The sequence below is a fragment of the Carya illinoinensis genome, chromosome 3 (genome assembly GCF_018687715.1).
Source record: "Carya illinoinensis cultivar Pawnee chromosome 3, C.illinoinensisPawnee_v1, whole genome shotgun sequence".
In the NCBI taxonomy this organism is placed as follows: domain Eukaryota; kingdom Viridiplantae; phylum Streptophyta; class Magnoliopsida; order Fagales; family Juglandaceae; genus Carya; species Carya illinoinensis.
The window spans coordinates 19,954,873-20,015,820 of NC_056754.1; the positions used below are offsets into that span (position 1 = coordinate 19,954,873).

General features: G+C 37.0%; 2 protein-coding genes and 1 long non-coding RNA gene across 11 annotated transcripts; 1 reads left to right on the forward strand and 2 right to left on the reverse strand.

Annotated features, from left to right (window-relative positions):
- Window positions 1-17,165: 17,165 nt before the first annotated feature.
- LOC122303691 lies at window positions 17,166-22,691 on the reverse strand. Of its 2 annotated transcripts, XR_006240792.1 has the most exons (4): window positions 22,143-22,690; window positions 18,964-20,082; window positions 18,529-18,825; window positions 17,166-17,900 (listed from the first exon to the last, which is right to left on the reverse strand). It is a non-coding gene; the product is annotated as an uncharacterized LOC122303691 (long non-coding RNA). The 2 variants fall into 2 exon arrangements; XR_006240791.1 differs by lacking the exon at window positions 17,166-17,900 and having other exon boundaries at window positions 18,084-18,825; window positions 22,143-22,691.
- A 3,180-nt stretch (window positions 22,692-25,871) lies between these two features.
- Window positions 25,872-48,566, forward strand: LOC122303692 (chromatin modification-related protein EAF1 B-like). Of its 5 annotated transcripts, none has more exons than XM_043115582.1 (23): window positions 25,878-26,241; window positions 28,438-28,634; window positions 28,751-28,805; window positions 28,886-28,983; window positions 29,071-30,505; window positions 30,617-30,736; window positions 30,929-31,201; window positions 32,192-32,383; window positions 32,798-32,878; window positions 33,222-33,279; window positions 33,409-33,917; window positions 34,040-34,093; window positions 34,969-35,026; window positions 35,130-35,326; window positions 35,442-35,495; window positions 35,599-35,679; window positions 36,081-36,218; window positions 36,335-36,451; window positions 43,185-43,285; window positions 43,536-43,754; window positions 43,965-44,352; window positions 45,426-47,208; window positions 48,061-48,566. In XM_043115582.1, exons 2-22 carry the CDS (start codon window positions 28,492-28,494, stop codon window positions 47,124-47,126), a joined length of 6,072 nt encoding a protein of 2,023 aa, XP_042971516.1. In that variant the 5' UTR covers window positions 25,878-26,241; window positions 28,438-28,491; the 3' UTR covers window positions 47,127-47,208; window positions 48,061-48,566. The 5 variants fall into 5 exon arrangements, with proteins under 5 accessions (XP_042971521.1, XP_042971516.1, XP_042971518.1 ...); XM_043115584.1 differs by having other exon boundaries at window positions 28,445-28,634; XM_043115585.1 differs by lacking the exon at window positions 25,878-26,241 and adding an exon at window positions 26,281-26,617.
- A 3,941-nt stretch (window positions 48,567-52,507) lies between these two features.
- Window positions 52,508-60,492, reverse strand: LOC122303693 (phosphatidylinositol/phosphatidylcholine transfer protein SFH9-like). 4 transcript variants are annotated; one of them, XR_006240793.1, is made up of 15 exons: window positions 59,983-60,492; window positions 59,588-59,894; window positions 58,844-58,943; window positions 58,307-58,573; window positions 58,133-58,210; window positions 57,934-58,035; window positions 57,804-57,853; window positions 57,585-57,684; window positions 57,389-57,478; window positions 57,190-57,297; window positions 55,546-55,630; window positions 54,248-54,633; window positions 54,080-54,154; window positions 52,832-53,012; window positions 52,508-52,766 (listed from the first exon to the last, which is right to left on the reverse strand). XR_006240793.1 is itself a non-coding variant. In XM_043115589.1 (14 exons), the coding sequence occupies exons 1-14, from the start codon at window positions 59,987-59,989 to the stop codon at window positions 52,959-52,961; spliced, it is 1,806 nt and encodes a 601-aa protein (XP_042971523.1). In that variant the 5' UTR covers window positions 59,990-60,492; the 3' UTR covers window positions 52,508-52,958. The 4 variants fall into 4 exon arrangements, 3 of the variants coding, with proteins under 3 accessions (XP_042971523.1, XP_042971522.1, XP_042971524.1); XM_043115589.1 differs by having other exon boundaries at window positions 52,508-53,012; window positions 59,588-59,891; XM_043115588.1 differs by having other exon boundaries at window positions 52,508-53,012.
- Between the last annotated feature and the right edge of the window lie 456 nt (window positions 60,493-60,948).

Here is a 60,948-nt window from a genome sequence, read left to right on the forward strand (position 1 = left end):
CATGCACATGCAAAAGATGACAATCAATTATCTTTCAAAATTTTTAAATTTAATTTTCAAAAATATTCATGCACATGTGAAAAATGTATTTTAATATTTTATGATAAAGTATTAATTTTGAGCATTAATCCTAATTTCGAATTTTAAGAGATTTACAACATTACTCTATGACTTTAAGTAAACTTGTTTCCTTCTTGCTTATGCTTGGTTCTTTGATGTGCTTGATTCTATTGTGTGAATAACTTGAGCTTGAAACTCCTTTATTCTTTGAATTCATTTGTTATCATCAAAATCTATGTGTAGATTTATAATCACATGAAACTTGAAACCTTGAGTTCAACAATCTCCCCCTTTTTGATGATGACAAATACTTAATAGAACTTGAAACCTGTATTAATATTTAAGCTTCCCCTGAAAATATGCGTTAGTTTTTCAAGCAAAAGTATAAATATAATTCAAAGCATATATAACAAGTTTAGCAATTTAAACAATGTTAAAGTTCTAGTCTAAAACTTCTCCCCCTTTTGGCATCATTAAAAAGGATCCGTAACAAGTAAATAGACCTGAAGAAAACGGTGCGTTAGTAGACACTGTAGATAGTTAAAAAATTAAAAAAAAATTACATCCGTCCGTGACCCGACAAGTGCGGCTGGAGATTTGAAAAAATCGTCTGATGTTGTTAACAAACGAGATTGAAGGCTCTGAGTTTCTAAAAAATTGTCATTTTCACCGATCGGGAAAAAATACGTTGCTCTTTGACTTGGATAATAGCTTGTTTTGTTCTTTATGCTATTTCTATAAAATCAGTCCTGAAGTTCATCCAATCCGCATCAAGTTTTCATCTCATCTCTATAACTCATCTGCATTCCTTTAACATTCTCGTTTTAAGCCTTCTATTCTTTCCTCAATGGCTCATTCTTCTAACATTTCTCTAGATCCATCTATGAGGTATTCTGCATCTCAACCTCCTGTCCGTTCTGCAGCTGTCATTGGTGCCATGTTGCAGCAATAAAATAATAATCTGACTAATAAGTCAGATTCTGATGCTATTTATGACTTGGTGAGTCTTGGGACTCGCTACTCTTCCTCTATTGTTGCTTTTTCTCAGCGGCTACAAGCCAAAAATTACGAAGTTGAAAAGCTCAAAAAACAAATTGTTGTACTTCAACAAATTGTTCAAGAGTCTCACACAAGGAAATGAATCATTCGGTAGAAGAATAAACAGTTGAAATCTTTATTAGATTTTTCATTCCGCTTGCCGGTTCCCATGGATAAGAATGACATGATATTGTATGAAGAGAATGAGTGTCTCAAACATGAGGCTAAGAATCTCAAGTTTATGTAAAAGTATTTAAAAAATCTATCTCTATTTTTATTGACTCTGGTCTATCTTTTAAGAGATATTCATAGCATGCATCATACCTATTTCTCTTCTGATCATACATAATCTATCTTCTGGTAAAGGTTTTGTGAAAATATCTGCTAACTGATCGTGTGTGTTTGTGAACTCTAATATTATATCGCCTTTTTGCACATGATCTCGAAGAAAATGATACTTTATTTCAATATGCTTAGTTCTAGAATGTTGTATTGGGTTCTTTGAAAGATTTATAGCACTTGTATTATCACATTTGATTGGAATGTAATTATACATGAGTTTAAAATCTTCAAGTTGTTGCTTCATGTAGAGAACTTGAGCACAACAACTACCCGCAGCAACATATTCTGTCTCAGCAGTAGATAGTACAACAGAATTTTATTTTTTACTAAACCAGGAAATTAGTGCATGACCTAAGAAATGACATGCTCCACTCGTGCTTTTTCGATCTATTTTACAGCCAGCATAATCTACATCTGTGTAACTGATTAGATCGAAAAATGTGTGTTTAGGGTACCATAACTCTAGGTTAATTATACCACTAAGATATCTAAAAATGCGCTTAACTGCAATTAAATGTGATTTTTTTGGAGATGATTGAAAGCGTGCACATAAGCACACACTAAACATAATATCTGGTCTACTAGCTGTTAAATATAATAAGTTACCAATCATACCTCGATATATTTTCGAGTCAACTGGCTTACCGGATTCATCTTTATCAAGCTTAGTTGATGGGCTCATTGGTGTTCCAATTTCCTTAACATTTTCCATCCCAAACTTCTTCAGTAATTCCTTAATATATTTTGATTGATTGATGAATGTCCCACTTTTTGCTTGCTTAATTTGCAATCCGAGAAAGAATGTAAGTTCTCCCATCATGCTCATCTCAAATTCTTCCTGCATAGTCTTAGCAAAAACTTGACACATATTTTCATTAGAAGCACCGAATATTATATCATCAACATAAATCTGAATCAAAAGAATATCATCATTTTCATATTTAATGAAAATAGTTGTATTGATTTTTCCTCTTGAAAAACCTTTTTCAATCAAGAAACCACTTAGTCTTTCGTACCAAGTTCTAGGAGCTTGTTTAAGTCCATATAGTGCTTTTGTGAGTTTGAAAACATGATTTGGGGAAATATGATTTTCAAAACCTAGAGGTTGCTCAACATATACCTCTTCATTTATAAAACCATTTAAGAAAGCACTTTTAACATCCATTTGAAAAAGTTTGAAATCTTTATAACAAGCATATGCAAGTAGCATTCGAATAGCTTCTAATCTTGCGACAGGTGCATATGTCTCATCATAATCGATTCCTTCTTCTTGATTAAAACCTTGGGCTACAAGTCGAGCCTTATTTCTAGTAATGACTCCGGACTCATCTTTCTTGTTTCTAAAAACCCATTTTGTTCCAATAATAGTATGATTTTTGGGTCTAGGAACAAGTGTCCAAACATCATTTCTTTCAAATTGATTCAACTCTTCTTGCATAGCTAGAATCCAAGATTCATCAAGAAGTGCGTCATTAATATTTTTGGGTTCAATTTGAGATAGAAAAGCAGTATGATTGCAAATATTTCTAACAGATGATCGAGTACTTACACCTTGTGAAGGTTCTCCCAAAATTTGTTCCACTGGATGATCTTTCACAAATTTCCACTGTTTGGTTGCATCTTGTATTAAATTTTGATGATCTTTCCTGATGGCTCCATGTTGAACTTCCTCTATTGTTTTCTCTTTGTTGAGATCGAGACTTTCTGTATTATTTATACCTCATGTTTCTTCATCAATAGATTTCTTGGAGAGTGGAGAATTAGATTCATCAAATACTACATGCATAGATTCTTGTACAGTCAAAGTCTTTTTATTGAATACTCTATAAGCTTTACTATTAGTAGAATACCCGAAAAAGATACCTTCATCAGATTTTGCATCAAACTTGCCTAAATTATCCTTGTCATTCAAAATAAAACATTTGCATCCAAATACATGAAAGTAACCAATGTTGGGCTTTTTCTCATTCCAAAGCTCATAGGGGGTTTTATCTAACTTAGATCTTAGCATAACTCTATTTATAACATAATATGCAGTACTTACCGCTTCGGCTCAAAAATAACTAGGCAAGTTGTTCTCATTGAGCATTGTTCTTGCCATCTCTTGAAAAGATCTATTTTTCCTCTCTACTACCCCATTTTGTTGAGGAGTTCGAGGAGCAGAAAAATTATGCACAAAACCGTTTTCATCACAAAATGTTTCAATATTTTTATTAACAAACTCTTTTCCCCTATCATTTCGGATACTTGAAATAGTATAGCTATTTTCATTTTGAATTCTCTTGCATAACTTGGTAAAGGCATTATGTGCCTCATCTTTATGAGCAAGAAAGATGACCCAAGTATATCTAGAGAAATCATCAACAATAACAAATGCATAATATTTTCCTCCTAGACTTGCAACTCTATTTGGTCAAAAAAGATCCATGTATATCAGTTGCAATGGTCTAGTAGTGGAAATATGTTTCTTAGTTTTAAAAGAAGTTTTTGTTTGTTTACCAAATTGACATGCATCACAAATTTTGTCTTTAAGAAAATATGTTTTTGGTAAACCTCTCACAAGATCATTTTTTGAAAGTTTGGAAATAAGTTCCATATTGGCATGACCTAATCTTCTATGCCATAGCCAATTAGTTTCATTTTGAACTGAAAAACAAATAGCATCTTGTGAGGTAATTTCTTCAAAATCGATTGTATAAACATTATTATTTCTAAAAGCAATAAAACAAATATTACAATCATGATTATTCAAAATAATGCATTTATCCATTTTGAAAGTAACTGTAAATCTTTTATCACATAATTGACTTATGTTCAAAAGATTATGTTTTAAACCTTTAACAAGTAGAACATATTCAATTATGAGAGAAGATTCATTACCAATTTTACCTATTCCCACGATCTTCCCTTTCGAGTTGTCTCCAAATGTCACGTGTCCTTCTTCTTTAGATCTAAGACCAAAGAACTTAGTCTTCTCTCCCGTCATGTGTCTTGAACATCCACTATCTAAAAACCACTTATTTTTACTTGTGGATGACTTCATGCATACCTATAAAAACAATTAAAATGATTTTTCTTGGTACCCAAGTTCTTTGGGTCCTTTATTTATTAGTATTAGAAGAAACAAGATTTTTAGGTATCCATATGGCCCTAATAGTCATTGTATGATTTCTTCTAATAGAACAAGTATGATAATTATGACCATTTCTATTACAAAAATTACAAATAGCATGTGACATATATGAAAAACTTGAATGATTATAATAATATCATTTTTTGACAAAATTATTTTTATGAAAAGAATTTTGAATATTAGTCTTTGATGTAAAATGATTATCAAAGAAATTTTTAGAAGGTTTGTATTTTTGTTTTGGCATATATCCCAAACCTGCATTGTCAAAAACACATATTTGACTACCAAGAAGTTTTTCAAAATTTCTTTTTCCATTCGTAAAGTTTTTAACAATATTTTCTAAATCAGTTTTCTTCTTATTCAATTCAAGATTTTCATCTTTCAAAATGATACTTTCTTTTCTTAAAATTTCAATTTCGTTTGTTAAAGAAGAATTTGTCTTTTTCAAAGCAGTATACTTGATACCCAATTTTTCAAAGTCCTCATAAATCTCTTCTAAAACATTTTGCAATTCTTCATATGAAGGATTTTCAATATTATCAAGATTTGTCACCTCAATGTCATCTTTAGCCATAAGACAAAGATTTGTTGATTCTTTATTGCTTTCTTGTCCGTATTTCGATCTTTCTTTAGCGGAGGACAATCTGGCTTGATATGACCATGTTTATTGCATTTATAACAAATTAAAGTGTCATTTTTACCCGAATCTTTCTTGGAAAACTTTTTGAAGGATTTCCTCGGAGGAGTTCTATTTTTCTTCAAGAACCTCTGAATTCTTCTTGTTATCATCGCAATTTCTTCATCTTTATCGTCATTTTCCTCATCTTCATCACTTTCACTTTCATAAGGAACAGTTTTAAGTGCCAAGCTCTTCTTTGGCTTTCCTTCTTCTTCTCCTCTTTTCAATGTGTACTCATGGGTGATAAGTGACCTGATGAGTTCATTGACTTCGAGCTTTTTGAGGTCTCTATCTTCAAGAATCGCTGTAACTTTTGATTCCCAACGTTTTGGTAAAGAGTTGAGAATTTTTCTTACTATCTCCACCTTAGAATAAACTTTGCCAAGAGCTGTCAAGCTGTTTATGATATTAGTAAAACGAGTGTGCATACTAGAAATAAATTCATCATCATTCATCTTAAACATTTCATATTCATAAGTAAGAATATAAATTTTTGATTCCTTGACTTGCGAAGTTCGTTCATAAGTTACTTCCAAGTTATCCCAAATTTCATTTACCGTAGCACAATTTATTATTCTATTAAACTCATTTCCATTAAGAGCATTATATAATAAATTCATAGCAGTTAAATTTAAAGTATAAAGTCTATCATCTTCACGATCAAACTCTTCTTTTTCCTTTTTGACCTTTACTCCATCAATCACTTTTGTTGGAATATAAGGTCCATTTACAATATATTTCCAGATTTCTCTACCTTGAGCTTGAAGAAATATTCTCATTCTAACTTTCCGGAATGAGTAATTATCTCTACAAAAGAGTGGAGGCCAACTGCTAGATTGACTTTCACCAAATGAAGCTGCAATGTTAGCCATAAGATCTTAACTCAAAAGATAGTTAATCTTATAATAGAGCTCTTAGCTCTGATACCAATTGTTGCCCAGATGACTAACACAAGAGGGAGAGTGAATTGAGTTGTATTAAAAAAATAACAATTATAAATCAAATATATAATATAAAATATAAACAAAATATGAAATAACAATAAATATAAAGAGTAAGGGTAAGGGAGAAGCAAACTCCGTATGTTAACGAGGTTCGGCTCCATTGCCTACGTCCTCGCCTCAAGCTACCCCTTGAGGATTCCCAAATTCACTATTCAACCTCTTTCAGGTGGAGATAGAAACCTATTATACCTTTGAACAACACCGCTACAAAGGATCCGTGTAGAACACCCTCTACACTTGCAATCACCTTACACGTGGTGATTCAACTATTCTCCGTGTAGAATACTTTCTACACGCACAAGGGTTATACACACCCTTTTTCTGATACAAAAACTGATAGTAGGTAAGTTATCAGAAAACACTCCTCAATGAGTGAAATAAGAACAATACAGGGCAAACTATATCTCTCAAAATGAATAAGGATTAAGGCTCAATACTTAGAGAAGAGAGAATAAAAGGTTTGAACGAATGTTGTATGCTCTTGGTGTTGTGAATGTGAAGCTCTCAAATGATCTATTTATAGGCATATGAGACTTCATATTCAAATTTAAAAAGATTCACATGTCAAAGACAACATCATTCACTTTTTCAAAAAATTCAAATAAAAGGTTCTTCTTTTTCAATTGTCAAAGACAACATCATTCACTTTTTCAAAAAAATCAAACCTAATCTTTTACTTTTGGCATATGACAAAATGAGCACATTTTCCTTTTCAAAAAATTCAAACCTAATCTTTTACTTTTTGTATATGACAAAATGAGCACACTTTACTTTTCAAATTTTTCAAACAAAATCATCTACCTTTTGTATAAGTCTAAAAAAGCATCAATCACTTTTGAAAATATTCAAATAAAACATGCACATGTGAAAGATGACAATCAATCATCTTTAATATTTTCAAAGTTCAACCCTTTAATCAAGGCATACACATGCAAAAGATGACAATTAATTATCTTTCAAAATTTTTAAATTTAATTTTCAAAAATATTCATGCACATGTGGAAAATGTATTTTAATGCTTTATGATAAAATATTAATTTTGAGCATTAATCCTAATTTCGAATTTTAAGAGATTTACAACATTACTCTATGACTTTAAGTGAACTTATTTCCTTCTTGCTTATGCTTGGTTCTTTGATGTGCTTGATTCCATTGTGTGAACAACTTGAGCTTGAAATTCCTTTATTCTTTGAATTCATTTGTTATCATCAAAATCCATGAGTAGATTTATAATCACATAAAATTTGAAACCTTGAGTTCAATAATTTTAATAATATTTTATAGCCTAATAAATTTTCAATATATTCTTTTTGATAAGTACATAAGTAAATTAGTAATATTAATATACATTAGTATGTAATGTATATTAATTACAATATACATTTTATAGCCTAACACTAATAGTCTAATACTATATTACTATTATACTATATTACCATTAGTAATATATTTTAAGTCTATATGTAAATTACTATATAAATCACCATATTAACTAATTATATATAAAATAATGATATAGTAATATTAATACTATCACTATTAATGATATAGTTATAATAAATTAAAGTCACTATAACAAATACTGATATATAGTTATTCTAATCACTATAACTAATACTAATATATATACTAATATTATTAAAACCAGAAAATCAGACCGAATTGGTAAAATCGGAGGTACCGGTTTAGGAGGGTATAACACCCGTTCTTGTGGTGGGTCCTTTTCAAAATAATTTTAATAAAAATCTACAAGAATTACAGTTCATTTTAAAATTTCTTTTCATTTCGTGCCATGATACAAAAAACTTTATGTTTATAAAAAAAATTCATGTTCTTAATTAAAAGATTATAGTGGAAAATATTAAATTTTATAATTTAAGTTTCTCGTACAAAATATCTTACCTAGGTTTTCATTAGGGGTGTCAAATCGTATTAACGAGTCGTGTTTGTGTCGTGTCAAAGCATGTAAATTATACTATATAAGTAAACCCTAACCCGACCCATTAAGTTTATCGTGTCAAAATCTCAAACCCTAACCCAACCCGTTAACATAACGTGTCGTGTCGTGTCAATCCGTTTTGACCCATTAGTGAATATTACTAAATAAGTTGACATGAAACAAATGACTCGTTTCAAACTGTTTATATAAATGGGTTAAATATGCCTGAAATTAATCAGTTTGACTTGATTAAATTTAATATAATTTTTTATAAATGTTAAAATCACAATATCTATAAAAATTATAAAACTAACTACAAATCCAAAATTACAATCTAAATAATAAAAATATCGAAATTAAAATTCTAACAATTTTACTTTTGGGTAAAGGGTATAATTGTAATTTTAATTTTCTTAACGTGTCATAACGAGTTGACCCATTATCAACCCGTTAAGCAATCGTGTCTTAACGGATCAACCCGTTTTGACCCGAACCCGTTAAGACTAAACCCTAACCCCCTATTATCATGTCGTGTTCGTGTTGGGTTAACGGGTCGTGTAACATATTGTCACCCCTAGCTTTCATGCTCTTCCCATTGGGTTGTGCCCGTTTTGACCTGTCATGCTCATTTTGTCTTTGGGATGGCACACATAAAAATTAAAATGAGTCAATAACTCGTAAATATTAATTCATACAGTTAAAATATAATAACATAAGTTTTCAGTCATGCAGTTATCATTCCATACATATATAGCATGCATAGACATTCTTTTCATTTTAAAACGTTGCGATGTGAGATTTTTCTTTAAAAACATGATTTTTTTTCTTTAAAACAATTCCCAATGCATCGTTGCCTTCATTCTTTAAAGAGTTTGCTCATGCATACGTGTTTTTACATACATTCATGCATATATACATTCACACATACATATTTTCTTACATATATTCATGCATACGTCTTTTAATACTTACATGCATTATTTCTTAACATGCATACGTTCTTTCTTATCACTTTCGTTAACCGTGTAACACACTGTTACGCCTCGTGTGTTAGGGTTAGCGATCTTTTGGACCTAATTTTGCCCATGGCCATGGGTTGGAAATTTATTCCGTCAAGGTGCAGTACTGGGTGCACTACAGTACTACTTATCCGACATTGCAATTTACCCAGTCTAGTCCATTAGTACATTTTCCTTTTCCATTCATCTGGCCGCTACGTATTTTCATACATCATCCATTCATTTCAATCATTTCATTCATTTACAGTCCTATCCTTTCCTTTTCAGTCCATTTAGTCCTTTACAATCATTTCTTTCAGTTATTACGATTCTTATGGTTCTTTACAGTTCTTCAGTTCACAAAGTCATTTTAAAATAAAATAGTTTTCTTTCTTTTTATAAAAGTCATTTTAAAAGATATTTCTCTTTTCGTAAAAGTCATTTTAGAAAAAAACAATTTTCTTTCTTTTCATTTTAAAAACGTTTGTTCTTGCATCTTTTAAAGCTTCGTTTTGTTTCTTTTCGTGAACATATATACAATACATACCACGTATAACATTCATTCACATGCATACACATACGTACTTTGGGTACGTGAAAGAGAGTTGCCAAGGAGGGCCGCTACATACTCATACTTGAAAACTTATGCTTTATTTTCTTTTTCGTAAAACTTGTCTCCGTAGAGAAAATGTTCATTTTCCTTGTTTTCCTTTTTAGAGAAAAAAACTTTTATTGTCATCTCTTTTATTTAAGAAATCTCTAAAAGAGTATGAACACAATACTTACCTAGATTCATGCCATACTCATTTCATGTAGTCCATTCGTGTGCATGTCAGATGGCAACCTACATGTATACACATAACCTTACGTCATCATTTATCTAATGGATAAGCAACTATTCTAAAAATAGAACTATGCCTCACTTGGAACACTCTCCATCCATCATTGGGCTCTTACGTACCATTTACTATGCTAAAACTTTCGAGGTCCTATTTCTTAAAGTGGATCTCCGTGATTCACCTTAGAGTTAACACACTAAGATCTCTGTCTCATTCTTCTATTTCCACACTCCTACGCATAATTCCGACCGACAGAGTTATGCATTTCAACCTTGGACAACTTACCCATTACTACTTTCACGTATCCTAACCCATACTAAATCCTTATTCCCAACCAGTAAGGCTACATGAATTCAAGCCAACTCTAGAGCTAAAATACCATGTAACCATGCTTAGAATAGATTACCCATTACATATGGTAAACCTGTATAGCACACGTGTCTTTCCAGATGCACATGTACCTTATCCCTTTTATCACTTAAGAGCAACTTATAATTCCAATGGACGCCCGCTTGTATAAACAAGTTTCATATTCCGATACCAACTTACTCAAACCCGGTCGGTAGGACTCTTCCCACTTTCTGGCCATGTACAAGTTCATCCCAACACTTGATAGGAGAGGATTGCATCCACAAATGCACCTCTATCACTTTGCGTAGCCCGAGACCGAATCCCAATTTACGGCATGACACTCATCATGCTTCTGCAACACTTTTTGATACTTTTCCACCGCTTCCATATACTCTCAACCATAAGTCAACCACAAGATGACATCTGTCATCTCGGACTACAGGCCATGTCACAGTTATTTCGGGACACCGTTACACAGTTTCCGCCAGTTAACAAGAAGACTGCATCTACAAATGCGTCTCTATCACGTCAAGTAGCTCGAGACAATTCCCAAGTTACAGTACGACACCCATCATGCTTCTGCTACACTCTCTGATACTTTTCCACCACTTCCATATACTCTAAGCTATAAGTCAACCATAAAGTGACACCCGCCACCTCGAACTACAAGCCATATCATAGCTATTTCGAGACACCGTTACACAATTCCTGCAACTTAAAAAGAGGACTGCATCCATAAATGTGCCTCTGTCACGTCACATAGCTCGAGACAAATTCTTGAGTTACGGCACGAAACCCGTCATGCTTCCGTTGCACTCTCTGATACCTTTTTACCACTTCACACATAATTTTAGCCACAAGGTGACACCCATCACCCTGGACTACAGGCCACATCACCACTACTTTGGGACACACAGTTCCCGACGCTACACCATGCACTCCACGCTTCTCCGTTACGTCATCCAACCCTTCATGACACATTGTCTGGTGTATCATGACATAGCACAGAGTACACTCACGTGAACTCTCTTCCATCCACACTACAACACACATCGTTACGATGCATGCCTCACGGTGCATTGCTACATAACATGGAGTACGACGCACCATGCGTACTCCCTTCGCTATATCACTTATTATCACGATGCACTTCACACGGTGCATTGCCATACGTGTGCTCTATTCACTTTACGCCACACATCACTACAGTACACGTCACACAGTGCGTTGCTGCACAATATAGAGTATGCTTCACACATACTCCTTTCACACTTCACAACTACACCTCACTTCACAACTATGCAGTGAACTCCACAATTACTAACTACACAGTCTACAGTCCAACCAACCAACTAATATAAACATAAATAACGAGAAGTAGAGGGTTATACCATCGATGGGATAACCCATGCGTCACTTGCTGCCCATCATGATCAAGACGTCGAAGGAGTCGTACGTGGCGGTTAACACCACGTACGGTGGCTGTCCACCACTTAAAGTGGCAGTTTGGGCTTGAGAATAGTTAGGTGTGGTCTTGGAAAGGCTCAAGGTGGCCTCGTGGTGGTTAAAGGTGGCGAAGCTGTGATGACCCGCTTTTAAGTGTATTTTCGCTGAAATAATTGTTTTTATTTTAATTAATATATCAGTTATTTATTTTAATTTATTTGCGTTTTAAAATTGGTTTTTAATTTAATTTAATTTATTTGAGGTTGTGTTTTATTTCTTTTAGTTGTTTTGTGGTTTTAATCTTTTTGACGGTTTGTTTCGTTTTCCCGGAGTGAGGACTGGACCTCATCTCTTTTCACATCATTTTCCTTTTTTCTCTTTTTCCTTTTTTCTTTTTCCCTTCTTTTCTTTTTTCTTTTTCTTTTTCTTCTTTTTCTTTTTTCTTTCTCTCTCCCCGATCCGGACCCCCCCGAGCTCTCTCTCTCTCCTCCCTCTCCCTCACGCCGGCGTCCTCTTCTCTCTACCCTACCGCCACCGTCCGGCCACCGTTCGGCCTCCCACCGGTCCCATTCTCTTCCTCTCCCTCCGGTGCACCACCCCTCCAAAACCCACCCCCAACCGGCCGGCCGTTTGGCCGGAAAAGCTCCAAGAAGGGCGCACGGATTTTGCTCCGATCCGCCGCCGTCGCTCCACCTCCGGCCACCATTTCTTCACCACTTCATCACCGACTCCTTGCCGTCCTAACCCACCCATTTCCGGCCTCCAACGACCATCGGAACAGCTCCTACGAGCTTAGTTTCCGTTTTGGGTAATCCGGCCATTTCCGGCCATTCCGCCGCCACCCACGGCCGTTCGCCACTTCCAATAGCTTCACAACCATCCCTAGACCATTCCCTATCAATTTCGTGTCCTAGTTTGTCCCCGTTCAAAAGTGGATTTTTCAAACCCACGGCCACAGTGAATTTTCACTGTGACGTTGCTGTTTTTCCGCCGTTTGCAACGCCGCTTGTTTTCTAAAATTGCCATATAGCGCTGTAAGTATTTTCCAAACCCTATTTTCAGATTTAAATATATATATCGCTCATACAATTTATTTATTGTTGTTGGTTGTTGACTCCGGACTGAGTCCGAGGAGTTTCGGGGGTCGGATGGATGGAGGACGGAGTTGTCTGTTTAATTGATTTATGTTGGTTGGTTATTTTATTATGCATTGATATGGCATTTCATAGTGCATGCACGTGTGTTTTTGTTTATGTGTGAAAAGCCTGTGTTTTGGCGTAAATGTATTGCGGGTGCGTGTGTATCACGAGCCCAAGCCGAGATGAGTTATTATCTCGGTGGAGCTCCTCTGGTCACTCGGGAGCGGAATAAACTGAGTGATGTCCCCTAAGTTGTCGAGAGAGACGACGGGAGCGGGGCTAGGGGATGCTTGGCTACGAACACGCCGGACGCGGAACCGGGCATCGCCCTACTCACCGACTCCGTGGCCCTTCGCTGGCAAGGGCTAGAGGATGCTTGGCTACGCACGCGTGGGGCGCGGAACTGGGCATCGCTCGTTAGGTGTCACATGCGTGGTGGTACTCTACGGTGTGACACTGGAGCCAGTGTGTGCGGATGACCCCTAGGGGAGGTCATGGTGCATACGGTTAAAATTGGATAATGGTTTATGAGGCCAAATGGGACTTTTGGCGTGGGCCAGATGGACTTCTGGCGAGATATTGGGCCGGATGGACTTCTGGCGAGATATTGGGCCAAATGGACTTTTGGCGGCCAAATGTGACTTTTGGCGTGTTTTTCGGAAAGGATAAGTTTTGGGCCAAATGGGTTTTGGCGTGTGTGGAAAACTGGTGTTTTATGGGCTTCGTGCATTGGGCATGGTTCATGCATCTTGTTTGAGTTTTATGTGTTTTTATCTGGTAGTGTTTGGGTTTTATTTACCTGCGGTACCATTCGTGGTTCCGTAGCTTTTGGTGCAGAGTTAGAAGACGAAGAGGAGGAGGCTGAGCCCGAGGATGCGGCTCCGCCGGGTTGCTGATGCTATCTTTTATATTTGTTAAAGCTGTATTTGTGTTTTGTAATATTTTATCTATGTATGTTTTAAACAGCTTGTATTACGTTAAGAAAAATTCTGGTACTTAGTTATGACTTTCGTTATCCGCTGCGTGTATCTCTGTACACATCTGTTGCCTTGCACACACTCGGCACCCGTCGATGGGATGGTGACCCGGGTTGTCACCATCCGGACGTCTCAATTTCCTCGTGTTCGGGCGTGGGGATTTGGGGGCGTCACAGAAGCACTGTAGCATCACGCCGTGAACAGTGCATCTGAAAAGGAGGGAGGGTGCTTGAGGTGGAAGAGCGATATGAAACTTTATGGGAAGCTAGGGAAAGGTAGAGGGAGGTTGGTGGAGGTGCTTGGTGGCAGAGGATGTGGAGCATTGCGGCGTTAGGATTGTCGGCGGTGGATATAAGCCAAGAAACCCATTTCAGATAGAGAGAGAGAGGGCTCGTGGGGGAGGTGGAAGGGTGATGGTGGTTCCTTGGTAGCTAGGGAGCATGGTGGTGGAGCTTGGTGGCTCAATTGGCCACACACGACGGCACTATGAGCTGCACACGGTGAAACCGTGCATGAATAACCCCTACGTGAGGTAGCCCAGTGGAGAGAGAGAGAGAGAGAGAGAGAGAGAGAGAGAGAGAGAGAGAGAGAGAGAGAGAGAGAGAGAGAGAGAGAGAGAGAGAGAGAGAGAGAGAGAGAGAGAGAGAGAGAGAGAGAGAGAGAGAGATGGATGGAGAGAAGGCTATGGAAGGGAAGCTCATGAGGTGGAGAAGGTGTTGGTGGCCACTTTGGCAGTGTACGATGGCGGTAGGGGCTGATAAATGGGTTTCCATACCCATTTAGTTAAAGAGAAGAAGAGAGAGAATGGGTTGCCGGTGTAGCTCACGACCAATGGGGTTGAACTTGCTGGTGGTGGAGGTGAGATGCCGTGATGGGTGGTGGTGCCGGCTGAAGCAAGCAACCAAACAGTGGAGGGAGGAAAGAGACGTGTACATCGGGCATGGGGGGAGAGAGAGGAGAGAGAAATAAGAAAGGAAAAAAGTGAAGAGAAAAGGGTAGGGACTTGGGTATTTAATCCAAGTCCTTCATTTCGAGATCTTTAAAACAATCTAACTATAAGTTTAAATACTGATTTGAAAACGCGTTAAGTGTTTTATTTAAAATAAAACACTGAAAGGAATTAAGATAGAATCTTATTTTATAAACTAAAGTTTATAAAATAATATTTCTTTATCATTATTTAAAATGATGAAGTATCATTAATTACTCAAAAAGAATAAAATCATTTAAATTAATTTAGAGTTTTCAACGTAAAGTTAAATATCTTAATATTTTAAAATGACTTAAAATATTTAATTTAAATAATTATCTACAATTATAATATTTTTAGAGTTCATTAAAATATTATAATTGTATTACTTTAAAAACAAGCTTATCTAATAATACTGAAAATATCTCATATATATATTTCCAGAATATATTTAAAATATTTGTAAATTTTAAAATATCTATCTAGCTTTGAAATCCTCTTGATAACTTTGAAAACAGACTATCAAGGTATGGCACGTAGGATGAGACTCATAATAAAAGAAGAAAAAAGAAGGAGCGGATATCACAGAGGGTAACCGGTGCGTAATTGATTTTTAAAAATGTAAAATCGGTGCATACCTGTTCGGTCTCAAATTTTGTCCAAAATCGGACTAAACCAGACTGATACACTTCTAATCATAGCTTGTAATTGCTCCTGGTCGAGGGTCTAAGTAGCTTGCATTGGACCCAATTGAGGACTTTAACAGGGGTTTTGACATACACACCATTCATCATTCACGAACAACATTTCACTATTTATTCAAGTGATTAAAATATTGTTCATTTATCATTTATGATAAGAACATAAATACAATCTCTTTATGCTAATCTTCAGATTAAGACTATGTTTAGATGTTGAGGTAATCTCAGCTTACCTGAATTGATGTTTGAATAATAGTATTTTGTGGATTTCGTTGAAATATGTTTGAATGTCAATAGATTGAGATATGTGTTTAGATGTATGAAATTGAATGAGATAGAGTTTAACTTTTTTATATAAAGTTGAAAAAGTAGTGGTTTCTATTAATAATTGGTTTGAAATGGGTTGAGTTGATTTCAATAACCAAACACACCCTAAGATTGTGTTTGGATAGTGATGAGAGCTGAAAAAAGTTGTAAATAGTTATGAATAGAGATTGAATGGATTTGTGGATCTCATTGAGATGAGCTTGAGGTATTTGAACGTATGCAATATGTGGGGTTGTTGACTTTTGAATAGGAAGTTGAAAAAGGTATAAGTCACATCAATGATTGATTTTATTAGTAATGATGGTGAAATAATGATTTATTTATACAGAAAATCTATGTGTAATCATTTTTGCATACTCTTTATATATTCCATTAATCTAATTGGTTATGTCACTTTTTGTTAATACAAAATAATTGTTTTGGCCAATTACATTAGTTGAGTGAACAAATAATACGTAAATATAATTGTATATAGCATAACTCTTATTTATATGTTGTAGTGATAAACACAATTATTATGAGAAATGATTCCCAATACCTTTAAAATGAATTTTACACAAGATTCTTTTCGAGAAATTTATTTAAATCAAAATTGGTAAAAATATTAAATTGCTAGCAATTATTCCTACAATATTTTCAGACTCTCATTTTGTTCCAAACTTTGCTATATATTATGATGACAGCTCTCAGGTGAATTATTCGAGAACGAGAATTATTTAATTCTAAACTTGTAAAAAAATCATTTTTTTATCAATTATGAAGACGACATTCTCATGCTCCCCCTAGGGCTGTAAATGAACCAGTCTGTTCGATAGCCACTCGGTACTCGTTTGGTTAAACTCGAATCGAACTCGACTCGTAAAAAAAAAAAAGCTCGTTCGTGAAAGCAGATACCCGCTCGATTTGTAAATGACACATATCCGACGAAACTCAATTCGACTCAATTAAGGCTCACTCGATTATACTCGAGTCAACTCATTAACTCGACTCGATTAAAACTCATTCATATATTGATAAATATATACATACACCTATGTATGTATATATGTATTAGCTAATAATATAAGCATACCACTTTTATAATTAAATATATAATATGTATTCTAATTACTTATATCTATATAGTGAAAACCGGTTCGGCTCGGCTCGATTACAGTCTACTCCCCCCATTATCAGTTTTTTTTACTGTCAGTGTGCTTATAAAAGTCAATATTCGATCTTCTACATCCAACTTCACATCAATTGCATTTCTCATTTAACATGTTAGCTAATAAAAAAATATTTATATTTAATGACATAAAGCCTCCAATTTCCAAAACATGTTCCACACTTACAAAAATGGTCATACAATACCATAAACAATATTATGACTATTAATTCGTAGTCCTATGTGCCCACATAGGTAGTGTGACAGATTCCCTAATTGCAGGCATGGCTTGTACTGATGCAGGTGACATGTCAAGAGCACACAAGATGAGTTAGGTTATCTTTAATTGTCTGTCCATCATAACGATTCGGATTAATTGTCTGTAACAGCTTCTTTCACAAAAGCCCCTCTTATCGATTCCATAATGGCATTTGCGTGTAACGTATTGCATGACACATGAAACGCATATATTTCCATCTGGAACATGTTATAACAATTCTTTGGATGTCTATTGAGGATTGCGACTATATAGTCTCGTCTGCATAAGCTAATGTTATGCTTCAGCATTTGCTCAACTTTTGGTTCCATAGATTCCTCCTCTTCTGCAGCAACCATTAGAATGGCTATGTGATCCCACATTGAGGGATCATGCATCCTCCAATCCTAGTATTCGTCCCACGTTGGATACTAGTTACTACTGGATGCACCTTCGGTTGCATTGTTGGCCTCCAGTCGGGGTTCATAATCCTAATCACTTCCTTCCTCCATTCTGCAGTTTCTAGAACAACTAGCCCAAGAACACTTCGCCACCTGAACGATTAATTTATAATAAGCGTGCATAGTATGGCAGTGAACATCCAAAATCATATAAATTATGTGGTATATGACTTGTCTAAAATATACCAGTAAATAATATACAAACAAAATCAAATATAATAAGTAGCAATTATCTATCAAAAATTGAAATAAATCGTTACCCAATTATGCAAATCATTAAAAAAGATAAATTTCATAAACTCAGTCAATAAACCGTTAGCAAATTATGCAATTTAGTCAATAAAGAAAACAAAATCAGCATTAAATATTAAGCAAGATAAACTAAATTAATGTAGCATCATCATATGCTACGTCACTCTAACTCCTAGATCCAATCAACTCTGCGGTCCACTGGCATGAGTAAGAACACCTCCTGCACATTAGTATCCATCAAAATACCAACAACACGAGAATATTGGTGTGCAAGCAGCCGCAAGGTGATGTCATTCAAAAACTTCATACATTGAGTTGGGTGCTAAATGACGCGTTTGATCTACTTGAACCTTCTCATTTACTACGCTTTCTACTCATTTCCCGAACATCTACTTATCCAACTCAATTCTCATGGTGGCACTGGCAGCTATAACTTCTAGAGTTTTGCTCAATTATGGGGAAATGCTACCTCAGGATGCCTCCCTTCTTCGCTGACAAGTACTCCTTGCATGGGCTGCCTGTCTCCCATACAACCCATCTATATCTATGTCCAGCGCATCTATGTTTATTGGCGCATCCGTGGCAGTTCCTAGTACAGGGGCCTATGCCCTCAGCTCTTCCTCAAGGCGATGCTCCTCCTCACACGTGGGGGGTTCTTGCGTTGGAGGCATAGTGGAGGACTCATGTGGCAACTGACCAAAAATGGTGTAGAGGAGATCGTATTCTCTATAGCTGTTTGTCTTGAAATTCCTCCTTTGGCTACACACTTAATAGAAGCAAAAAAAATTAGTATGGCAATCATACAGTGAGCAACTGTTCAGAAATCCTCAACAACACTAATAAATAATGTCAAGAAAATTATTAATTATTATGGAAAATTTATATGTTCATCGTAATTTTTTACCTGTATTGCATTAGCCCAATGTTCCTCCGTGGCAATTACGATTTTTGTTTGCTAGTTCCAACCCATTGTCATCTTTGTTGCATGTCTTACATGATCTCAGCTGGTGATTTTCGACCCAACCAATTTTACCTCAATGGTTTCTTGGTAGAGAATGTCTACCAACATCTCCTCCAACCCATCTGCCCATAGGTCATGATCATGCTAGACCTCAGCATCATCCATAAAGAACTACTCAATGCAAAAATAAGAATATGCAATCCAAAAAGCTAGACAGCTAATGGTTAGTAGTTTACTACTTCTAAACTATTCAGCACATAGACACTCCTTGTATAATAATAACCATATATTATAGATAAAGAAACTATTGTGGTATAGAAGTTTTAAGCAGGTTCTGTAAGAGTAAAATTTTTGACAAATTATAGTTGTTTCGGGTTTGGGGCGTGATATTTGATAACATTATTCATAAGATTTGTAGCCAACTTGATAATAATATTGCCCTGTGATGCAGGAGTACTATAATGTAATTGGGCTTTAAGGAAGTAGGTCCTTTAAAGTCCAATCTCGACGACATATTAGGTAGATAATCTCTTGATTTCTCATTTCAAAAACAGAGGGCTCCTTATAGAGATAGCCAAGTGCTTTACATAGAAATTATTTGACCTTTATTACATTAATGACTTAAATCCTACCATTTTTTTACATTATTTGCTCATATTATAGCTCGATCTTCTTTTATAACTAATCATGGATTGATTACATAACACTAGCAGCCGCCCTCTTGACACAAATATAGGAATAACCAAATATTTTAATATAATAATGTAACAAATATGTAAAAATAAGAATATGCAATCCAAAAGGCTAGACACCTAATGGTTAGTAGTTTACTACTTCTCAGCACATATACATTCCTTGTGTATTAATAGCTCATATAGAAGCTTAACTAATATTCTAACATGGTAAAAAATGCAAGAATAACCAAATATTCTAATAAGACTAATATGATAATGTAATCAATTTGTGAAATTTATTTTAAGTAAGGATCCACTTGAAAAGGGTTCGATGAAAGTGCAATCATACCTCCCTGGAACCACGAATGGAAGATCTTAGGTAGTATCACTGTAATATAGATCAAAGGTGAAAAAGCAACACAAAATTATATTAGTATAGCCCCAAATTACTAGAGACGAAGAAATAAAATAATGAGACAAATTTGGTTTTGTAGAAATGCTTTTGTTTATTTGGGCAAGTAATTGTGGGTGGCTGCTCATATGTGGGTCAATGAAGTTACTATAACAAGTAAGCAATACAGATACGAAGAAAATAAGATAAAAGTGGGAAAATCCAATAATCATCCCACCATTTTGGCGGCTGGTTGCCATGAACAGATAAATACAAAATTAAATAAGAAAGGAAAACAAGCATTTTGCCATTTGGTATACTAATAAAGTACCAAAGCAAGGCAAAAGTAGTACACTAATAAGGTAAAAGAATCCAGAATGTGCCCATGTTATTAGTATTATCATTATGCAGTAGCAGACTAACTTTTTGATGCAAATTCTAGTTAGCTAGAATATGAAGTGGATTAACTAGAATTTGCAATGGATTTAAAACAAAACTTCTAGATATAGATAGAAGACCACATTCTTTGACTTTAATTTTGTAGTAACCCAATAAATTTACATGTCATATTTGTTATTGCCACCAATTCTCTTACCCAAATAAGCGTGTACAGAAGTGGGCGGCTGCTCATATATAAAGAAATGCCAAGTAATTGATAATTGTGGTTGCCTTACTTGAACATAGGTGAAGGCTTCTTATTTATAGAGAAATAGTTTTAAACAATTGGGTTTATTAGAAGAAAATATTTTATAACTAAATTAGCATTATACAATAAATAGAACCTTCATTAGTGTCAATATTAACATTTTGATTTCCTTTGTTTTTTGGAAGATATCATTATATGTGAACTGCAAATAAAATTCTTTCAGGTCCCATTATCACATTCATAAGTGATCGAATTCAATCCCCAGTGAGTATATTATCTGAAAATGCTCTAGTTTCAGAACTGATTGACACAAGGGCTGGCTGGTGTAATATGGATCTACTTCAAGCTATTTTTAATCATGATGATATAGTTCAGATCATGCAGATTCTTGTGATTGGTAAAGAGGTTTCAGACAAACTAGTTTGGGGGTGGAAATTCATATGGGAAGTTCAGATCATGCAGATTCCTGTGATTGGTCTTGAAGTTTCAGTTCTATATAATAATGCTATAAATGAATTTTCTATTTTTAGGGTTGCTATGGAGACTATAAGAACTCAACAGGGGATAACACAATCTCAACCATCAAAATTGGAAGCCCCTCTACCAAATTGGATCTAAGCAAATTGGGATGTAGCCATCAATACTGATAATCAAAAGATTGATATTAGTGTTGTTATTAGGGATGATGAAGGCCATGTTTTAGTAAGTCTGATGAAACATTTAAGTTATTGTGTGGAACCTTCTATAGCTGAAATTAGGGACTTATTGTAAGCAACTACTCTACGTAAGGAGCTCAATCTGCAACATGATCTTTTTGAAGAAGACTCTCTGAAAGTTATTGAAACTTCTTTAAACCAAAAGGAAAATGATGGCCCATTTAGATGTTTGATTATCGTAATTCGTGGGGCACTTGACAGTTACTCTTAGAAAATAAGGCATGTCAAAAGGGAAGCAAATGGGGTGGCACACACACTTGCTAGGGAAACTATGTCTCTCACATCCGAGTGCTTGGATGTTGACTCTATATCGAGTTGTATTTATCATCTTGTATTGGTTGAAAGGCTCACTATTTGATTAATGAAATGTCTTTTGTTTAAAAAAAAGTAGAGTTTATCGAATACCATCCATCTATTTCTTAGTCATGCATTTTCTTGTATCATAGGTAAGGACTTGGTTGAGGCTTATATCATATAGGAAATCAGCAGATAATGCAAACCAAATTAATCGCCGAGCATAAGAAGGAATCCATTATTTTAAATATAACTAGCTCTAACCCAACACATTGCAAATCAGCACATAGCAAACAATGCAATTACTTATATTTTAACAAGTTTCTTCACAAAAATATGCATATTGATCACAAGAATCATGAACAAATTACACGTCAATAGGGGAGTTGATCTGTGCTTACCCTAAAGGAGCGCGTTGTCGACCCGGTGATAGCGTATCTGGACATTGCAAGTGTTTTGTGTCCCAACTCAATGCGAAGACGTGTGCAAGAAGTAGATCTCGTGCATATTCTGGTTTTGGGCATGGTTGGTTTATAATTGAGGCTGAGATAAGGGAGGCAGATCATAGGGGCATGACAAGGCCGATCAAACAACTACCCTTCCATAGGCTTGTACTAGAGGAATCGGTAAAGCTGATCCATGTATGGACCATGGAGCACACGGCCTTGAGGAGGCTCATGAGGATAGGAGATTCGCCTCGAAAGGAGAAGGGATTGTGAGGTCAAGGTATGAAGGAAGTAGATAGGTAAGTACCAAGAGGCTATAATTTTGCTGTGCAGGAATTCTTTTGTAGAAGAGAGTAGAGAGATATTTTTTGGGGAAGATGGGTTGCGAAGGGTGCCAACAAAGAGGAAGAGAGAAGAAGGGTTACTGGGAGAAGGCACTTTACTCATGAGTCAGTAACATGTTATTTCATGTGAACAGTGACGAATATCATATGGTTTCTGACTTAGGAGTATTTATGAGATGTCCCTAAAGTGTTTGGATGCTCAACTACTCTCACCCGTACGAACTCATGTTAGATTAGCTGAGGTATTCTGACTTCCCAAATTAGTCCTAAACCCCCAGACAAGTTTGCCCATTTCCAAGCTGCATTTTAGGAGCATATAAATAAGAACTTGTTTGTCCATTTTTTAACCTAGGTGTTGTACATTTAGGTTATGTTCCAGCCCCATTAAAATATAAATTGTTGCTCAGATGACTAATACAAGAGGGGAGTGAATTGAGTTGTATTTAAAAAAAATAACAATTATAAATCAAATATACAATATAAAATATAAACAGAATACGAAACAGTAATAAATATAAAGAGTAAGGGTAAAAAAGAAACAAACTCAGTATGTTAATGAGGTTCGGCCCCACTGGCTACGTCCTCGTCTCAAGCTACCTATTGAGGATCTCAAATTCACTATTCAACCTCTTTCAGGTGGAGATAGAAACCTATTACACTTTTAAACAATACTGCTACAAAGGATCCGTATAGAACACCATCTACACTTGCAATCACCTTATACGTGGTAATTCAAGTATTCTCTATGTATAACAGTTTCTACACGCACAAGTGTTATACACACTTTTTTTTTCTGATACAAGAGCTGATAGTGGGTAGGTTATCAAAAAACACTCCTCAATGAGTGAAATAAGAGTAATACAGCACAAAAACTATATCTCTCTCAAAATAAACAACGATTAAGGCTCAATACTTAGAGAATAGAGAATGAAAGTTTTGAATGAATGTTGTATGCTCTAGATGTTGTGAATATGAATATCTCAAATGATCTATTTATAGGCATATAAGACTTCATATTCAAATTTTAAAAGATTCACATGTCAAAGACAATATCATTCACTTTTTCACAAAATTTAAATAAAAGGTTCTTCTTTTTCAATTATCAAAGACAACATCATTCATTTTTCAAATACTTCAAACCTAATATTTTACTTTTGATATATGACAAAATGAGCATACTTTACTTTTCAAAAAATTCAAATCTAATCTTTTATTTTTTGCATATGACAAAATGAGCACACTTTACTTTTCAAAAAATTCAAACCTAATATTTTTACTTTTTTCATATGACAAAAAGAGCACACTTTACTTTTCAAAAATTTCAAACAAAAACATCTACCTTTTACATAAGTCAAAAAAAGTATTAATTACTTTTGAAAATATTCAAATAAAACATGTACATGTGAAAGATGACAATCAATCATCTTTAATATTTTCAAAATTCAAACATTTAATCAAGGCATGTACATGTGAAAGATGACAATCAATCATCTTTCAAAACTTTTAAATTTAATTTTCAAAATATTCATACACATATGGAAAATGTATTTTAATGTTTTATGACAAAATATTAATTTTGAACCTTAATCCTAATTTCGAATTTTTAAGAGAATTACAACATTACTCTATGACTTTAATATGAATTTATTCCCTTCTTGCTCATGCTTGTTTCCTTGATGTATTTGACTCTATTATGTAGACAATTTGAGTTTGAAACTCCTTTATTTTTTAAATTTATTTGTTATCAAAAATTTATGTGTAGATATATAATATACAAAACTTAAAACTTTGAATTCAACATAAATATAAATAAAAATTTTTAATATTAAATATAACATATTTTTGGTACATTTTCAATGTTTTAATACTATTTTTACTGGCTATGTTGATTGTTGGGAATTCGGGTCCAAATCTATTTTTCATGTATTTTGTGATGGACTAGACAAGCTAGGCCTCGTGTTTTGTGTTTTAACCTGCTAATTATAAACTTGAACAATTGATATGACTCATGTGTTAAGATAATTAGCTTTGACCATCTTAAGGCTGCTAGAGACACAAATGGATCCCACAAAGGGATCCATATACTGACACGGCAAACTAACAATATACCATGTGGGTTTCTCTCTCTCTCTCTCTCTCTCTCTCTCTCTCTCTCTCCTCCTCCTCCTCCTCCTCCTCCTCCTCCCCTTCCCTCCACCGGCCACCAACAGAAACCACGTGGCAAAGCAGGGCACAACGATGCCGTGGATCAGCGACGATGAGCGTGCGATAACAGATTGCGGTGGTGCGGTGACACTACCGCCGATCTGAGCAGCTAAGCATGGGAGTGAGAGAGAGTGATGAGAGAGAGAGATTGGAGAGAGGCGGCAAATCCGTCCATAATGGGTTGTGAAGCGTGCAACAGCAGAATCGCCTGGCCATGGCGAAGATGGTCCTATCCTCGACCGCCTGGCCACTTGGCCACGAGATGATGCATGGGCATTGCGCTGCACGGCACTGCAATGCCCAGTAGCGCCGAGGAGTAGCAGGGGTGCTGGGGGCCACCATGTGGACTGCCAGTGTTTTCTGTTCCTGGAGCAATGCCCCTGAGCATAGTGCACGGCGAGGCAACGATGTTGGCAAGGGAGATGGGGCACGGGGGGAGAGGGAGAGAAAGAAAGATGAAAAAAATAGAAGAATACGTGTCACACTCTCTGTGTACCATGTTAGTGTGTGGAATCCCTTTGTGGGATCTTTTTGTGTCTAAAGTGTTTTACTAACAAAATTATTCAAGAAGGTTTAAGGGAAAAAATAACATCATCTCATATTTCTTTTAAATGGCTTATGAAACTTACATTCATCCATTAATTAGCCTTCTCATTCTTCTTTTTAGGAGGAAAAACTCCTACTAAATAGAAGTTTAATTGCTTGGAATAAAGTCCAAACTAATCCAATAGGTACATATGCTCTCATCACTCCAAAGAGGTCATCGGCTAATTCAATTGGAGATTTTTTATTTATTTTTAACTTTGATAGCTCAAGAGTGTGAATGCGCCATGCGGAGTTTCGAATCTAAGATGTCTAAATCATGTGACTTGCACCAAGACCACTATGCCATCCCTTGAATGTGTTATACATATTATACAAAACAGAAGAAGTTTCCATGTGAGACTTATGCCTTTTTTTTAAAATTTTTTTTTTTTAATTTTTTAAATTAAAAAAAAAAAACGATGTTTCTTCTATTAGTAGCTTCATCTTCCTCATCAAAGCAAATTTTATTTTATTTTTTTAAGACAAATCAATTATATTATATCATTGATATGAGTAAATAATGTTAGAACTAAATATTTTCATGGAGTAATAATAATAAAAAGCCCAAAATGGACGTCCAATTTCTTAAAGCCCTCTTCTTCTTCATCGTCGTCTTCTTCTTCTTCTTCATGCCCAGCCCACTACTCGCAGAGGTCGCATAGTCCCCCACCTCCCCACGAACACGACCTAACGAAACCGAAACCTATACACCATAGAGCGCGATAAAAACCAAACCCTAGAAATTAGAGGGACTGGTAGACTCTGAGAGATACTTTGATACGCTTTCATGGCTGGCATTTCCGGGGACGCGTTGCGTTCTAGGGCAAATTCGTTTTGATTCGTTTTGGAATAGGGCTCGTGGTTCGAAACCCTAGGAGAGAGAAAGTGTTCCCAATTTCGCGGCTCCCGTCCCAATTCAGGTGCTTTTTGTTGCCCTTTTGGTGTTAGGTTTTCTTCACCGTGGTTATGAAACCCTAGAATTCTGGAATTTGTGCATTTTTCTGGGGGTCGAATGGCATTAAGGTCTTTAATTTCCATTTAGGAAATTCATGTGAATTTCGATGAATGCTTGAAGGTTTAAGCAGCAAGTCCTGTTGTTACGAAGGTGTTGCATTAATATGGTATTAAAAGTCAGAAAATAGGTGTGCCCATTTGGGGAAACTTAGTATGGTGTGTGTATAAGTGGTAAACCAGTTATTCTGGTACTTTAGTGAATTGTTCCAAGGTACCCATATGAGAATTTGAAGGAGAAACAATGGTGGCAAGGCTCTTACATGCAAATGTTCACGTGTGCATGTAGGTTTATATGATATAGAGTATTAATAAATGTTGTAACTCTTGTTTTCAGTTATTAAATACCATACGTTGTCATAGCCAGAATGCATTCATTTCCATTTTGTGATTATAATCTCTGGTTTAAGTAAGGAAAGTGCTCCCAGTTGTTCAATCATTTGATAACTAGAGTCATTCTTTTATATATGATCACTATGGGTCAATGAGTCAGATTCAATAGAATTCGATCAATTCTTTTTTCTGTCGTTAAGGTGGAGATGCTGATTGCTATTTGTGGTTGGCGATGGATTATTAAGCCAGCCATATCTTTTCCTTTAAAACCATTCTTTAATCTAGCTGATTTTCCTCCTATTACTCAAATTTCTATGAACTGCAACTTTTTTTCCAGTTTCTTTTAGTTTACCTCTGGATTTTTAAATGTTTGTCTTAATGTAAGTTCCTTCAGTCTATATTATATTACTTGGAAACCCCAAGGGGTTGGCCCAAGTGGTGAAGGCCTTGGTCTTGGGGTATCACTCCCCTCAAGGTCTAAGTTTCAACACCTCATGGGTGCAAACAATCCTTTGGGGCCACGCCCCCTGGTGAAAAGCCAGCGATTTAATCAATTCCATGTAGAGAAACTTCTGACGGTGCGGTGCACGGGACTGGGGTTTACTTTACAGGGATGGGTCTGAAGGGCCCTTCCTTGGAAAGGTTCCCCGACATAAAAAAAAATTATATTACTTGGATATAATTCATATACTGGTAGATTTATCATGGTAGTGCAACCTGTTTTTTTATGAAGAATTTCATCTACACATGGTCACCATGACTTTGTACACATGTAAGCAGCCATTTCATGATTTTAGTGTTTCAGAGGGCATATTAAGCAGACCTCTGCACAAACAATGCTCTTGCCCTCTTGTTTTGAGAAGCATGTTGAACAAATTCTTGTGCTTTGCTATTTAAATGGAATCCTTTTATAGGTTTACTTTTCTATTCTTAAAAGAAATTTGGAAAATTTTAGAAGCAACTGATATTGCATTGGTGCAACTTTTCCCATGTCCGTTAATTGCTAGCAGGTTGAATATTCAATTTCAGGAATTTGAGCTTTAATGCATGTTTTTCTTCAGTTTTTGCCAATATCTTTTAATCAGACCAATTAACACAGCTGATGTGAGAGGGTGCTAGGTGTTGGGATTGAATAATATCTTAATGTTTCGTTTTATAATTTTACATTAAAAAAAAAAATACTGTTTTAATTATAAAAAAATGTAATTGTTAGTTAGGCATCAAACTTCTTACATTTTTGTTATGGCATTGAATTTGTATGATTTCTGTACTTTAAATCCTATATGTTGAGTGTATTTATAAAAAAAAAAAATCCTATATGTTGAGTGGCAATGGTCTCTGGAAAAAAATGGCATCTCCACCCCCTAAAATAAGTGGCAGAGGATGATGAGGTAATGTGTTCAATCCTACATGGGTTTGTGAATTGTGTTTACCTTAAACTAAAAAATTCTTTGTGTTTACCTTAAACTAAAAAATTCTTTGTGTTTACCTTAAACTAAAAAATTCTTTGTCTTGAGTGATCTCCATTGTGTGATATCAGTCAGTTTTTTCTATGTACCGATCAAAATTTTATTCTACTTAGCCAAAAAAAAAAATAGTCAACTTTTTCCTTTTCCAATTATTTGAATTTATGTAAATTTGAATCTTATCTCCTCTTGAATTAGGGGATTTAGGAGAAGGGATGTATTCACTGCTGATATATAAATTTTCTTTTGTTTATTTAGCCACTTCCTCATTCTCACTTGACTTTTTTTCTCTGTTGCTTTCTCAAGTTTGTAGAGTATTGAATAGATGGGAGGGGAAGGATTGTAGGTATTAAGGTAGGTATGCATGGATATACCTCAGAGTCTGGTCTGCTCGTAAATGCTGAGGTTGATTCCATGGGTGGAGTTGTTGACGGCGGGGTTGGTATTGGTTTGAAAACCTCTCCACGCCGAGCAGCTATTGAGAGGGCTCAAGCAGCACTTAGGTGATACTGGCATGCTCCTTTGTGTTTAATCCAACCGCTTGTCTAATTTCTTTATTTTGATGTATTTTTTATATGTCTAATCTGTACATAAAACGTATATTACTTGTTGATAACAGGCAAGAATACGATGTTCGTGAGGAAAGGAGAAGGGAGCTAGAATTTCTTGAGAAAGTATGGAATTTGATCTTTTCATTGCTTTTTATGCAACTTATTTTCGTGAATGATAATAACCAAGTATGCCCCTCTTTCAGGGTGGCAATCCCTTGGACTTTAAGTTTGGGAATGGAGCTTCAGTTAGTGTCCAGTCTACTTCACTCACTGATCAGCATCCAGAACAAATTGTGACCAGGTAGATTCTTTTGCTGCTGCCATTACTGGGTATCAAAATGATAAGTTAAATCACATTTATTTTTTTTCATTTTATTTGGTATTTCAGTGAAGCAAAAGGTAGTTTTGCATTGGCTACCTCACCTCATGGAGATTCTGTTGAGAGTAGTGGTAGACCAGGGGTTCCTGCAGTTTGTGAACCGAATAGCGCTGATAATCTGTTGCTTTTTGATGGTGACAATGAGTTACTTGAAGGTGAAAGAAGCTCTATACAACCTGGTAGAATGAATCACATTCTTCCATCTGAGCAGTCTTTCCAGATGGATGGGAGTCAAAATGCCAAGGAATCTGAAGATTCAGCTTTTCTCCGCCCATATGCTCGAAGGTATAGGTCCAGACCGAGCCGTGATGGTGCTCGTGGTAGGGATGGAAAGGAGGTGATGTCTGAAATGAACAACACAAAAGTCCAGAATATACCTTCTGTTTCTAATGCAAAGGGTGCTACTTCAAATGGTGACATCACTTCAAAAATTGTATCTTTTGATAATCAGTTGGATACAGACGGGGATGGTGTGCGGGCTTTAGAGACTACTAGCAATATCTTGCCAGAAGTTAAGTTGGATGTTAAGACTCCCAAGAGCTTGAGGGATAATCAACACGATCAATCTTGTCACGTCAATCCTCAGCAAACTGCTGTTGATATGGCTTCTGGGGTACCTGATTTTGTTGGAGAAAGGCATCAGGCAGTTTCAGCTGGTTTTGAATATCCACTTGGTGAAACTACAAGAAGAGTTGAGAATGACACTAGATCTGGTCAGTTGAATGAGTTTAGCAGCATCAAATTAGATAGAAAAAACGTACCAGATGAAGGTCAAAATAGCAATGCAGCATTAGGCACAGAGGGTTTAGATGCAGAGTGCTTTGGTACCCAAGCTAGCCTAGTTGTAGATGTATATAACGATAATGACATGTGTACTACAAGGGAGGCCACGTCTAATGGGAATGCTATGGAGCAAACTCCAAATTTTGAAGAGACAATAAATTTAGCTGGTGGTGAAGTGGTAAAACAAATGAAAGAGCCCTATGGTGTTGATAAAAAGAATGACACTAAGGCTGTTGACAAAAGGAACGAAACCAAGGCCGTTGATGGGGGTCTTATTATTAATGCCCATCATGATTCCGTTTATGAAAACCACCCTGGCAATGGTACTACTGTCAAAGTTGAGGAAGATATGCACACAGGTAGATGTGAATTGCAAAAAGAGGTGAAATGTACTTATAACACCGAGGGAGTGCAACAAAATGAACATATCGCATCAGAGATTGAGGGAAAACTGGATGTCTTGTTGGTTGATAATTCCAAACCTGATAAGGAAAACATTAATGCTGGCAGACTTGGAGAACGTATGGATATCTCAAACCATGAGCGTCCAGGGATGGACTCTTCTGCTGCCCATGAACATCAAAATTGTTCTGGTAACCCTTCACAATTGTCAGATACGGCTCATGAAGATTCTATTCTGGAAGAGGCACGAATTATAGAGGTTCTTAGTTTACCTTCTGTCCTGGTTTTATTCTCAAACTTGGCTTAGAGTTTGTTTGTTGTTTTAAATTCTTCATGAAGCTACAAAGGACTGACATAATGTAGTTAACAGGCGAAGCGCAAGAGAATAGCAGAATTATCTGTTCATATTTTACATTTGGAGAATCAGAGAAAATGTCAATGGGATTTTGTTCTTGAGGAAATGGCATGGTTGGCAAATGATTTTGCGCAGGTATGATTTTCTGGAAATTCCATTTCACTTTTTTTTGCTCATGCGTACCTTTGTCTGTCACTGGAAATTATCTTGTCTGGTGTGGCATCTAGCACGCATGGTTTGAAGTAGAGTTTCTGTCAACACTTTCTTGCAATATAACCAGCTATGTTTCTGTGGTAAACTTTCTGTTTCCCTTGATGTTTCTTTTAGGAGCGTCTTTGGAAGATAAGTGCTGCTGCTCAAATATGTCATCAGGTCACTTCTACTTCTCGGTCAAGATTGAAAAAGCAAAACCAATGTTGGGAGCTAAGAAGAGTAGCTCACACATTAGCGAAGGCTGTCATGCAGTTTTGGCATTCTGCAGAGGTGGTTTCAAATAGTGATGAAAGTGTTGGTCAAAACAGCTCGAAGTGTAGTTTGGTTGGATCAAGGAGGGTGGATGGAAACGAAGTTTTTAAGGACAAGATTGAAGAATCCTATACGGTGCTGTTTATTTACTTCAGACCCTCTTTTCTGGTCACTACGTTAGCCTATGTGATGATTGCAATTCTGTGATATATAAAATGGTTTTTCTGCCTTTTTTAATAATCAGCTGTTCTTCATTGTCTCCTCCATTGCTGGTAACTTTTTCCATTCAGATGTTCCACGTATATTATCACATTTTATCGTTAATTGTGGTTTGTTTAAGGTTCTAGTTTTTCAACTCACATGAGCTCTTGAGTAAATACAGAGTTATGAATCACTAAGAACTCTAAAAAGGGGCAGTATGTGGATTTCTGTAAGCAGCAGAAGAATAGACACAGATATATTAGCAGCAGTATGTGGATAGTCTTTACCTTAATAAACATGGAGTCACAGTTTATTTTCATTGATATGCTCATCTGGTTATTTGAAGTGTGGATTTTTGTTGAGATGTGCTTTTATTTTTGGACCTGCATGACAGAAAACATTCTTACAGTATCTTTTGTTGAATTTGTAATTGCATAAACTTGCAGAAGTGGATTACTTATCAAAATAAACTTGCAGAAGTGGATTGGATATTCTGCAGCATATCTTTCAAGCTCTTATCCTTAAAATTACATTTTTTTTGAAAGGCATGTAAACGACTTAACTTGTAGATGTTTCATCCTTTAGTACTTGGGCAGGGTGCTTGACTTTGAATGATTTATCTTAATAGCTTTAGATCTGTTTGTCAACCGTAACAGTTGCCTTTTATTATATGATGAGTGTGCTAGCATGTGTTGTCTATATGCGTTCTTTTGCTTTGCTGAAAATTGCTTATTCTAATGTCCTGGTCATTTCTTTATTTAACTTAAAAGCAGATATATTGCTGTCCCTATAATTAATGTCTCTTCTTTGCTATAACATCTGTGATGCTGGGCAGGAAGCAAGTGAAGCAGTGTTTTAAGTATTAGAGCTTTATCTTACCTTGGTGTACCCTATGACACTGATATCTATTTTGGTTATGGACAGGAGACAAACAAAGAATTAGGGACACAGTATCCCAGACAAAATGCTACAACTGCCGTAGTGGGATATGCAATGAGATTTTTGAAATGTAACAACCCTCTTGGTGCTTTTCTTCAAGCACAGGCACCAACAACTCCTGACAGGACATCTGATTTAGGAATTGTGGAGTCATCGTGGGAGGAGCATCTTGCTGAAGTACAATCCTAGTTTCATTGTCCTCCTATCTATTAATTATAAAAAAAAATATACTTTGTATATGTCCTGTGTACATGGGCTTTGCCTATTTCATTTGTATTAATAAAATTGTCTTCTTACTTGTAAAAAAAAATGTACTCTTATTTATCTAGTTAACTTATCAATGTTGATGTTTGCCAACCTGCTCCCTCTTTCCCTAGCTCGCTCACACACAGACATACATGCTGTTAGTCATGCACTAGGTTGGTTATATTGTCTTGAAAGCCGTACAAGATGGCTTGTGTGAGCTTTCCATATGTTATACTACCATGTAGAGATGAGTCCCACGTGTTTGCTTATATCTTAATTGTTCTTTCACATATTTGATCAATAATGCCTATCACATTCTTACTCTTTGAGTTTATACCTTGGCAGGAAAACCTTTCCTATTCAGTTCCGTCTGGTGCAATGGAGACCTACAGAAAGTCTATTGTATCTCATCTGCTAGAGTTTGAGGTAAATAGATTTTTGTTAACATATGTGTACATTGTGAATAGATTGCCTATAAACTCTTTCAACTATTTCACTGTTGTTGGCTGAGTACATTTTTTTCATGGATTAAATACAGAATTATTCCAGTATATTTCACAAATCCTGATGTCTCTTTTGCAATAATTTTTGTTAACATATGTGTACATTGTGAATAGATTGCCTATAAACTCTTTCAACTATTTCATTGTTGTTGGCTGAATACATTTTTTTCATGGATGAAATACAGAATTATTCTAGTATATTTCGCAAATCCTGATGTCTCTTTTGCAATAATTTTTCTTAACATGATTGAATTGAATTATCTCAGAAAACTGGTAGTGCCATGCAAGAAGAAGTTGAAACATCAGGTTATGGTGCTGTGGCAGGTATTACAGACTATTGCAATATATATATATATTTTATAAGTGAGACTATTGCAATATATTAATCCTCATACCTATCGAAATTAATCCTCATCAATCTGATGATCCTTACAAGTCTATTTTCAAATTCAGAGTATGGATATGAAGGGAATGCGTATGATGAGTATGAAGGAGAAACAAGCCCGTTTTCTTTGCCCGGTAGCAAGTCATCAAAATTTTCCCAGAAGAAACGGAAAAACCCAATGAAATCATACAATTCGAGATCATATGAAGTGGGAGCTGATTTGCCCTATGGACACTTCACAACTGGAACTCAGCAGTCAATGTTGATTGGGACAAGGCCTGCTAGTCTTAATGTTGGCCCAATTCCTACCAAACGCATGCGCACTGCTACTAGGCAAAGGGTTTTGAGTCCTTTCGGTGCTGGAGCAACTGGGACCATTCAGGCTCAACTCAAGACAGATGCTTCAAGTGGAGATACTAATTCCTGTCAGGATGACCAAAGTACTTTGCATGGGGGATCCCAGATACAGAAAAGTGCTGAGGTTGAGTCGGTTGGGGACTTCGAAAAGCAGTTTCCATATGACTCTGCAGAAACATCATCAATGAGGCCTAAAAAGAAGAAGAAGGCAAAGCATCTGGTACATAAGAATTCTTGTCATCAGACACCAGGAACATTCTTATCCCTGGAATATTATAGTTATTTACTTCATATTTTCTTCCTTTCTTTCTGTTAAGTTGCTTAAATTCTATGTGGTGGCAGGCATCCACATATGACCTGGGATGGCAGCTGGATTCTGCTGTTCTTAATGAACAGGTGATCTTTCTTCTGTTCATTGAAACAAGTAGAACCTAAGCTGACATTCTGGTTTCAAATAATTTGGTAAAATTTGTGCCATAGGGAAGGGTTACATTATGATCTTGTGTATTTGACTCTGCCTGTGTCCTTTCATTCATAATTTTATTTGAAGTCTTCCTTTGCCCATGAGAAACTACTATAGAATAGCATTACATTTTTATTGTACCTCTTCCAACTGTTTTAAGTCTATGTTAGAACTCTTTTTTTAAAATAGATTATTGTTTTTGTTAAGGTATTGAAGCTTTGGGGTTTCATTATCTGGCCATTAGGTTAAAGAATATGATGGTATGTCACAACAGAGAGATGCCAAAAAATTTTAGGAACTACTCCCTCATTGTTGCCGCTGACATTTTTTAGTTGCATAATTTGTGTTTAGCTTTTGGAGGCATACATTTCTGGTGCAGACAGAGATTGTATCAAATGTGCCTTGGTTTAACTTTAAGATAAACGTTTTGAGGGACAGTTTATTTAGCAAGATCTCAATCCATCAATGTACTAAAGCTCAAGGTGAAAACATAGGCAGGTCCTAAGAAGCGGAACATAGCTTGGAGAGTTTTTGGTGACACGGATGCTATAATTGTCTGTATAACAAATTTGGGCACTCTTATTATTAACAAAATTTATTTCCCAATCAAAAAAATATTTGGGGACTCTGGCAATATAACATTTTGGGACTATGAAGGTTCTATTTGTTTCCTTTTCTGATAGTGCTATGTTGATAGCTGAGTGAGTAGTTTTCCTGATTGTTCAAATTTTCTTTGAGACAATATTGCATCTTATGAACCATTTCCATGGTAGTATTCATCTCCTTTGTATGACTTTTGTTTTTTTAGAGGGATCATTCCAGGAAGAGATTGGACAATCACCACTTTGAATGTAATGGAACAAGTGGTAAGCCTCTCTTTCCTCTCATAAGCTTAAGTAATTTGCTTGGGAACATACCTAATATATTTCATATTCTTGATCCTTTACATTTCCAATTGTTTCTATGAAGGTTTGTATGGGCAGCCTAATGCCAAGAAACCAAAGATTGCAAAGCAATCACTAGATAATAATTTTGACAACATTACTCCTATGGGTGGGTCCATTCCTTCCCCTGTGGCATCCCAGATGAGTAATATGTCCAACCCAAATAAATTCATTAAATTGATAGGTGGTCGGGATAGGGGCCGGAAAGTTAAAGCATTGAAGGTAATTTTTTATGCACTATTGGACTTTGTTCAAACAATTTGTTAACATTATTGCTATTTAGCTTGATTGTGTACTTTTTTTCCCTCTGAACTTGAATAATTAACCTTCTTTGCAGATTTCTGCTGGGCAGTCTGGTTCTGGAAGTCCCTGGTCGCTATTTGAAGACCAGGTTATTATAATCATTTTGTCTTCTATGTTTGGTTATGTCCAAAGCTTTTACTACTAATAATACCAGTTACCTGATTTTTTTTTCATCTTTTGGGTTACATTAGGCGCTTGTTGTTCTTGTACATGATATGGGTCCTAACTGGGAGCTTGTAAGTGATGTTATCAACAGTACCCTGCAGTTTAAGGTATTTATTTGCTTATTTCTCATTATCTTGTTTTGGAGCTGTCTTATCATGCACCTGAGCTTATTGTAGGTGCATGCTTTATTTATTTATTTAATGTGAATGGTGTTATTTTTCCTTTTAAGTTGATAATGATTTTATAAAATCTTGAGTAAAGCTTATTTTATTAGAACTCTATATACTTGGGCCATTGCTGTTGACTTTAATGGCCTGGTTTTACATGAATTTCTTGTCTCTATTGCGCCTACATAGTTAGGGCATATCTTTGTAATGTAATTGGCTATGCCTATTCTTTGATTAATAAAATTGTTTACTTATAAAAAATAAAAAATCTTGAGTAATCTTGTTACTTTTTATTGCCATCTTTTGGGCTCTAATTTCATTGAGTCTTCCAACATATGCAGTGTATCTTTCGGAAGCCTAAAGAGTGTAAGGAGCGGCACAAACTTTTGATGGACAGGAATGCTGGGGATGGAGCTGATAGTGCTGAAGATTCAGGGTCTTCTCAGTCTTATCCATCTACCTTACCAGGCATTCCAAAGGCAAGAATCTTGATAAACGTTCTGAAAATGTTGTCAATTTTGTCTCTGCATTGGAATGATAGCTGTGTATTATTGAGCTTGTGCTTATATTGTCTAGTGTTGCTGCATTCATGCAGGGTAGCGCCAGGCAATTGTTTCAACGCTTGCAGGGGCCAATGGAAGAGGATGCCATCAAGGCGCATTTTGAGAAAATCATTATGATTGGGCAGAAGCAGCACTATCGGAGGAGTCAGGTTTGTTATTTAAGTGGCATATTGGTGGAATTCCAAAGCAAATTACTAATACTGTTTCTGTAGCGTGCCTATTCTTATCAGTCATTGTTGACTTGTGCTTCATTTGAATGCAGAATAAATATATTTTTATTTCAGGTGCCCTTTTATATCTGTCCCTTCCCAGCTTCCTTCACATGTTAGACCAGATAGCATTTGTTAGGGAGCCCATATGAGCTGTGGTTGATGTTCATACTAAGTCATTTTTTCTGTTATCTCCTACAACTGTTCTGTTTCAGTTACGTAGGACATCTACTATTACCATTTTTCTTAGACCTCATATGGGGTATCCTAAAATGCTATCTGGTCTAACAGTTGTTGGAAGCCAGAAGACTCATAAATATTTATATTTGTGTTCCTACACCTGTTTCCTGTTACAGGTGTTATGTAGTACATTTGTTGTTACCTTCTTGCCATTGTTTGCATGCTTAGAAGTTGTTCGTGATAGGACATCTATTGGGGTTGGACTTCTAAGAACAATGTTTTCATGCACATAAAAAATTGTTATTTTTTAAAGTCGCAATATTGGATTTGGTGGAGGTTGCATCTGTTCTCAAGGCTGAAATGAAATTCTTACAGAATATTTTGTTTTGAACTTATTGGAAACTTTTTAGCCATGAAAACAAGATAGAATTTGTAAAATCTTCAAGAATGTCCTTTCATCTTCCCTCTCCTCTCTCCTCTCTCTGGGGGTATGACCTTTCATCTTCCATCCCCAGCGCTTCTCGCCAGGGATGATCCTTGATCTTTCTTTGCCTACCTGATTCGTTTTTTTTTTGGTTTCGTTTTTTTCTTTATTTTTTAATCTTTTCTTCGTTCCTTTCTTCTTGTTTTCTCATATTCTGGGGTGTTATTGGTTCTGGTTTTGTTTGATGGCTTTGTGTCGGAGACTCAGAAGTTACGTATTGATCAGAAGCTCTTTGAGTTCAAAAAAGAGAATGCCCAATGGTGGAGGATCACAGAGAGCAGTCATAGGGTCACTAAGTTCATTTCCATCAACACAGCTGCCTTGGAATGATTAACATTTGCTGTGGGAGCCTGTAGGGTGTCTATTGGCTCTTCTGAGTTTTTTAAAACTCGAAGGAAAGGGAATCAAGTGCTGGTAGTTCAAAGATGTTTCAATAGCTATGGCAGGTTTCTGTCTATGTCGGAGTATGGACATGATAGATCATAGAAGATGTGGCTTCATTGTTGTTCTAGAAGGTTTAAAGGGTGAGGGGTGGAGGAGGTTTGGAGATTTGCTGAGAGAGGTTGTTTCTTCTTCCTATGTTTTGTGCCCTAGATGGTTGCACCCCAGTCTCATGTTGAAGAGGGTCAGAAGGGGACCTTTGCAGGGGTTTTGTTGAAGTCATTGCCGTGTATGGAGGGGAGTAGGGAAGTTCGTGGGAACTATGGTGGGAAGATTTCGATGACAGGAGGGCAGGCGCAAGAGTCTGTTCATATTCTCAAAGGTGAAGGTTTGATTTCCTTTGAAGGCATGTTAGGCGTTGAGAAGGACTTCTCATTGAAGGCCATGTATGATGCATTATTGGTTATGATGTCTAATGTGGACCTTATGTTGAATTGGGTTAAGTTGGGGTTAGGCTCGGTGGGCGCTGAAGGTATATCTGGTAAGGATTTGCAGATGGGTTGGATTCAGGATGGGCTGGGCCTGGTCAAAAGCCTGATATGGGTATGGAAGGCCAAGTCCCGTATTAGTTAAGAGTATTGGATTTGGTCTACCACAACGGCGCCACCACTTGCTCCAATGGTTGCAGTAGTTGCACAAACTTGTTTGCCAGTCATTGGCGATTCCTTTGTTGAGACTCCGATAACGGTTCTGTCGCTGGAGGTGGAAGAAGTTGTTATGGTGGCTCGGGATGTTGAAAAGGAGGTGTATTTTCGGTCGGAGGAATTAGAAGAAGGGGAGTTGGAAGAGAATCATTTAATCAAGTAGAGCCTATGAATCCATTTGAATAATGGAGTTATTACAAGGGATCTTTGTCCAATTTTTATTGAGAAGATTCTGCCAGAGGAGGGGTATAGACATCTGGAATTGGTTGGGGGGGTTAATGGAGACATAGGAGTACCTTCAGTGGTATTGAAGGGTGCTTTGCAGTTGGCTAGTTCTTCAGAGATTGTGCTGCCGGAAGCTTCTTTACAGATGGTGGTCAGCAAGGTAGATGGTGACAAGGAAGAAATAGGCAGTCCAATTCCGTTATGTACCATCCCCCCAAAGCCAACTCCAAATTAACATCGAAGTGGGTGTTAAAAAAAGTGGAGGAATTACAGGAGTGTGTGGGGATATCCTATGTAGGGTTTGAAGAGCAGTTTAAGGTTCTCCTTGTTGCTATTGAAGCAAGAAGATCCACAACTGTGAAGTTAGCAATGAAAAGGGACAGGGAATTGAAACGTTTAAAAAGCTCTATTAATTATGACAAGAAGGAGGGAAGTGTGGGGAGGGATAGGTTGAGAGGGCGGGGGTCTTGGTCTTCTAATGAAGCCGAAAATCCTTTCTTGGAATGTAAGGGGGATGAATGATGTCAACAAACATCTCCATATTAGATCCCTCGTAGCTGGAAAGTTGACATTGTTTGTCTTCAAGAGACAAAAGTTGTGTTTTATTGATAGAAATATTATTCGCAGTTTATGTGTTGTTCTTTTGTGGGGTGCTGTTATCTAGCTTCATTAGGTGCTTGAGGAGGTATGCTGTTGATGTGGGACAAGAGAGTGGCGGAGATGGTAGAAGATTGCATTGGGTATTTCTCAGTGGCCGTTTCTTTTAAGAATATTGAGGATGGGTGGAGGTGGGCTTTTGCGGAAGTGTATGGGCCTAATGTGGATAGTGATAGAAGTTTTTTGTGGGAGGAATTGGCGGGTTTGTATTTTTTATGGGATTTACCATGGTGTTTGTGTGGAGATTTTAATATTGTTCGGTTTCCTAGTGAGAGGGCGGGGGCTTCTACGTCAACAGGAGCTATGGAAGATTTCTCGGAATTGATTTTTGATCTGAATCTCGTGGATCTCCCTTTAGTAGTGGGGCTTAAACTTGGTCTAACGGTAGAGAGTGGTTGAGGTTGGACAGATTTCTATTCTCTTCTCCTTGGGAGACTCATTATCCGGATCTATGTCAAAAGAGGTTGCCGCATGTCTGTTCTGACCATTTCCCAATTTTACTTGATTGTGGTGGCATTCATGGAGGTAGACGTTATTTCAAATTTGAGAATATGTGGCTTGAAGCTGATGGAATTGTGGAAAAGTGAAGGAATTGGTGGACTTCTTATTCCTTTATGGTACTCCTAGTTTTATTGTGGCAGGTAAACTTAAAGCCCTTAAAATGGATTTGAAGAAGTGGAATGATGAAGTCTTTAGATATACGGAAGTGCAGAAAAATCTTCTTTGGGATGAACTGCATGCATTGGAGAACGGAGTAAATAATGAGCAGTCCTTGTTAAGAAAAAATGAGGTTGTGTCCGAAATTGAGAAGGTTTTGTTGATGGAAGAAATTTCTTGGAGGCAAAAATCAAGGGTGCTTTGGTTGAAGGAGGGGGACAACAAATGCACTAAGTTTTTTCACAAGATAGCTAATTCTCATAGGTGTAATAATGCCATTGAAGTTCTTCATTCCAGCTCTAATGTGTTTCATTCCCCCGATGAGATCCAAGATCATATAGTGAAGTATTATGAAGACCTCCTGTCCAAGACAGCAGAATGGGCGCCCTAAACTTGATGGGTTGAATTTTGACCAGCTTGATTCTGATGCAGCAAGCTGGTTGGAGAGGCTGTTTGAAGAAGCGGAGGTGCATCAGGTGGCAAGAGGTATGTGCAAAGATGAGGCCCCGGGTCCAAATGGATTTTCTATGGCTTTTTTTTCAAGAGTGTTGGGATATAGTGAAGGAAGAAGTGATGCAGGTTTTCCATGATTTTCATTCTGATTATAAGTTTGAGAAGTCCTTAAATGCTACTCTTATTGCTCTCATTCCAAAGTTAGCTGGTGCCTATGAGTTGAAAGATTTCCGTCCTATTAGTTGGGTAGGCGGGATTTATAAAATTATTTCGTAAGTGTTAGCCAACTGTATGAGTATGATGATGGATAAAATCATTTCTAAACCTCAAAATGCCTTCGTTCAGTTAATGTTGAGAATGAGTGTATGGACAGCCAGATGAGAAAAGGCATTCCGGGGGTTCTTTGCAAGCTGGATATGGAAAAGGCATACAACCACGTGTGCTAGGATTTTCTTCTTTATACGCTTAGAAGATGTGGCTTTGGGGATAGGTGGTGTGGATGGGTTAAACATTGTGTTTCGACTGCCCGGTTTTCTATTTTAGTGAATGGTATTTCATGTGGATTTTTTCAGACTTCGAGGGGGTTAACAAGGGGATCCGTTATCCCCTTTTCTTTTTGTTATTGTTATGGAGGCATTGAGTCGCATGGTGGAGGCTGCAGTAGGGGGGGGCTTTCTTGCTGGTTTTTTGGTGGGAAATAATAGTAATGGTGTTATTTCAATTTCTCACTCATTATTTGCGAAAGAAACTCTTATTTTTTGTGATGCTGAAAGTAGTCAGATTTAAGCTTTAAGGGCTGTTTTATTGTGTTTTGAAGCTGTCTCGGGCCTCAAGGTGAACTTGGGAAAGTTGGAATTGGTACCGGTGAGGGACGTGAGGAATTTTAACTTTCCTGCAGATATGTTGGGATGCAAAGTTGCTTCCCTTCCTATGAAATATCTTGGGCTTCCCTCAGGGGTGTCCTTCAAAGCAAATAATATTTGGGACGGTGTTGTAGAGAAGGTTGAGAAAAGATTGTCAGGTTGGAAGCGGCTATATCTATCAAAATAGGGGAGATTAACCCTATCGAAAGCACCCTTTCCAATCTTCCTACATACTAGCTTTCTTTATTTCCATTACTGGTGGGAGTGGCATACCAGATTGAAAAATTGTTAAGAGCTTTTTTGTGGGGTGGCATGGGGGAGGAGAATAAATTTCATCTAGTGAGTTGGCAAAGGATGAGCGGCCCGATTGTGAATGTTGGTTTGGGGGTGCGAAACTTGAGTATTTTTAATAAGGCTTTATTAGAAAAGTGGTTGTGGAGGTATCAAAAGGAAGGGGATTTATTGTGGAGAGAGCTGATTGATCAGAAGTATGGATTTGAATGGGGGAGATGGTGTTCTAAGGTGGGTAGGGGGTCTTATGGTGTATGCCTATGGAATTATATTAGAAAGGGGTGGAACATTTTTTAAAAATATCCTAAGTTTGAGGTTTGAGATGGTGAAAGAATCTGGTTTTGGTTTGATGAATGGTGTAGTGAGAGACCTCTTAACACTGTTTTTCCGGTTGTATTCAGCTTGGCTGGAAACCAGCAGGCTGCTGTTTCAGAGGTGTTGTGTCGTGCTAATGGGACTGTGCATTGGAATGTTATTTTCACTAGAATGCTCAAGATTGGGAACTTGATGAGTTTGCAGGCTTTTTTAGCCTTTTGTATTCAGTGAAGATAGGTGGAAATGGGAGAGATCGTATGCTGTGGAAACATACGGGGAGTTATAAGTTTTCAGTTAAATCCTTTTACAAGGTGTTGACAGTCCAACAGCATGTCTCTTTTCCGTGGAAGAGCATTTGGAGGGTTTTTGTGCTGTCTAAAGTTGCATTTTTTTTCTTGGACAGCTGCACTTGGGAAGATTTTGATGGTTGATAATCTAAGGAAACGTGGTATGATAGTTATGGAGTGGTGTTGCATGTGCAAGAAGAATGGGCAATCGATTGAGCATTTACTTTTACATTGTTAGGTGGCTAGGGAGTTATGGGCTGGCATTCTAAGTAGAACTGGGCTGAGTTGGGTTATGCCTAAGAGTGTGGTGGATCTATTAGCATGCTGGAATAGGCATCATAATAGCTCTCAACTCGTTGCGGCATGGAGGATGATACATTTGTGCTTAATGTGGTGCTTATGGACGGAAAGGAATGACAGGTGCTTTAACAACAAGGAGCGAGCAGTGGGGGAAATCTGGAATTTCTTTGTGTTCTCTCTTGTTCAGTGGTTTTCTGCTATTGTACTAAAGGGAGGGAATGTTCATGAATTTTTGTCTTCTTTTCAGCTCTCTAGAATGTAATTAGGAGTCTCATTTTGTATACTTCCTGTGTACATGGACTTTGCCTAGTTTCATTCAATTCAATAAAGTTTCTTACTTATAATAATAATAATAATAATAATAATAATAATAATAATAATAATAATAATAATAAATTACTTATAAAATAATAATAATAATAATAATAAAAATCTTGAAGAATTTGCTGCAAAGGATTATTCTATATATGCTCACAGATAAAACTTTTAAGATTCTTAAAATTCTTGTTGGCTTTTCTTTTGGTGCTTGCTTGTATACATAAAATCTGTATCTTTTGTTCAGTATCTTCCCACACTTGCTTTTCAATTGAAAATTGATTCCCACCATATTTTTATTGTTGCAATCTTTCATTGCACTCCCCAATAACATGGTCAAATTAAATACTAACTTCTAATAAGATATGTTTGTTTTATACCCTGGTTTTGAGATGGCACTTATAAGTCTATAATTGTAATGTTTGCTAGCTTTTTAATGTGAAATGTATCACATTGTTGAAATTAGAGGGATATGACTCAATGGAATATAAGTTGACCTTTCTTCATCTTTTGGTTAAACTGTTTCCTGACTAAAAACCTGTCTTCTTGCATATTGAAAAGAGTGATAACCAAGATCTGAAACAAATTGGACCTGTTCACAATTCCCATGCTGTGGCTGTTAACCAAGTTTGCCCAAATAACCTTAATGGAGGTGCTCTAACGTAAGTTTTGGTGCCTTACTGCATATTTAGTAGTGCCTGCTATTTATTTATGCTACTTACTGCTTTTTTTTATAGGTTTTTATGCTACTTACTGCTACTAAACTTCATATTTTTATTCTATATTTTCTCATATTCCTGGCCAGTGTTTTACTTGTCATAAAATAAAATAAAAATTCTGGCCCATATTTTATTGTTATTGTCTTATGCAAAAAATAGCAGTGTTAGCTTTACTTTTGTTGATTGGTTGAAGGCCACTTGATCTCTGTGATGCAACCACATCAAACCAAGATGTTCATCATCCACTTGGTTTTCAAGGTTCTCATGCAAGTGGTTTAGGAATATCAAGTCAGGGTGCTGTTGCATCGATGCTTCCTACTTCTGGGGTGAATTCCACCCTACAAGGATCTTCTGGTGTGGTTCTTGGTAGTAACGTGCCATCACCATCTGGTCCATTGAATCCCTCTGTCAGGTAGTCTGCTGCTATAGCTTGTGTTTGTCAGCATTTGTTTTTTAACACACTATTTAAAAAAAAAAAAAAAATCAGTTGTCTTTAGTGTTTCCTTACATGTCTTTTCTATTTCTAGTTAGGTGTCCCTCTTGTATATGTCCTTGGGTTATGTCTTTCAAATAAAATCGTCAATTACCTATAAAAATAAAGTGGGTCCACATGCCTTCTCAGGGATGGCAGATACAATGCTCCAAGAACATCATCTTTACTGGTTGATGAGCAGCAAAGAATGCAGCAATACAATCAAATGTTATCTGGTAGAAATATTCAGCAGTCTAGCATGTCAGTTTCAGGGCCAGGGGGTCTTTCAGGAACTGATCGAGGTGTGCGAATGCTACCTGGTGGAAATGCTGTGGGCATGGTTTGTGGAATGAATAGAAACGTGCCAATGTCAAGACCTGGGTTTCAGGGAATGCCCTCATCATCTATGTTGAATTCTGGGACAATGCTTTCTTCCAGTATGGTGGGGATGCCAAGCTCTGTAAGCATGCACTCTGGAGCTGGTTCTGGTCAAGTGAACTCTATGTTAAGGCCTCGTGAGGCTCTTCATATGATGCGAGTGAGTTTTAAATATTATTTTTCTAGTCTATGGTTGTTTCTTTCGATGGTAGCCTTTAGTTTGGTCTATGGTTTTTGTTCGGTTGTGTGCATGCAAATGTGCAGAGAGATTTAGTTTGAACTGTAAGAAGAAAATTGAGGATTTTATAGCCTTACAATATACCAATCTCCTCTAGGATCAAGTTGCATCAAGATTGCTATCTATCTTACTCTTGTTTAGTACTCATGGCCAAGGGTGTTGCGATGGAGTGTTTGAAGCTTGTTTAAGTTTAAGATCTCTGTTGGCCGCGCCTTGGGTATTTGTTGTTTGTGAGCAATTTAGCCCATGTGAAACCTTACTTGAACCCCTAGATGGTCGTATTTTTCTGTGATGAGGGTAGTAATGTGTTGAGTCTGGGTTACTTATATATAAAAAATAATAATGTGTTAAGTCTGGGCTGTCTTAAATTAGAGAGGGCTATCTGCATCTTTGAACATGCCCCCACTTGTTAGAATCAAATTCACCTCTCTCTCTCTCTCTCTAACACTCTTTTTAGTTGATAAACAATGTTTAATTTAATTATGCAAGTCTCTTGCCTAGCTATATGTATGGAAGTACGTGACATTTATAACCTACGGGAAGGGGGAAAGGGGGTCTCTCTCTTTCTCTCTCTCTCTCACAGGAGAGCAAACCATACAGGCATTCTCAAAAATACATGTGCAGTGCTTTTTCATAAATTAGCTTTGGGGAAAAAAGCATTATTGATTTTGATTATAGAGAGAACTCATCCAAAAATAAATTTTGATCCTAGATCGAAAAAAGTGATGGTTAGTTACAGTAAGAAAGGAATACAGTGAGTGTTGTAAAAAACAGAATTTGAGTGTGGAAAGAAACTGCATGAGTTGGTTACAAGAAATTTGAACCTTTATTTTTTTGATAGTTAGAAATTTGAACCTTTATTTGAATTATTAAATTTATATAAAGGTTAATCATTTATATTCTGTACTCTCCACATGTTTTGAATCTATCATCATTGCCTCAGTAATACATCACTGGGTATAATTCATATGGGAAGCATATTACTTTTTTTATAGCCTGGCCATAACCCGGAGCATCAAAGGCAAATGATTGTTCCTGAGCTTCAGATGCAGGCCACACAAGGGAACGGCCAAGCTATCCCCCATTTCAATGGGTTGACTTCTGCTTTCTCTAATCAGACTACTTCACCACCTGTTCAGCCATATGGAGGCCACTCTCAGCAGCATCATCAGATGTCTCCTCAGCGGTCTCATGCTCTCAGTGGCCCTCATCACCCTCATATTCAGGGTCCCAATCCTGCTACAGGTTCCCAGAATCAAGCTTATGCAATCCGCCTTGCTAAAGACAGGAATCTACAGCAGCAGCGGTATTTGCAGCAGCAGCAGCAGCAACAGCAACAGTTTGCTGCATCCAACGCTATAATGCCGCATGTCCCGCCACTGCCACAACCTCCCACATCATCTTCTATACAAAATAATTCCCAGATTCAGTCCCAAACTTCATCTCAGCCAGTATCTATGTCACCAGTGACACCATCTTCCCCAATGGCTCCTTTATCATCTCAGCACCAGCAGAAACATCACCTGCCACAACATGGGATCAGCCGGAGTCCTGGTGTCAGTGGGTTGACTAGTCAGATGGGGAAGCAACGGCGACAGCCACAACAGCAGCCGTTTCAACAATCTGGCAGGCACCACCCTAATCAACGGCAACAAGCACAGTCTCAACAACAGGCTAAACATTTAAAGGGAATAGGAAGAGGGAGCATGTCGGTGCATCAGAACCTCCCCATCGATCATTGTCATATTAATGGTCTTTCTGTGCCTCCAGGAAGCCAAGCTCCTGAGAAGGGAGAGCAGATCATGCATGCAATGCAAGGCCAAGGCTTATATACTGGCTCTGGTATAAACCCAGTCCAACCATCTAAACCATTAGTTCCTTCTCAATCTTCAAACCACTCCCAGCCGCAGCAAAAGCTGATTGGCCCTGCACCCACTACGTCGAAGTCGCTGCAGCAGATACCTCCCAATGCTGATAGTAGCAGTCAAGGCCAGTCTCCACCAGTTCCTCTGGGTCATGCATTATCATCTTCGCATCAAACGGTTCCATCTTCAGTTGCTTCCAATCATCAGCAGCTACAGCTACAACCACAGCCACAGCCACACATAAAGCAGTTTAATCAAACTCAATCAAGTGCCCAGAGATTGCTCCAACAGAATCGTCAAGTGAATTCTGAGTTAAAGAACAAGTCTCAAACTGATCTAGCTCAAGCTGACCAGCAGTCTGTGAATAATGCTTCTCCAGTGATTTCTAGCACTGCAATGCCACAGACCTGTAATGATTCAGCTGATGTGATACCTGCTGTTTCTTCTTCCGTTTCTTCTCAGTGGAAGGTATCAGAATTAGTATATGATTCTAATATGCCTAATATGGGGAATACACCTATTTCAAATTCCGCTGGGAGTGAGCCATTACCACCCATCAGTCAAGGGTTGGGTCCAAGGCAGTTATCTGGTAGCTTTCCCTCGCATGGTAATAATGTTGGAGTACAGTGGCAGCCTCAGCTTCCACTGCAACAGTCTCTAACATCCCCACCCCCATCCCAACAACAGTATCAGCATCAAGAACGACAGCAGCAAGAACAGCAATCACCTCAGAATCTTCAGCCACAACAACAGTCTCAACTGCAAATACAGCTTCTGCAAGCAGGGCAAGGAAGTTTGTACGTGAGGCCCACAAGTTCTACTCTGGAATGAAGCAATCTAGTTGATTGAGCATTTCGAGACTGGCCGGCTTGTCAGGATTGGGTCTGCATGCCCATGTAACAGCAGTGTACAGGTATTACGTTTTTCAGTATCTTCGGCAATTATAGCCTGATATATGCAGAGATGATTTAGGGTTAATTGATTGTTAAGATGGGACCTGCTATGTCATTTGCATACACATTGAAAAGGTGGGCAGCCATAGACAGGAATCACAGGATATCTTAGGGGAGGTTTGGATAGTGAGTTGAGATGAAAGTTGAATAAAATATTGTTAGAATATTATTATTGTTTTGGAATTTGAAAAAGTTGAATTGTTTATTATATTTTGTATGGGAATTTGGGAAAGTTGTAATGATTAGATGAGATGAGTTGAGATATGTTGGGGAGACTTTTGTATCCAAACCGGGCCTTAGTCTTCAGTTATTCAAATCCTTTCTTTAAGCTTTTAGTCAAATTGAATATTTTACTCCAATTTTATTGCTTTTAGTTAAGTTTCATGATGTATTTTTCCTCTCTCGAACAAAGGTTGTTAAAGTTTGAAATTATTTTTACATTTTATCTTCAACTCACCAAATTATCCATATAATATACCATGACGATGCCTCTTTACTTTTATTGTTGTGTATGCCTAATGTTTATACTCACATAGGTTATCTATATTGATACTTGCTTTGTTTTCCCCGAGCCCAAATTTATTTTTGGATTTTTTTCATTATCTTGATCCCAGTAAGATCCACGGTTGCAATTATTCATGGTTGGTTGCTCTCTTGTTACTTGGGTGCTTGATTATATTGCAATTATATGACCCATTCATCTCTCTCTCTCTCTCTCTCTCTCTAGGCTTCTAATTGTTTATTTAGTGGGAGACACATTCTAACTTAGTTCACTGAAGAAAGCTGACTTGAGGTATTGGGTTTTGATGCAGATGAAGCTGTTTATTCCATTTTTGCATTGTAGGACAGAAGGAGAGGCTGATCATTATTCGCTTGTACTGTCTGAAAGTTAATTAAGGCAAAATATGGGCAGGGCATTATCATCGTGTATTTTTTGGCAGATCTTGTATATTACCACTTGTTTAGAGTTTTAGGAAGATAAAGATGGATAAAGAGGTATGTGTACAGGTTCTTATCTCTTTTTTCTCTTGTACTTCTTTTCTTCTTTTATCTCCTTGGTTCCCTGCACATGTGGAGGGCTGGAATTCCTTTTTTAACCCCCACTAGATTAGCGCATGTATTATTACCCTTCCATATTAATGGGGTAGCAATTATTTTTATGGCCCAAAGCCTCTTGGAAATTTTGTGCATATAATGATTATGTTGTATACGCTAGTCAGTGGTGTTAGAACAGTCATCATTTTGTCACTGCTAGGTGAGCCTATGGAATTATTGTAATTTATAACTATTTTCCGTTTAATGCAACAAACCTTCCTCACCTGTTTCCTGCTGTGCATATTGAGCAACAAGCCCCTGAAGCTTCAATACTGGTATGTTTTGCAAATGTTATTTTGTTCTAGGGGGTGGTTACACGTACTAGCTATTGATTGACACCTTTACATTGCTGGGGAGGTTTGTTTATGTTCCTGTTGATAATGATGAGAGCCTGTATGTACCTTTGTAAGAATTATTGCCTGTTGACGTACATGTTACCTTCATTTGTAAGAATTATTGCCTGTAGACAATACTTAAGTCGATTGCTGAGCGAAGGAAGCCACAGATGTGGCTTGACTCCATGGTGTCAATTGTTGAGTTTGTGTAGCCAATGTATTCAAGCACTGTAATTGTTAAAATCAGGCTCAGCGTTGGCTTCATTTATTTATTTATTATTATTATTTTGTATTTGTATTTGTACTTCGATTATTAAGTGCTGTTGAGAATCAGTGTAGGCAATTTTCTATAATTTCGAAGTATTACTCTGTGGTTGGGATAAATTGTTTAAATGCCAAATTCAGATGAAAGTTATTTGGTCCTGATTTAAGCTTGAAACTAGATTGAACTGATTTTGTGGGGTTGCAATATACTACAATACATCTCGGAAGCATTGGCATATAGGGTGATTTGGTCTTATTTATTCAAGTCATTTTCTCTTCATGATGTTGTATAATCACACGCATTAGAGAATGTTTATAGTTTTTTATATATATATATTAGGCCTGCACATTGGCCCGCCCAACTACTGTTTTGACTTGACCCAACTTTGCCCGCAAGGAGCGTCCCTGAAAACTAAACCGACCCGACCCGAAACATTCGGATCGGGTCAAAACTAACGGGTTTTTTTTTTTTTTGGAATGAAACCCACTTTTCTAAAAACAAAACAACCGAAAGAAGAAATCATCCAAGGCATTTCTGGAGAAGAGATGGACGGAGCTAATCTTTAGGAGCATGCACCACCGGGGGCCATAGGGGGCAAAGTACACGAGGTTCTGGTAATTGTAAGCAATATACCTGGCACTGAGTTAGGCGGTCAACTTGAGAAATTTTGGTCATTGGTCTTCAAGAACTGGGAGGCAACGGACGTTGATGCCGCGACGATGACATCAAAGAAGCTGAGACGGAGGTGCATGAGGGGGCCGTAGTTGGTGGCGAGGGCAGCGAGGGAGTGGTGAGGCACGACGCCCATGTGGGGCAAGTTTCCGATGATCGGCCATGGCTTTGGGCCGGGAGGGAGGGGAAGGCCGTGGCAGCAGCGGCGAGTGGTAAGCTTGAGGAGATAAAAGAGGAAGATAGTAAAGAAAATGGTGGCGAGAATGAGAGATGAAAGAGACATGGTGAGCTTTTTGTCTGTGCTGTGAAGCTATGGGCACAGAGGTCCTGGAGTTAAAGGGGCAGGGGAGGGGAAGATATATGGCCTAAGAAGCTTAAGAAGCAACTTGTCCTACGCTGCTTGAAATATCTCTTCAACCTTCTTCTCCTCTTTGTTTTTAATTATGTCCTCTTAACTCCTCTGTCTTTCTTCCTTCTGTTGGGCGGTCAAGAAATATTAGGAATAAAATTATATTTAGTTGGTTTTGACGGGTTCGACTTTGTTTCAACCCGATATCTATATTTTGATCCCATGACCCGTGAAAGACGGGTTGAGCAGGGGCGGGTTGTTCGGATGAATTGGGCCCAAGCCCTATATGCACAGGCCTACTAAGCCCCATCATTTTACCCCCTTCAAAGTTACCACTAGTGTAAATTGCACTTTTTTTTTTTTTTCCCTTTGTTCTTTCAAATATTTTTTAAATATCTTTATACATTTTAAAAAGATTCACTTCCTTAATCATTAAAAAAATAAAAATAAAATACAAAAACTGTCCAAAATAAAGGACAAAACTAGGGAGCCATTTTCCTTAGCAAATAGCCATCGTACACGTCATGCGAGTGCTCTGTTGATGGCCGCTGTCGTATAGAGCAGGCCACATTGATGATTTCTTTTTGTTAGTGTAGATTTAACAGCCAATTTCTAAACAAATCTTTACACGAGCAGGTTTGTGTATTCAGCATTTGTTGCAAGCTTTTCCTACACATCACAAGCCGTAAAAACTGTTGGGCATTGGGCAACTAATCTAATCGAATCTTATATGAAAAATAAATAATATAAATAATTAGATAAAATGCATAGGGCAACCAACCCAATCTTGAATGAAAAATAATATAATATAGTTAGATAGATCTTCAACTACGAAGAGATTTTGTTACAAATAGTAAAGTTCACAACTTCTTGTGACATGTTAGATATACTTCAAAGTATAAAGAGTTATACATTCTAATATATTACAAGCTACATCAGTTTGTAAACATTACTTTTGAAAGGCGTCTTTGTGAGTGTGGCAGCTCTCATATAGCTTATTTAACATATCTTAATGCAATACATGAGAGTACCAATTTTAGCACATTCATTCCTACAAGTTGGTTGAGTACCTTGGTCTTTTCTCTCTATACTCTTCTTGTGTTTGTATATAATGATAGGAAACCTCAAAAATTTACTCAAGGGAGACCACCTGTGCCTTTATATAGCATGCCAACAAAACTCTTGCCTATCGAGAGACGCAAATTAAAAGACATGCTTTAATATATACAATACCTTAAGAAAAATCATATTCAACAGTCTTACACCACATATTTATTTCTATTATATATATATATATATATATTTTCCTCAAAAGGTATGTGGTGTAATGCTATTGAGTATAATAACTATTTGAAAAAAGCCGATATTGTAATGAAAAAATATATTCATTATCCCTTTGTTCATAAGTGAAATATAGTAAATAATTTTTAATCATCTAATATCAAGATGATGAATAATCATTACTCTATCCTAATACAAGAAAAGAGTATGGGATATTAGTAAGTTCGCTGCACGATTTCTTGGAAAGCCATTCATGCATGCATGCAAGAAACAGGGTCCCGGTAACTTTGTTAGGGATTCTGGATTTTATCAGAAATTTCCAGGAATAAACCAATGGAAATGGCTTCTCCCACTGTCCCACATAAGGTGGCCACCACCATCGGTGGTGCCACCGACTGTGGGTTTTTATTTTTTTTATTTAATAGTTAGGTAAATATTTTTTAATAAATTTTTAATTTTTAATTTTTTTAAAAAAATATTTATTGAATTTAAAAAATATTTAATATAAAAAATAAAAAAGAGATAAAACAACTTGTCCTACTCGGAGAGTATTTCGGTGCCCTGCCCCTGTGGGAGTAGCACCGTCAATTATCGAGTTGTGGAATCTAAGATTTGGTATATAAAGACAATGTTTCAATTATTACAACAGATCTCAGAGATTTGAAGTTACCTACAGACCTCATTCTCCTTTTTAAAATATAAAAGCTTTATGGAGAATCCCATCATTATTTCTGCATCTGTTACAACAAGAAGTTGGCTAGAAGCCATTAAAGTTAAAAGGCGCTTTCTTTTATTGAATTTATACTCTTCTTTATATTGTAAAACCTATCTTTTCATTGCTTTGTGTTTGCTTTGCTTTACTAGCTATACTCAAGTCTCTCCTAAATGATTCCCAAGTGAAGGTTGGCGATTTGAAAGAAAAAGATACATGCAAATAAGTAGAAAGAGAGAACGCTGAGTGGATCTGGAGGTAAACAGACCGAGAACTGGATTGTGAGTCTGTGACAATTATAATAAGAGAAATACTCAAGCTATAAAGGGATTATACAAAATAAAATCTACAAATTGGCATGACTTGATGCAGTGCGTCAAATTATAAAATTATTTTTATTGTAAAGTAGATCTAATGCATCATGTGAAACCATGTTAGTTTGTAAATTTTCTTGTATGTAATCTTTTTGTGTATGTAGCAATTCGCTTATAATAATGCAGTACTGATCCTGTGCATATGTATATTTCAGACAATAATAAGAATTCCAAGAGATCACAAAATAATAGATTTATTGAGGTCAAAAGGGGCTTCAAAGGGAAAAATATTGGGCTCTGCTTTTGTAAACTTGCATTTCGGTGGGGTATTGGATACAAGTGAGTCAAAGTATGCTATGAGTGTAGCAGTCCAAAAGCAGAGTAATTGTATTTGTATAAAGTATTATGTACATGCCTATCTATCTAAGAGAACTCGATTTTTATTTCCCTGTGGTTTTCTCTGCCTCGTACATAACTACTTTCAACTCAAACAACCTGAGAAAAGTTAAGAATGAGAAACAGAATGGACTCGCATTAAAAAATGTAAAAGAGATAGTCACCTAAAATGACAACCCTTCGAGTCTGCTGATTGAACTCCGGACCAAATTATTGCAATCTTGAGAGTCAAGACAGGCACTGTGGACTAGCAACTTCGGCAATTTAAAGCTGTGTCTCAAAATAACTTATTCATCTTCCTGGGTTGTAAGATTTACAATTTCTCGGCCAACAAGAGCTTGTCCCCTGCCATATTTGTAATTTGAACAAGTGTTATCAACCATCAAATCAATCACATTTAGTATTGCAAGAAGAAAGCTATATCATTTAGTCGAAACTTACACAGATCATTGAAAATTATAAAACTTTAATAAACGAATGAAAATTAGACCTAGATATTAATTAAATTGGTCCCTATGGTTGTGTATATGTCAAATTAATCCACGTATTTTTTAAATCAACTTAGTTACTCTATGGTTTTACAATCGATCCAAATAATCTTTCCATCAGAATTTCATCATTACAATCGATCAAAAGATACTGAAGTGTCATGCCACATGTCAAAAAATTTTAACTCCTTTCGTCCTGCTGGTGGATGTGGCCTCCACCTGTAGAGGGGTGGATCTCCCCTTCCTCCATCTGGTCATTCCTTGGTGATTCAGATCTAGGCCACCATGGCTCAGCCCTACAAGGGCCATTGCGTGGTTGTCCTTGTAGAGCCACTAGAGCCACCCCGATGTGCTCTTCAGGGCCTCCGTTGGGGTGGCTCTGTTTTGTGATAGCTAGGCAAGGACCACCTCGCAGAGCCACGTCGTGCACAGCCTAGATCTGGTCACCTTGGCTTGGCTAGGCGAGTGAGAGGGGAGACCGCTCACTACCAAGGGGTGGGCATGTGGCCACCCCTTCCTCGTTTTTTCTTTAATTATTATTTTGAGATTTTTAATTATTATTATTATTATTATTTTTTTAATTTTAAGATAATTTGATATTTTGCAAACCACAGGGAGTAAAAAGTTAAAAAACTACAGAAACCAATTTGGCTTTTAAGGCAGACTGCAAAGACTAATTTTGTATTTAACCCAAAAAATTAATTTAAAACCCAGTGTAAAAGTCGGCTCAGGTCATTAAAATTGGGTCCTTCGATGAAAGAAAGGAACACAAGGTATGCACCCATTGAAGTACCCAACTTCCCAAAACTCATCAATAATTAAAGTTCCTACAACTAAGTAATGATGGACAAGGTACTTATTTTCTGTTTGAGAGCAAGTCCTTTCAGTTTTCTTTTACTTTTTTAATGGCCAAATGGAACATACAGTTAAGCTGTCTTCCTTTAAACTTTCCAATGAGTCGGCAAGCTCCACTTGCTTTGATGCAGTTGCAAGCAGTGCCTACAAAGAAGGATGAAAAAATACAATTAATACAATAAAAGTTATTTGAACATTATCTATATTTTTCAAAATTATGTGAGAGAAGGTATTTACTTTCTTTGTCTTCTGTAAATCGTATTCAATGGATTTAATTCGACTTAGAGATTCCTGAAGCATATCCTCCTTCTCAGGAGGAATTTTTGTAGGTTTGTCAACAAGCTCATTTACCAATGTTTCTAGATGTTGCAGTCTTTCCCAGAGTGGGTCCTCTTTGATTGACTTTGAAACGAGCTGCTCTGGAGGTCTTGAATCAGCAAGCTCAGGTTTTTTATGTTTTACTAACCGTTTTTCTGCATGCTGAACTGCAAAAAATCTCCGCAACCCAGGTAGTAGTAGATATACACAAGCTAATATTTTGAGTATGATGTGGAGCAAATTTGTTAAATAGGAAATGGACTTCTTTAACAGTCTTCTTTGGGTACTGCCGTTGGTTGCATCACCTGTCACAAGCACCAAGTTAGGAGCATGTAAAAGCTTGTCCAATAGCAAGTGTTCTAAGTTCACAAGATCATATAGAAGCATTTTTACTGAGAAAAAAAGAGACAAGATGACAAGTATCACCTTCATGCTAAATAAACCAACTTCTGTAACAAAGAGAACCTAACTTACAAGCAATTTGTTGCAGCCATGTATTTCGAGCCTTTGAAAAAACTAAACATTTTTTGCATTATTACTGGAATCATGGTTTTCATTACTGTGAAAATGTGCTAGAAGAAGTACAAAATAGAACATTAAAATTGGAAGCTCCTATGTTAGGTTGCAACAAGTGCAATTGGAAACCTACATTCCCAGCTGGATCATTTATTACAGTACAGTTATTTTAGTATTTCTACAATTGTAAGTATATGTTATTTTTTCACTAATCCATACTTATAAAAAAATTGCAAATCCACATGTACGGGAAATGTTCCACTCTTCCTGTAGATACAAATTGAAGAAAAATATTTAAGGCATTGGTATCAGTTTATGGCACATATAAGAAAATTCAACAATGAATTCTTCCTTCTCCTAATTAAAGAGTAACTTCAGTTGACAGCCTGGCCAAAAATGTGGATGCACAGAAGAAAAAATCCAGCCTGACCAAGACTGACCAAAACCAACAGCTTAACTGAGCCTAGATAATGAGGCATGGATTATCTGACACATTGCCACTGCTAGTGTTGCTTTAATATGAAACGATCAGCCGAATGCAGAAAATGAAAACAGCTTAATCACTATGGTACTGGTAAATTTAATGGATGTGAAAAACCACTACCATAGAAGTCCATGGTGAAAATCATTTATTGTACACCAATGCTATCAAAGCCAAGGCAAGTCTTAACTAGCAGAAGACATGCTGAATGATAACTTACTTGTTGAACTAGTATTTTTGAGCCTAATCGTACTACCAACTGGTTCAACCAGGCTGTTGCTAGATGCAGGGTCACTCATCTTTTCCTGAGACAAAAAAGAAACACAAGGCAAGAGTTACTAGAAATGATGATGTCTTTGCATGGGTAGAACTGTACACAAAAATCTCAATATCCACATTAAAAGATCATGATCAAATGGGCACACATAAGAACTGATTCCTCATGGAACTCATACAAATCAGTAGCATGGATTACTGCATCCCAAACAGCAATGGAGAAAGAAATTCGGGTAAGATGTAAATGATCAAATGGATGATATGGCTTCCATGAATGCGTGCTAGTGTTTTTCTATGTATCTACATTCCGCCAAAAACAATTGACATTCCATTTTTGGCTCGCCCGTTATTTGTCCATCGTCAAATATCAGAGATACAAACTCATTTAATATGTTATCAAATCAATTAAAAAAACAAGTTAAAGAAACATGTTTTAATTTGAAGGGTATAATGAAAAGAAACATGTGACAGATGGGTGGGAGAGCAATTAAATGCCACTCCCCAAAAATTTGTGCTTTGCTGACAAAATGTTAGGATCAAGAAGTATCTTTTGCAATTTAAATAAATTACTTTTAACAACCAGCATTGATTGCAGCTGCCCATCAAGTTAAATACAATAGAAAAGCTGTCAGTGAACCAAAGATAGCGAGTTCTTTGTTTCAAGAAGCTTCAGCCAACAATCTCTTGTTCAGAAGATAATATATAGATTAAGGATGCCTCTGTGGCAGAGTACATGGACATTTCTACTGGTTTTGGTCAGTGGTCCGTGAGTTTATTAGAGCTGTTCAGGATTGGGAGGTGGGGGACATCACTGAGTTTTACAGTGTGTTATATGCACTGAATTTAAAGGCTGGAGGGGGAGGATAGGTTGATTTGGGTTCATTCAGGGAATAAGAATTTTTCGGTCAGATCTTTCTACAAGGTTATGTTGACTCATACTTCTATTGATTTCCCTTGGAAGAGGATTTGGAGAAGCAAAGTACCTCTCAAGGTTGCTTTCTTTGGTTGGCTGGCTGGCTTACCATGGGAAATTCTGACTATTGACAAGTTGAGAAAGCGTGAGATTATTATAATGGATTGGTGTTTTATGTGTAAAAGAAATGGAGAATCGGTGGACCATCTTCTTCTTCATTGTGATGAGGTTAAGGCTATATGGGATTAAATTTTTACTAGGCTTGATATCGCATGGGTAATGCTTAGGAGGGCGGCAAATTTATTGTCATGTTGGAAAGGAATTTGGGGCCACGGAAGATGGTGCCTTTATGTCTAATGTGGTGTACTTGGAATGAGAGGAATGGTCGATGTTTTGATAATAGGGAACATTCGATGGGAGGATTTAACGACTTTTTCTTTCATACACTGTTACTTTGGGCTTCAGCTATTGTATTGAATGGGACTAGCCTTGATGAATTTTACACTGTTTTTCACAGCACTTAGCTTGTAATTAGGTTTTTTCTCTTGTATACTTCCTCTGTACTTGGGTTTTGCCTAATTATATGGATTAATAAATTCTTCTTACTTGTTAAAAAAAAGATTAGTTCAGAATAATGTGCTAATAAAGAAATAGGTAAGGACAAAGAAAACTGACTCCCAGTACATTCATTTTGCGACAAAGTGGCATCGATTGCCTGAAGCCAGAAGCACTTGAAGGCACATCAGATTCTGACCCAGCAAAAGATATTTCACTACAGGCAACCTGCAGACAGAATAAACATAATGTAACAATATGACATAAGACTAGAAGACGATAGAAGACAGCATGAATTGTTAAAATATCTACAAGTTACCTTAGAGGCTGATAACTTGGCTTCTGAATCATCAAAGTCAGAGAAACTCTTAGTCATTGTCAGAAACATTGCTTCTCCAGCCTGAAGCAGCTGCAAGTAAAGTAGATTAAATGTCAAGGCATTAGTTTAAAATTCAGGTTTCCTCAAACATCAATGATTTTGAATGAACCGTTCCGTCAGCTGACTAGGAACATACTTTCATTATTTTTGGATCATTCCAAGGCCCCTTGTCTGATCTAAGACACCCACCTTCATTCGGACATGAGCAATTTCCACCCAAAAAATCTGGTAGTTGGCTGTTTTAGCAGACAAATGGTCAAAATGATTGATGCAATGAGTCACAAAAACACCATATTCACAATTAAACGGCAAAAGTTTTTATGGTAAGTTGTAAATGTCAAGAAAGAATCCCAACCTTGAGTCTATTACCTCCAACAACCTATTTTGAAATTTGTTGCCTAAAACCTGTGGAGTCAGTGAACCACCCCTGATTAGTTTGTATGGCCTCTAAAAGTCGAAAAAACGTTTAAAAACAAATCTCATACATGTATCTTTGAGGTAGTCCTTGGGTCTAGAAAACCTTTTGCTGTATTCCATAGTAATTTGAACCCACTACCAGCATTAACAATGAACATCTGATGTAATGTCTGTAAAAAATGAGCTAATATCAGAAACGATTGACAGATGCTGGCTTCAAGAACTCAGGTACCATAATTGTTTTAATTCCATATGCTATTAAACCACCTCAGGATAGTTATCTCCATCAATTTTCTGTATGCGCATAACAAGATCGTGGGCAACTTTGCCGAAGCTTACCCAGTTCTGCAAAAGAAATCGAGCAAGGAGAAGCAATGACAATGTTTAAACACACAAAATATGCAGAAGTGAGATAAATATTATGATAAGCTAGTAAGTTACCAGCCCATGCACATCCAGTATTGTTGTTGTGGAATCTATGTGTCTCTTGGCAGCAATGGAACATGCCGGGAACTTCTGACTGAAGACCTTCTCGAACCCCTGAATATGATATTTTAAAAACCGGTCCACCGTGGTGACATTCATCAGCTTGCTAGGTTCAAGTTTGCCAAGTCTTTCAATATAAACAGGCCGTCCCCCTCTGTCCACCCCATGGTAACCATGTGGATACCAACGTTGAACTTCTTCATACTCATGATATACAAAATCCTAGACATAAATCATTGCAATTCAGAATCTGTTAGAACTTAAGCCATTAAAAATAAACAACTGATAACAACTGGTATTCCAGGTAAAATTTTTAACTATAATTAGAAAAAACAAGATAACCAAAATTACACGCCTCAACTGCCCATTCGAGAACCTGAAATTTTTTTTTTAATAGAGAACCTGACATTGGTGAAGACATTTTGATTTCTATGAATTAGACATTCATCGTATCAAATTAATAGACATTTTGATTTCTTTTTTACATCTTACCAGTAAAATAGAATCTACATTATTATCTTTCCTCCAGTTAAGCATTTCGGCCCACATGTGGAAAGTTTTATCCAAGTCGAATTTCCTTGCCTTTAGAAACCTGTAGCAAGGAAATGTCAGTTTTCTATAAATGAGCAGAATAAATAGGAAGATGAAACATAACATTCCAAAAGAAATAATTACAACTAGAACTGAATTACATGGCATACTTGATGATACTAGTAAAAAAACATAAATAACACAGGTGAATACACACACGCCCACACCCACACTAATATACAGGCCATCGCACACAAATCGGAGCATATGCAGTCCCTCAGTCGCCGTGTTGGGTAATTATTTGCTTCTGATAGCAGAGTTATAACAACATTACAATGCAGGATGTTTAACAATGCTAAAATGCTTTTTCCCAATATTCAGGCTCAATATTCTCATTTTCTCTGGTTTCTTCACTTCTGCATCTGTATAATCCATTAAATGAAAGAATTCTCGACTTTCTGATGCCACACGGTTCTCGAATTCCAAGTTTCTCACAACGTCAAACGGTCCAAGTTTTTCTTGTGTGTAACACTATGCTTCATAGTATGCATTCACAACCGCGTCTAAAATTCAAGTCAACTAAAGATATAAAAATTGAGCTCGCAATTGTATAAGACAATAATATCATAATAAAATTATTCGAAAATCAGATTTCTGAACTAACATATGAAAAATTCAGTATACGTTACGCCATGATTCGTTTACCTTAGCAAAGTATGGTAATCATCGTGGCGAGGCGGGAGCAGATCTTTCGCAAGTAATGCATCGCGGAACGTGTTAACAGCTGCTTCTTCCCTGGCGTCCCGGACATCGTAGATCGAGATCGATGCGTATCGGCAATCGGCGACCCGGTTGCCGCGCTTCCTGAGAGTGTGCGAGAGCCTCGTGGAAGCACTCATTGCCCTTTTCTTCAGAGATCTGCCTCGAACCCTTCGCCTCTCATCCTCAGACGCTGTCTCGGCCTCACAACCACTCCTGTCCATCCAGTCTTCTCGAATTGAAGCGAGTTCTTCTTAAAGCCAAACAAACAGTAATCCAATTAAAAATTTAATATTTCAAGCTCACTTCGATCAAAACACGATTTGTATGCAAAAATATACCTGGCATTGTATCTATGATACGCTCAGTATCCAGTTTTTAGATCAATATGTGCACCAAACACAAAAATCGATGAGAATTATAATAAGATCTGCGTACTTCGCTCTAGATCTCGAAAATCCTCAAGATTCTCAAGAGGAATGAATAAACCCCAACAAGGATAGCAGAATTACAAAAAATGAGGTTGAAGAACGGAAACAAGCACGATATCAAAACCACCAGAGTCGCCTAAAATTCACCACCTCTCGCTCCGTAAAGGAATACAAGCTGAGAGAGAGAGAGAGAGAGAGAGAGAGAGAGAGAGAGAGAGAGAGAGAGAGAGTTGCTTTCTGATTACGAAGGAATTTTCTCTTTATCCGTGTTTAGGAACTCTTCAGATGGAAGAGAGAGAGCGTAGGCACAAGTCGTTGTAGCGCAAGCGTGCAACGGCCGCTTCAGCTTTTGGCTCTCTACTATAGCTCCTGCAAATTTTCGTTCGTTCCTGTGTTTTGTTTACTTTTCAGTCATTCTCTCCCTTTTGTTCCTTTTTTTTTTTTTTTTTTGTGCAAATTAATTGTTTTTTTTGGGGTTCGATTTGTAAATAGAAAATTGAAGTAGGGGCGTTTAGGTTTACGACAGGTGCCGGCTGTTGTCGACGAACTTGGTTCACGCGTAGGGAAGGAGGAATGGGACTGAGCTCGGTGCGTCTGCGTCACGGCCCACTTGATGTTTGCCAAGTGGAGGTAGTGATACCTTGACGTGCCAATGCGATTGAACAGCTCCCACTTTCGCTAATGATATTATGACACGTGGAAACCCTCGCATAAACCGCATTGTTCTGGTCGCACCCTCTGGTGTCCGAATTTGTGCCCCCACTTCCGTATGTTTTTTGTTTTTTGTTTTAAAAGGAAATGCCCCTGAAAGGACACGTGTGCATTTTATTTGGTACGGTATTTTTCATGACTTCGTGAGCTAATTTCTAGCCTTTG

What these genes read in the sequence shown, in the direction of transcription:
- LOC122303692 (XM_043115582.1), top strand. Translation starts at nt 28,492, where the DNA reads ATGCATGGATATACCTCAGAGTCTGGTCTGCTCGTAAATGCTGAGGTT. An exon ending in ACAGTACCCTGCAGTTTAAG is followed by an intron (nt 35,680 to 36,080) that starts GTATTTATTTGC and finishes CAACATATGCAG; the next exon opens with TGTATCTTTCGGAAGCCTAA. An exon ending in AGGCTCTTCATATGATGCGA is followed by an intron (nt 44,353 to 45,425) that starts GTGAGTTTTAAA and finishes CTTTTTTTATAG; the next exon opens with CCTGGCCATAACCCGGAGCA.
- LOC122303693 (XM_043115588.1), bottom strand. An exon ending in ATGTAGATTCTATTTTACTG is followed by an intron (nt 58,574 to 58,843) that starts GTAAGATGTAAA and finishes ATTTATGTCTAG; the next exon opens with GATTTTGTATATCATGAGTA. An exon ending in TACTGGATGTGCATGGGCTG is followed by an intron (nt 58,211 to 58,306) that starts GTAACTTACTAG and finishes TTTCTTTTGCAG; the next exon opens with AACTGGGTAAGCTTCGGCAA.